General features: G+C 46.2%; 1 protein-coding gene across 1 annotated transcript; it reads right to left on the reverse strand.

Annotated features, from left to right (window-relative positions):
• Positions 1 to 15,374: 15,374 nt before the first annotated feature.
• On the reverse strand, positions 15,375 to 19,454 carry LOC115327780 (juvenile hormone acid O-methyltransferase-like). The gene is made up of 3 exons (XM_040208639.1): positions 18,921 to 19,454; positions 16,313 to 16,472; positions 15,375 to 15,547 (listed from the first exon to the last, which is right to left on the reverse strand). Exons 1-3 carry the CDS (start codon positions 19,452 to 19,454, stop codon positions 15,375 to 15,377), a joined length of 867 nt encoding a protein of 288 aa, XP_040064573.1.
• Between the last annotated feature and the right edge of the window lie 52,635 nt (positions 19,455 to 72,089).

The following is a 72,089-nucleotide window of genomic DNA, read 5'->3' on the forward strand; positions in this document are numbered from 1 at the left end:
CATTTAATTGCATTATAATTAGAACTTGTGCGGCGGCGGCGACGGCGGCGTGGAGAAACACGTTGAAGCGGCGTTCGCACAACGCTCAGCGTGCGACGGCGACGCAGCGCGGCGGCGCGCGGGCCTACCACGTGACCAGCGGCGGCTCACGCGAGCGCCAACTACAAATTCGTATAGCGCCGTAAGTATAGCTCTAAAAAATCTTTTCTTCGTTGTAAAATTGTTTTATGACATCCTTTTCCCATCTAAGCTGTCTAAGAAAAATGTTTTTTTCCTTTGCATGTGTCCTTTAAGCCTCCCTCCCAACAAAATAGGGTCCACCGTGGGGCCATGCCACGATTGTTATCGTCGCATTGCTCGGCCGCGCCATGCCAAGATGGCAGAGCCCTCTTGGGAGGCCGGCTCCCTTTATGAACCGCCATGATGCGAATCCCATCGGTGCCCGGATTTGGGAACCACTTCCAAGAGCCAGCCAGGACACCTGAGTGAGACATGATTTGTTCATTCTCTTTTCGTGTCTTGCCGCACGATAAGCTTCGACAACAGATTTTTTTTGGTGGGGGTGGGGGATAGTCTTGCCCTTCTCCAAATCCCGCGAGTGTGCCTGTCGCCTCTGGTGATGGGCGTCGCTAGCATCAGTCACCCCACTGCCTGAAAGTGGCCGACTCTGCTGCCAGCCCCACCTTGTTAGAGGGCTGTCGCCTCTGTCGGCGTCTTCAGAGCCTTGGTACCACGGAAATCGCGTTACGTTTCCCCCCCCCCCCCCCCCCCCCCCCCCCCCCCCCGTGGGCCTCGCGACGAATGTTGTTAGCAACAAAGAGCTTCTTGCGGATCAGCGGAACAATCTTGGTTTGTAAATGTGCGCGTGTCTTTGACACTGTAGGACTCTCGGGGAGAGTCGGGTGGTGCGTCTGCATTAACATCACCAAGTAGCTGGTAATGCTACCGACGGGCTCCGGGAGCGTAGGCCACGCATCCGCCGGCGTCCAGAAGCAGTTTTCGTACTGCGCGCGCGCGCGCTGTGCACCATTTTATTGTGGTTGGCGCGAGGCTTTTTTCGGAATAGGTTTGTTTTGCTGACACCTTTGAGCTTCTGCCAGTTTCCGAGAGTAATGCCGTTGAGTTATAAGAATAGCACAATGCACTAGAGACGGGGCGGATTTTTGCTACCTCGTTCCGTGCGCTTCGCTAGGGATACGTGCAGCTCGGAGACTCTACGGAGTTTGTTGTTTTCGCAGTCCCTGGCCCGGCTCCTGGTGCAGCCACCGGTGGAAGCGGAGAGTCACCCACTCAGTTCTTAGCGACGTCAGTTTGCGTACTCAGGGTGCCATCTAATTCTTTTAGTGGCACCGGGTGGTCTGCCTTCCAACTAGAGCCTCCCGCCCTGCGGTTGGCCGGTTAGCCAAAGCTTATCTGCCTTTTGTCCTTTCTTCTTGTGACCCTCTGTCCGAAATAAAGAAACAAACAAACAAATGTACGCAGGCGGCCGAGTCCAGATCCAATGACGAACCGGCCAAAACCTGTTCTCCGGGGCCATTGCTTCCCCTCGGAGGCAGTGTGTCGACCGATAAAAGTTAGCTCTCCCTTCAACCTCAACATAGAGCGGGTAGGGATGGGGCAAGAAGATGCCTGCGGGGTGCTGCGTGGGGTCTTCGAAGACGTTCGTGCCCCCCTGTTTTCTGCCATCCCCCAATACGTGCGGCGGCGGGCGACACGCCAAGCGGCTGGGCGGGGCCTACCGGATGTGCGTCTTCACTGAAGCTGCCAAGAGCTTGAGCACCCGATGGCGAGCAGGAGCAGCGGACGGGGGAGGCTGGCTCCCGGTCGAGTCCAAGATGGCCGTTGCCATCCTTCTGTCGTTGGACCTATCCGAGGGGGCCAGCTAAACCAGGCTTCCTGATGTGGGCCAGGTCACGGACGTCGCCTGATGCCGGCTCCGAGGGGCGCCTTCGACTTCGGTGGCCGGCGTTCCCCTCGCCACCGGTCACCTGCACCCATGTTCTGAGTGACCGTGGCGGGCTTTGCATGCGTCACCGCGTACGCATCAATGAAGGTCGGCCCGCAACGAGTCGACAAGGTGCAGCGTGAGCCGAGCAGCACCGCTGATCATCAATGTTCCCAGTGAGTGGTGATCTGTGTTGCGGAAGAACTTCGTGTCGGACTATTTGACCGTCCGACATCGGGGGACTTTCCTCTGCTTCGTTGGGCGGCGTCCGGAGTGCATCGCAAGCCAGCGCGTCGTGAACCCCGGCACGTTGAACAATCACGGCGGTGGTTCGGGTGGCTTCTGATGCCCCTTACTCAAGACACTTCTGATTGTGAGCACGACTGGCACCCGTGCTGTCGGCGTGCAGGTCGGGTATTTCGGGGCTTTTAGACCCTGCGCCTCTTTCCGTGAGAGGCGCGCAAATGTTTTAAGGAGGGGGGGGGGGGGATTGTGAGAGCCACTGGTTTCCCTCCCCCCGAAGGCGTAAGCCGCGAATTCAGATTCAAAAGGCGTTTTTATTGCCACAAATATAGGGTGAGGGTGAGGGGAGTATGCCGAGTGACATCTTCGTCTGGGCATGTGGCGCTAGGAAAGAGTATGAAGGAGAAAAGAATCTACACATATACGTCCAGCTTCGCTTCTAGCACGAAGTTTAGGAGACTAAGCTGGCCGTTTTCTTTGTCTGATGGCTTCTTTGGGTGAACCCAGTCATCCAGGTTCTGGGCATATATGGGTTTGAACTTGGTCCGAATTTGTTGATAGTAGGGGCATTCCCCTAAGAGATGAGTCATGCCTCCTTTTATGTTGTTCGTGCATTTGTTGCACGTGCTGGAGCGTCTTCCTTTGCTCCATGCGGCCATGCGTGCCGGAGAGCGGGTGGCGCCTGCCATGATGCGGGTGAGGAGGACCTTGTCCCTTCTTCCGATCCCTCTCGGTAGAAGGTCGGGCGTTTGGGGCAGGCATTCCCACAATCTTGTCCTGTACCTCTCCTTGATTAGGATCCTCTCCTCGTCAGGATCATACTCTTCGTCATCACATAACGTCTTCCCATTACCGGGTGCGGCGTATCCGTAGTCGTGTGGTTGTGAGGATGTGGGTGCTCCCCCTCGCTCGCGGAAAGAAACGAGCGCCGCGCGAGCGAGTTGATGCACCTTTTCGTTGCCGGGGATCCCTGCATGGCCCGGGATCCAACCTATCTTGATGGTGGTGCCAAGTTAACGTAGTTCGGCTGCCATCTTCTTAATTTCCTTGACCTTCCTGCTTGCGCTGGAGGCTTTCTTACACTCTCGTACCGCCTCCTTAGAGTCTGTGAAGAGCCTGAGCTCCCTCGGGCGTAGGTCTTGCCGTTGATGCGCGAAGAGGTTCAAAGCCAGGAGGATGGCTTCGAGCTCTCCTCCCTTAATAGTGGTTCTTGCGGGTAGTTGGCAGCACTCCGTGACCTCCACAGCGGGGGTGAGAAACGCCGCTGCCCCACCGGGCGTCGGCGTGTCGTCTCTTGCGTGGTCTGTGTATACTGCCAGGATCTCGCTCGGGTCGGTCCAGTGCTCCACCATCTTTCGGTGTGCCTTGGCGATCCGCTCGTTCCTTTTTTCGTCCCCTTTCTTGTCTCTAAGAGGCCTCCTTTCGGTGATGTCTGCCATGTCTTCCCACGGCGGAAGCCATTCTGGCAGGTTTGGTTGGTCTTCTAGGTTGTTGCCTAGCAGCCCAGGATCTGTCTTCCTTGCTTTGTGTGTTGAAGCCTTTCTTCGTGCGCCACGACCCTGGCCTGAACCGTGTCCTGTAAAGTGTTGAGCTGCGCCCATTTCTCTAATTCTATCTTTTTAGTAAAAAAGGGTAGGCCCGTAATCACTCTCATCGCATGCCTATTGAGTGTCTCGAGTCTTTCCCACTAAACTTTGGTTAGATTGTAGTGTCTCGCGCCATAGCAAACCCGCGATGTCACGAGTGCCTTGACCATGTTCTTGGCCACCTCTAGAGTCGCTCCCCCTCTAACGCTGCATAGTCTGCGGATGACTCCCAGCGCTGAGTGGCAATGTCTGCTTGTTTGTTGAAGCCAGATGTCCCCTGTACCAGTCTCCTCGAAGACCAGACCAAGCACTTTGACCTCTCGAGACGGGAGAATCCTGTTCCTAGCCAGCACCAGGGTCATCTTCTCTCCAATCTTTTCTGTCCTCTCCTTAAAAGGGGCTAGGACCACATACTTGGTCTTCTCCGGTGCCGCACTGAGTCCCACCTTCCGCAGGTGATTCTCGATGATGTCCAAGCCTGCTTGTAGCGTTTCTTGTTGTTGGTACAGGTCTCCGGTCTGCGTCCAAATGGTCACGTCATCGGCGTAAACCGTTAGACCCAGTCCTTCGATCTGTTCAAGTTGGTGCGGTAAGGCTGCCATCACTATGTTAAAAAGCATTGGTGAAATCACAGAGCCCTGTGGGACACCAATTCTGTTTGTCCTCCTCCCACCTTGCTCTCGTCCGCAGCGAACCGAGTATGTGCGGCCCTCGAGAAAGCTTCGGATGAAGTTTAGGGGTCTTTCGGAGATTCCCAAGGATTGAGCTTCTCCTATGACTGCGGCATGCGGTACCGAGTCGAAGGCTTTTTTTACGTCAATAGCGACGATCGTTCTAATCATCCTTTTCTTTTCCTTGATAATATCCTTCGAAATGAGCATGAGGCTTTCCTGCGTTCCGAGCCCCGGCCTAAAGCCCGTCTGCGTAGCGTGAAAACCTCCTGTCGTTTCAAGGAACCACTCGATCCGCTTCGGAACCATCCTTTCCATTACCTTGCATGTGCAGGATGTCAAGGATATGGGGCGATAGTTGGTGATGGATCCCTTGTCTTTTCCTGGTTTCGGAATGGGTACCACGCTGGAATGTTTCCATTCCTCCCGCAGCTTTCCTTTCGCCCAGACGTTGTTGATTTCTTTCAGATATTCTTCTTTTGATTGATCTGGCAGATTCCTTAACATGGTCATTGTAACTTTGTCTGGCCCCGGTGCTGTATGGGCCTTTCCGACATGAAGCGCCGCTTCCAGTTCCCCTGGCGTGAACGGGCTGTCCATTCCTGGGTCTGGGGCGAGCATCTCAAACATGTATGGTTTAAACCCATCTGTGGCGTCCGGTGGTGGCTGCGGAAAAAAGAGCTCTCCCGCCATTTCCGCCAGGTCCTTCTCGGGCTTGTCCATCTTTAGTGCTAAGGACTGTGTCACTCTGGTCGTCTTCTTTTTGCCCAGCATCGCTCGCCTCGTCGCCCACAAACGTTCTATTGATGTCTTTTCTAAGAGTGAAGTACAGTGGTCGAGCCACCTCCTCATTCCCAACTTTTCTGCGTACACCTTTGCTTGTACCGTCGCTCGGGTGATGTTCCTTCTATTTTCCGGTGTTCTTGTCCCTTTCCTGTACTTTTGTACGGCCTGCAGTCGTGTTGCCCAGAGCTTTAGGAGGTGCAAGTCTGGGGGGGGGGCGTCCTTGTCCACATTGCTACAGATGGTCGCCGCCTCGATCGCCTTCCTTAGCCGGGTCTCGAAGGGGGCATCCTCCAGGTCAGACTCTTCCAGCTTTTCTCGGTAATTGTCCCAATGTATCGTTCTTGTCTGTCTTTTCTTTTTCTGTTCTTCAGGCTTCCTCTTGACCGAAAATTCGAAAACGATTGGGAGATGGTCGCTTCCCCAGCTGTCTTCGAGGCATTTCCATTTCTGGTGTTGTGGGTATGGGTTGTCCACCCACGTGAGGTCCGGTGTTGTGTCCTTCTGTCCTGTTGTGCCAATTCTCGTCTTCGCTCCTTTCGGGTTGGCCAGGTGTAGCTGATATGTCGTCATCTCCTCAATCAGATCTTCTACTCCACTGCTTTTATTGTGGTACCCCCACATTGGATGATGTAGGTTGAAATCTCCTCCGTACACTTTATGGTTTCTAGGGTACATATCGTGCAGGTGAGCGATCCAACCGTTCTCCAGTTGGCGTTGCTTCTTTGAGGGAAGCGGTATATAGTAGACAGACGCCACCGTTATATACTTCTGTTGCCAGGAAATCTTGATAGCGACAACTTCTTGGTCGTCGGTGCAAAATTGCGTGGTGTCGATTTGGCAGCGTGGCAAGTCTGTGCTCACATAGATCATTGCTCTGCCTGTGGGATACTTCCCAAACCTTTTGTTAGTGATTGATGGGCACGAATACGCCTCGAACCCTGGTAATGCAATCTGTGTCGTGTTAGTTTCCTGCAGAAGTAGGATATCTGGGCGTTCTGATGGTACGTCGAGAAGTCGAGCCCTGAGCTCCGCCGCCCTCTTGCGCAGCCCCTGGCAATTCCACTGCAGAACTCTTAGCATGATTCTGCAGGGAAAAAGGACTTGTGGGTTGTCATGAAGTTCTCCCACTGCATGATCATCTTGTCTAGTTTCGCCCCTATGCGACCACATTTGCACTCGCCGCCGTGTGCCCCGCTGGTCTCGGACGGCTTGGGCGCTTGGCCTTGTGCAACCTTGTCTGCCCAAACCCTTTCGCTAGGCGGTACTGGGACTTTGGTGGCCCGTTCCTCGTCCCGTGGACGCTCCAGGCGAAGTCATCCGGCTTCGAGCGTGGTCGCTCCGTATCGTGTCGAGGAGAGTACGCCACCATGTCGGCCTACCCTCTCGCACTCCTCCGCACGTCTCCCTTTTTCCGTGTACCAGTGAGATCGCGCGGGACAGTTGCGCCTTCCCTTCTCCGAGAGGACGGCAGTCTGGTCGAGCAGTCTTGGATTGAACTCCGGGCGACGGGTCGAATCGCGGTGTGAGCTCGTCCGACTGGCGATGACTCAACGCTACCGTTTCCCCTGGCTCTAACAGTCGGCGTCCCCTTCTCCTAGTGGACGTCCGTCTGTCGAGAGGCCTAGCCCGAACTCCTGCGACGACGGATAGCGGCGTGAGCTCGTCCGACAGGCCTCGACACCGCTCGCAATTACCCCTCTGACTCCCAGGTCGGCGGGCGCTGCGGGTACTCTGTGTCTAGGGGCTAGCTTGACCGCAGTGTCTTGTTGGGGACCCCTGGTTTTCAATAAACGCTGTTGGATAGCGGGATCATTGTTGTTGGCATGGCTTTGAACGAACCCGGCGCGGCGACCGCCCTCGCTGGTAGCCGTCGGCCGGGCGGCGGGACGGGCATCAGATAATCCTCTGAGCACCGGTCCCCGGTCGTAAATGGTCCGTAGGCCTCCCTCCCCACAATAGGGATGAATGTATCTAAAGCTATAGTGTCGCTATCATTCAATTTTCTTTAGCCGGCAGAATGGGGTTTTATGTCGCCGAAGCTTCTTCTTGGCTTTGCAGAGGTAGGAAAGCGGAAGAGAGTCAACCATGCGCTCGCTCGCGCGGAGCGAGCGGATCCCCTTAAATTTTCTTTAAATTAACCGGCTTTAGAGAACTTTGTGGTAAAACTATAAACATGTGACTATTAAATTTTTATTGATCTAGCTTAATGGGTGTGTGTGTGTCACCAATGCTATAGACCCCTGATCACAAAAGCGCCATTAGCTGCAAATAGACCTATTGCAGGTTTACCCAAGTAGCCTAGCGCGCGCCCGATGAATTGTTTGTGCGACATTTAGTTTCCAGGCTGCTCTCCCTTCCGATCGCCTTACCTGGGCGATAACGTCTTCTCAATGCTCCTCTTTTTGCTTTGATTGTCTCTTTTTATCCATTCTGGTGTTTTTGTACTGTTTTTATAATAATAATAATAATAAGCTTTATTTTTCATTTCCCATTACAGGTAATGATGGGGCCGAGAATAAAAGCCGCGATAGACGGCTTGACAAGCTCTCGGCCCCAGTTACATTCAGCAGCAGTCAGAGGGAACAAAATAAAATACAAAGGCATTCAATCAAAGAATAAGCACATTTAACGGATATCAATTACCTAGTTAATCTTTAATGCAGATCAATGTGCAATATCTACGTTTACATAATAAATACAAATACATGGACATGAAGGGAATTATTAACAACTTACCGAGAACATAGAGATACAACATCGAAGATATACAAAACCAAATATCAGTAGACTACATCAAAGGTATACATGACAGAACGTAATTCATTTAAACTCAATTTATCTATATCAATATTGTGTAAAATTAGTGAATTGAGAAGTCTTGGGACTCGGTAGGCTAACATTTCTTTGCCAACATTCAATCGACACGTTGGTATTTGCCAATAATCGGGGTTACGAGTTTGATACGTTAAAACATGTTTTTGTAAATTTGACAATGTTACCAAGGAAGAGGTGTTATGTTGCAATTCGTTTTTAAGGCTTGTGGATAGTCTATAGCTATACATATTTTTGATACTAAGTACATTATAAATTTTGAATAAGTTTTCTGTATGCGACAAATAGGGTGCGTTTGCAATAGTTCTTAGTATTCTTTTTTGAATTAAGTGTACTTTCTCCAAGTTTGTTATTGTAGTTGTGCTCCAGACTAAAGAACAGCAATTCAAATGAGAATAAAATAACGATTTATATAACAAGAGTTTAATCGATGTTGGAAGTATATACCGGTGCCTGCATATCAGCCCTAAAACCTTAGATAGCTTTTTATTTAGATAAGCAATATGATGGTCCCAGGTCATATTATGAGAAAATACTACACCAAGTGTTTTAAAATTCTCTACCAATTCGATGTCTACTGAGTTTAAGATTATCCTACATATTGATGGAATAACTTTATGTTTTGTCCGAAATATAACAGCTTTAGTTTTGCTAGTATTTATTTTTAGAGCGTTCCTGTTGGTCCATAATGATATTTTATCTAATACTAAATTAATTTTTGACACGAGCTCTTCTGCATTATCAGAAGCATAGAGAAGTGTTGTATCGTCTGCATACATTACAATTTTAATAGACTGGTCAATATTTACTATATCATTTACATAGACATTAAAAAGAAATGGACCTAAAATACTTCCCTGTGGTACTCCTGAGGAAATTTGTTTTATATTAGAACAAAAGTTACCGCAACACACATATTGTTTCCGATTTTCGAGATAGGACCGTAGTAGATGCAAGGCTTGCCCCCGAACACCATAAAATTCGAGTTTTTGTAATAACAATTCGTGGTTTAAATAATCGAAAGCTTTAGTAAAATCAATGTAGTGTATCTAAATCAAAGTGTATTTAATTAGTTCTTCGTTTTGTATTTATTTATATGTAACGTTTTGTTCATAACATTTCGTCGCTCTCGACACGGGCATCAACGAATTACACGCTGCTGGTTACGCCGCTGCCCAAGTGAGTACTACTGTTGTCACAACACTCTATCGCGCTGTTATCTCGCCTATTTGACCCACATGCACTCTCTCGAGAGCTGTTTTGAATGTCAGAGCACACGGCATCAGTGTAGGCCTAGCAACGACGTTCCAATTGCAACGTGAAAGCCGACTGCACTCCCTCCACTAAGATGTGAGTGTAGGACTCTCGAGCACCGGTACTTGCTGAAAATGCAAGACGCTGCCTTGTCGTCACGAGTTCTTTGCCCATCGAACGCCGGCGAGGTCGTTCCGGCGCTCGGCGTACCTGACGCAGTGCCTTTCGACAACTTTTTGCGCAGCATAGCAACCTTCCGTCTGCGAGCGCCGGTGGTTCATCGCCGCGGGGGATCACAAACGCGGCGGTTCATGAAATCCTCGCATTCAAGCGATAATGAAGCCCCTGCGCTCGCAGACCGCCAACAGGAGCCAGAAAGGTGGCGATGCGCGGACGGTTGATGACAAAGGCAGCGAAAGGTACGCTGAGCAGAGAAACAGCTTCGCAGGAGTTCGGGGGGCGAAGGTTTCTCAACGACAAAGCAGCGTTCGGCATCATCACCAAGCTAACGATGCTCGAGTCCAACACTTACATTTCAGCAGAGCGAAAGCGGCCAGGCAGATCGCGGCACGGTCGGCTCTCAGTGTCGCAATTGGTACGTCGTTACTCTGTCTACACTGATGACATGTGCACTGCCATTCCAAGCAGCTCTCTCAATACTGCATGCGGGTAAAAAAAAAGGGTTTATGGCGCGATAGAGTGTAGGCATGATTTGCTGTGTAGTCAATCCTGGCTCGCCGCCAACTGGAACTAGGACGTCTTTAACGGCATACTTACACATTTTAGGGACCTTTAAGCACACGATAAACTCGTCACTTAATTGTTGAGTACGTGCCACCATAGAAAGGTCCTAGAACCTGTCTATTGTGTGAATTCATCAAATGAGCAGGTGCTGTCACTTATTTCTTTTCATAAGATATAATTTTTCAGCTACTTCGAGCTCACTGCCCCACCATTTGTGGTCATCGGGGTGCTCAGATTGTATAATGATGACAGCGATATAAACTGAACTAACGTATGTAAAACAATATATATATATAGAGAGAGAGAGAAAGAGAAAGAGAGAGAGAAGGAGATGACTGTTTCGCAGGGCGACAAAAAGTGTATAAGAAAGTAAACGTACTTCGAAGCTTTTAGTGGCATTTTATCACATCTTGGTCCACGTTTTGGCCTGAATCAGACCTTCATCAGGACTGGTTACAAAGCATTCTTCGTCGTCTGGACCCGAGACCCTCCAGTCCGGTCACGTGTCACGTGACGTACATACCTAATTGAAAGCACAATAACAGCTGGACACTTATTTTGGGTCGGAAGTCAGGAGTAAGCGGCTCGCAGCTGAACTCACCACAAGGTCAAAGGGGAGGCTCCCCCTTTGACCACTCTGATGAAAACCGCAAGCGAATCCCCCCCCCCCCCCCCCCCACACACACACCAAAAAGAAAGGCAAAAATAAATAAAAATTGCACGTTACGCAGACAATGGGTCGTACCGCGTAGAGGTCACAGCAGCTGGACGGCCATCGCCTGATGGGCCCTACCAGGTTCCGAATTATTAAAATAAAATAAACCAGTGCGAAACGCCGCGGAAATAAAGCTTAAACCGTGACAGCTGCAAAAGTTCTAAAATTAATTTACCGGTCTACCCGGCCAAGCAGGCACAACGCGGCATTTGCCCTTGAAAAAATCTGCACATAAGAATCTTCAACACGGAAAGACAAGGTGTGATTGTGGTCGTTTAGACCGACATGACTGCTTAAGATCAGTTCATTTTGCGCATGGATGTCATTATGCCAGGTTGTTCATTGGACTCAGCTTTAGTAGTGTTGAACTTGTAAAATAAGTATGACTCCCTCTGTTCGCAATCCCGGTTAGTTTTAAAACTGTATCAGAAGTAACTGCTGGGATAGTTGGTAATGAATTATAGAAGACAAGAGCGCAAAATACACGTGACAAGTAGAACAAGACAGCACAGAACAAAGCGCTAAACCAGGTTTAAAGTTTTAAAACCAGATTGCAGAAATGTCACCTCGAGTTTATTCAATGAGTGTCCGGAAATGCTGATATGTTTTAAAACGGAGACTTTGGGGAGGGAGTTTATATGGGCTCCATGATTATTAATTCTTTTCCGGAAAGGTGTCATCGTCTGGCCCACGTACTGCTTATCACTTTCGCCACGTTTCAATAGGTACACAACGTTACTGGTATCGCAGGTTACCGTAAATTCTGTAGGTAAAGTTGGAATTTGTATTCTCTGCGTTGTCTGTCAGCGTCACGTGCTCACATACTTCGCAGCTTGTCTTACCGCATGGTCGACTCCCAGTGCTCTCAGCGATAGTAGCTTTTGATTTAACTATGGCACCCCTAATATTACACGATCCCCAGTATACCACTCGGAAACGGTTGTTCCCCGAGTGGTCTACCGGTGTTAGGCGTTCACTCTGCTCTAAAATGGGCAAATGGCTTTTTTAAACATGAGTGACGTAAGGGGACCTATTGATGAAGGTGAGCACAAGGTTGGCTTGACGGCCAGATACTGTTTATAAATTAAAAAAAACGCTTCAACTGTTTTTTTTTTTTTTACATGTTAATAAAGTAACTGAAGACTGTAAAATATTTAGTATAAGAGGGTAAATATCAGGCAGGTGATGCTGAAAAAAAATATTAATTTGAGCTAAAGAAAAATAATGAGCATGTTATGAACTCGAGCGTCAGCCGATAAAATAAACGCAGAAAACAATTTTTTTTACCGGTGTGTGGTTTTTGCTTGCGTTATGTTCAAACCCCTAGCTTTTATTCCACCTGACATGAGTTTGACAAAGCTTAGTTTTGTTGAATTATATTTGTACCGTTAATTAGAAAACGAATCTTGATTGTGCCGCAGGACGTTTACAAATTTAGGCTACTACAGATAAATAACAACTAAGCATTAGAATACCAAAAACTATAAGCAATACGTTATGCACCAGAATATTAGGTAAATTGTTCCCAACATACAGTCTATGTAATTATTTTCTAAGTGAATTATCAGGAATGAAACTTGTGTGAAAATGCGTGCGGCCGCCGGCAAGCCGGTCTCACGTGGTCCGCCGACCTGGTGTCGTACATAAACACACCGAGGAAGCGAAATTCCGCTCCCGTTTATTACCCGCCACAAAACACTACACAAATATTACAAATATCACAACAAAACAGACGTAATATGTGTGGCAAGGAAATTTACAAAAAAAGGTCAATGTGCGCTGCGTGCTGGTGCGTGCTAATCATGATGTATAAACAATGAAACTGGTAAGAACACTTGAAGACAAAGTACATGTTGGTGAAAAAAAACGGGCAGGCAACGTCTCATACTCAGTTCGGCTAAGTTTGAAACGCTCTTTGCAAAATTCCTTCTTGTTTCTTCTGCTTTGTGTAAAAGTGTCCTTACCAGTCTCAGGGTTTAAATCGTTACTATTTACAATGTAGGCCTAGACCCGTGTCCGCCCGAGATCCCGTTCCCTCACACAGTTGCCAGTAGGTTGGTGAGCTCAGCAGGAGTGGCCATGGTCAGGGACGGGCTTCCCACACTCGACGTTCCTTTTACATCCAATGGGCGCGGAGAGTTTTCCGAGCCCCACCAGAGTAGGGTACCTTATACACGAACTCAACTCTGTTACGTCAACGCCGCGGCACTTCTGGTCTGGGACGGTGGGCGGAAGCCACCGCGCGAGACATGCATTCCTGTGTTCTTTTGGAAGAAACCAGACAAAAGCCTGCCTTCTTGTCAAAGCACCGCAATGTGGGCTGTACCAAAAGACTTGGAAAAGGTTTGACGATCAGTTTTCATGTGTTTTTTGCCTCCTCCGTTTGTCCGAGAACGTGGATAGTAACCGTGAAAAGGGCAAACCAGACTCTTTCGAACTACGATTGCTTGTGCGGGAAACACTTTGGGCTGAATTTACGGATACTTCTGGTTGTCAGATTTTTTTTTTTTTTGTTCTAAGATGGAGGGAAAATTTCCTTGTTGTCCGGACCACGCGCGGGTTCAGTGAGTCCTCAAGTTCAAACGGCCGCCTGATTGTTCGAACTGTCGTCTGCTCGTTAAAACAAAAGCGACTCGTAGACCGAGTGTTGAACCGGTGATCTCGATAAGAAGTAATTGCATGCCTCAAAAGACTTCTAGGTAGGCTTCGAGTAAACAATAGATATAAGATCATTGGCACCAGCGGCCAGCACCGACTTGTTACGCCTAATTCACTTGGTCTGTTTCCACCTCCAGTTTTCAGTATCGACGTCGATCATCGCCGCTACCGTCTGCCCTTTTACAGCACGAGCGACGTCGCGAACAAAAATGGCGAGAAGAATCGCATCATGGTTTGGGCGTCCATTCTGAGGCGTTCACGCGAAGGAATCGCCGCACGTCAAATTATTTACGCAAAGTTTTGCGGCGCAATGAGCCTTAATAATTTTGCTGAGGCGACTGCAGTAGTAAGAATTTGATATGAGGACGCATAATCGACAATTCCAGCGCGAGAAAGAGCATGGAGACTCACACAGACCCCGACAACGTTACATTACAATGGTTTGTTGACGCGGGACGCGGTGCTTCTTGCCAACACTTCATTGCGCATGCGTTCGAACTGTCATCTGCTCTTTCAAACTTGTCTGTTTTTGTCGTTTGCTCGTTCAAGCGACAGGGGTCCGTGGAGCCAACGTTGACCTGGTAATTGCGATACAATGTAAGTGCAGGCCTTAAAAGACTTTTTAGTTTGAAGGTTGGTTGAGGTCAGTAGGCTCAGTCTAAACAGTAGATACAAAGAGATTTTGATAATTGTTATCAGTGGCCAATACCAACTTGTAATGCCCAATTGTGCGTGCAATCTTCAGCGCCAACGTCGACCATTTCAGTTACGCTGCACAATTTTGCAGCCAGATTGACGTCGTGACTGAAATTAGCGGGTGAAATCTCTTGCTTTAGCGCCCATTCTGCGCCGCGCACGCGGAATGAATCGCCGCCCTTCAGATTAATCACGCCAAGTTTTGCGGTGTAAAGAGCCCCATTAACTTTGATAAGACCGCTCAGTAGTCAGACATTGTTAGGAATCATGTCATATAACAGCTGAGACTGCGGTGGAAGAAATTGGAAACTTCTAGTAGAAGGAACAGACACAGAAAGGGACGTCTCAAACTCTGCTAACTGGTTTATTTCTTGACCACCCTATATATACGCACGAAGCCCTTCCCAACCGAACTCTACGCAAAAATCTCTTTTGCTGAAAACAGTTTCAAATGGAGAGAACATACATGACATACAAAGAGATCAAGCGCACGAACGACAAAAGAGGCCGTTATCTGTAGGACACCTAGGGACATGGCAGTGTCCCGAGGTCACTGCCATGTCCCGGCGATGGCGCAACCAGCGACAAGACACGACCAAATCTCCTGGATAATTCATGGAGGCCAAAGGGGTGGAGCGCTAGGGGAAGGTAACGTGTCATACAGAGGCCTGCCGCAGAGTTCGGCGGCGTAATCAAAGATTGTGGCTATTTTTCCAGTAGAGGGGGACTTTACACCAGAGAGCGCCGAAGCGCCATCTCTTAGACAGGAGGAGAAATGGAGGTTCTGAGCCTACTTAGGTCTGCTTGTCCGCCCCATGAAAGAACGACCATTTAATCGCGTATGGCGTGGGCGGCTAGATAACCACTCTGCGGGCACTAAGCCAGAGAGACGGGTTTGCTGGTGAAATTACGGGACGCCATAGACTTAATTGGATAAGTAAAATTACTGGCTAAGACCTAGTATTAGAGAGCTGACTTCGTTAAAGACGTAGATGACCAAAGGCCCTGAGTTCAAATTGAACCCACATTTTTTTACATTCTACTAAAGTTTTTAATCAGTTGAAACCAGACACTTCGACATCTTTATTTGAACGGTATTTATTTATGTCGAAACACCATGAATCTGAAAGCAGATCTGCAAAAAAAAGTCAAAAACAATTGAAACTTCCGACTATATGCCCCAAACTTTAATTCACCTTGAGCCACCAGGAATGGCGGCATCGGCATTTGATTTATGTCAGCGTTCAGAGTTTAGGTTTAGAGACGCGGACCACATAGGTGCTGACCACCAAGAGAGAAGCGTCGGTGTCTTTCCCCGCCCATAGTCGCTTTGCTTCTTCGGTGGCGTCTTGGAGAAGGAGCAACTCTTCTTCCTTTGTCAGAGACGCCCTTATGGGGTTCGTGGCCAGCAGGTCCTCTGCAGAAAGAGGAGAATTCAAACAGGTAAGAAAAAATGTTGAATAAAGGGTACGATACAGAACTCTCTGAGGGCACCCAAGCCCGGGTCAAGTGAGGCGAAAGCACGCGCTCTCGTTACAGAACTAAAACATCCTGGGTCCATTCTCCGTCCCTGCTCCTTTAATATCTATATGAGAATAGTAATTGTGTGCATGTGCGTGACTAGTAGGTGACACACGATAAATACCTTAGATAAGCTGTTGCACCGCATATTAAGAAGGCTGTCTCTCCTCGGTGAAAAACATCAGCCATTTTAAGACTCTCCCTACTTTTTAAGCGTCCAAATAAAAATGTAAATTTAACAGCTGGTTTTTAAATACTATGTGTGACCTAAATTAAAAAAAAAATACGTGAAAGTTGTTTTGGTTCTTAAGAGTTGACGTTTATTCTCTAACAATCAAACTCCAAGTGTATTTCTGAGCATACTTAAAGTCTAATTTCTAAAGGAAAGTGAAGCTTATATCTAAATGTAAGTTTTGAACCCGCCTAATCGCACACACAGTCGCCGCATATTCACAAATATATAAATCCAAGAATGTGAGTGACGAAAAAAGTAAAAAAGAAATAATTTCAAAGGTGCCAAATATAGAAGCACAAAGGGAGATCCCAGAAGGAAACTGTCAAAAGACATAGGCTGTTCGACCTTCTATGAGTTTAATATTTGTGAATTTAAACGGACTTAACAACAGGATAGCCAAAAACGAGGCATCAAATGATTGTTTACGGATTAAGTGTTCCAGGTCTGCGAGGAGCTCGTATTGGCCACTTGGGACTTCGCACATAGACAAAGTCAAATTGGCGTTTTTTAGAATGCCTGTTATGTAAGTGACGAGGGCCTCTTTCCCAGAAAGGTCCACGGTTGGAGGAGTGCAATTTTCGCAAATCTGGAAAGGAATAAAGAAAAAATAAAAATATAAAATAGTAGGTACTTGCAGCTTCTAGTTTATGTGCAACTCGAATTTGTCATATCTTTTCTTAGGGTACTTTAGCACCACGCACAAAAAAGAAGTAAACATTTGCTTCCAGGAGAGCAGTTAGTTTTTGGTTATTAGCAACGCGATTCTGTTAGCAATCTTACTAATTCTTGGTCAAGCTAACAAAAGGTTTTGTTAACCCACTTTCTTATGTTCACTTAAAATGCAATATAAAAGAACTACACTTATTTCCTTTTCAGTGAAGTTCGTTACGATCAGGTACAGGTATATTTATTGACATTACATACGATTACGCATTATTTGAGGTAGTACTGTCGTTACGTCTGAATTACTTCTTTTAGAGACATTTTCCCTGAGGGACGCTTACTAGTGATCGTTCTTCAACAATTCAAGTATGTTTAAGTTTCAGCTGCAATTCCTATATATACAGCAATAGGGGAAAATATATATATATATATATTTTTTTTTTTCCAAGGTATTGTATATTAAAATGTTATCTTTTTACCCCTTTTTCAGTCTGAATGTATCTACCACCACTGAATATGTGACGCCAGATGACGCAATTTGAATAGTTGAATTTTTTCTCGTAAAGTTTTTTGAAATTGGGAAAAGAATGCCGTAGACGCTAACTCCAGCAGAAGGTAAACTTGGCGTGCCATGCTCTATTTATTTTTAAATTGCCTGCATGGCCTGCAAGTAGTGCATGTGGCGTGATCCCACTAGAAAGCTTAGGTAAACTTTATTTCTGATTTTGGTATCATCCTAATTTGCCATTTTATTAAGAGTTGTTCCCAATTTAGGAATAATTATTAGCATGCTGAAAAAATTAGAATCCGGATAATGAAAAAAAATGATTCAGTTTGTGTAGCAGAAAAACAAAACTGCTTAAGCTTTCATTTATTTAAATTAGTTTAATATGGTTCATTTTGGTATCACCTGCTACAATAAGGAACAGAAGAAAGCAAAAAATTTGTTTCCGTAGTTTTATTTTATTTAGTAAAACTGAAAAATATAACATTCGTTCAAGCAAATTCATATTTCACCTATAGTAATATAAAAATTACGTATTGGACAAATTATGGACAAATAGCTTGCCAGATAACGGGCAAATTACACCCATTAAATTACGTAATTGAATTGCTACTCCAGTATGATCAAATTTTTTTGTCATAAATGGGTAACTCTGCCTTTCAATCTTCTAATCTCGTAATCAATTTGTTACAGCTGAAGTGTTTTGATTACTTCAGTTCGGAGAAACTCGATGAGCGAAGTTCCTGAAACAACTGTACACTTGAGAAAAGCAACACAAAAAGACTTCTGAATAATAATGCATTACATATTGCTATTGTCTTCTTTCCACAATTCATTACCGATTTTTGTATAACTTCGAGTATAATGAAATACACCAACCACATCGTGCCACTTCTGCAATATTTTACCATAACTAAGCAAATAAATAAGTCAGTACGTATCTATAGATGAGGAGAGAACTGAATAACTAAAAAGTCAGTATACAAATAAATAAATCAGTAAGTTAATGCATCACTGTATTAATAAAGAAATAAAAAAAAAAATCTCTCCAAATGTTTAGCGTGAAAATCTTACCCGTTTTTTGCTTGGGATTTTCGTAAAAAAATAGACATCGATGTTTTGATCGAAAAGGTTTTTACCCCTTTGCTTTTAAGTGAATATCCAACACTTAATCCTTCATCTTTCGCTTAAATTGAGCCAATCGCCTCGGTCGCGCTTGCTTATCTCGCTCGACATCGTCGTCAATCTTAGCCGCGTAGGTACTAACAAACATCTCAATCAACTACCGCCTGCATATTGTGTTTTTGAGCTACACTCCTAAATAGACAAATGCGTAAAAAATAAACCAAGAAATGGAGTGCAGTGATCATTTCTGCGAATGTGTCTTTAGGTGCTGCATTTATCAAACTAAAATTTGATGATTGTAAACTAAAAACTAAATAAGCCTAAATTTTTTTTTTTTTGGGGGGGTGGGGGGCACAGGTAAAGAATTGTTAAAACTGCCTGGTACAGCACATGCTAGGATACCGTTTAATCTTTATTTTTTGCTCTGTCCTTCACACTGCCTCCCAAGCAAAAAGAGGGGCCTAAAAAGAGATCGTTGAATAGATACGGGGGTCCACTAAGGCTCAGCGGGAGTCGGCCAGTGAGATTCCAGGAAAGATATACCAACGTTTAGGAAAGAGAAGCTAGATGGGCCCGCTGTACTTTGACCAAGCGCAAAGTGAGGAGTCGATGTTCGTCTCAATTTAATCAGTGGATTCTGACCTTCAAACAAGGAGCATCATAGTGCTACTGCATTTCGAAGTATAGTTTGAACTCAATCACCGTAGGAACACAGCCCTATTCTTTTTTATCAACATTCACCTTTGCGTACTTGCTCCAGCGTGGCATTCCGGCCAACTTCTTACGAAATCTCATCTGCGGGGTGCTGGCGCTAAAAGTGAACAGTGCCTCTCCTCCCGGCTTCATCAGCTTGGTAATGTTCTTGAGCGCCTGCTCCTGGTCCTTCAGCCAGTTGAGGAGGTGGAGCGCGTAGACGCGGTCGAAGAGGCCGTACCGCTCCACGAATTCAGACAGGTCGTCCGACATAATGTCCAGGGTGTCGTAGACGATTTTGGGGTGGGAGAAACGCTCCCTCGCATATTTCAGCATGTCCTCGGATGAGTCGACGGCGACGAGCCTTCGGCACGGTGGACATTGGGGCAGCAGCACGTCGCGCGTGATGTTCCCGGGGCCGCAACCAAGGTCCAGGAACTGCTGGTCCTCTGTCGGGCCGCTCGGGAACGACCCTTGAACGAAGCGCAGCACATCGGCAGAGAGCGAAAACCATTTCGCCGCAGTTACGTTAACGTACAGCTCTGGCGTCAGCGTGTATTCGGTGGGTTCGGTGTTTGCCATCGCGACAGACTCAGGGCAGGAATGACGAGAGATCCTTATTCGGTGCGTTACGGCCAGAGAGCTTGAAATGAACTGAACGCTGGAAGGGATCACGGACTGTAACTCCGCAAAAAGGATGTCGTGCAACGTCAGAACATATGCTTGTCTCCAGGATGCTTGGCATCGGCAGGTGTGCAAGCGGATTTGGGTTACGCGTTCAACATCCTCGGATGATCCATATCCGTTAAAAAGTTACTGGTTGTTTTCGTTCGAAATCAAACACGTGTCGGGGTAGCTATATTGACTGGCTTCATATACATATCTAGAATATTCCCAAGTTTCTCATGAACAAAACCGGTATTAAAAGATATAAACTTTCGTTTATATCCGGTTGAATTATAAGGAAGAGCAAGGAATAATGTGCCAAGTTCTCTCGGTTGATCAGAATAAGGTAAAACAAAAACCCTCAGTATTTCTTGTTAGACTTACATGTTGCGCTTGCTATTATTTGTTTAGTTTTACACCTTTTTTGTGCTTTTTTTTAGTTTTGATACCAGCGATTTAAAAAGGTTAAACATTTGATATTGTGGGCGTTCCGGTGGTTTATTTTGAGCCTTGTACCTTGGGAGTTTTCATAAAGTTTGCTTACTAAACCGCATGTATCTGCAAAATCTTTCAAACGTAAAACTAGGTGTTTGGATGGGGAAAAAATGCTCTCTTCGTGAACAAACTGCCAGGAACAGCGAACGTCATAGATCGCAAGGAATTAATTAAATAAAAGTAATTAACAATATAATATTAACCTTTTTCATTATTAGAAAGAAACATATAGTTCAAATGAGAAACCTTCTAAACGTAATCGAAAAATCCTGAATTCATCAATTATTGATGCCTTGAACCACGTGGGAAGCCAAGGGATGCGCTAAAGTTACTACTTGTGAAGCAGCCCCAAGACAGGCGATGCTAAAAAGCTAATGATAAGGATATAGTCAGGACTTTCACATAAGTTTTGATTGAGTGCAGGATACACAAGGATATATTAGGGTCCGATAATGTATCTAATTTTTTGCTGTTACTATTAGAATTTATACAAGAGTGATTACTTCCTTATTTAATTATATCCAATAAAATTGCATAAATGCAGCTGTTGACGACTGTAACATGCAGCCGGCTACTCCATTATCATCATAAACTCTCCCTAAAATTTACCTTAAAATAATGCGCCTACAAAGGACCTTAAAATCTTTATCACACTTGTGAAGAGAACAGATCTAGTATGTACAAAGCTTTTTGGAAGGAAGTCTCCATCATAACTCACTTGTTGCACAGGAAGATAGGCGCTGTAAAATGTCACTGTCCAGTCATTTGTTTTTTTTAAGAACTCACTTTGGGAATGTTTTTTGTCTAAACAAGGGGATCGTGCTTGCGCCACGCACACCGGTGAATAAAACTCGAGAGCTCCTGACAACGCTAAGGTGTGATGTAAAAAACTGCGCTAAACGAATTTGCAAAGAAAATATTTTTCCCAATAAAATGCCCGCTTCTGGTGTCACAAAATGAGATACCTAAGGTTTTATAACTCCATACAATTTGCGAATTTCGCTTTAAGTATCATTTTACCAAAAGGAAGCCCAACATCACGCTTCGTTTGCGTGAATTGAACATCCTGTGTGGTTATAGTTTAAATTCATTTCTGGTCTAATATTCCTACATATTTCGTGTTTTTGAGTAAACCAAGCTGATCAGAGTGGAACGATGTCATGTTTTACGGTGCATTTATAGCTGTTGGCTCTAAAAATGCCAGAACGTTGTGACTTACCTTGCGCCGTGGACGCTATAAATAGGGTTACGTGTACTGGGTTTGTATCAAGTAGCTACAAAATGAGACCCTTTACTGGCTTAATAAAAATAAAAACAAGAAATCATGAATTGGAATTATTTTTGAATTTTGTGACCTAGATTGACCTCCCAAAAACCGCTTATTTTGCCTACAACGAATTTTCTTTTACCCCCAAATTCGTACAAGGAAGGTTTTCCCTTCTCTGTTGAATATTGTCCCAAGGTTCCACAAGTTTGCTACCAAGGAATCCTCAAGCCACTCCTACAACAGAGAGATGGTCTACCAAAAGTGGTTCGCTGAGGAGGTGAGTAGTTTTTGATCCGCGGATACCCTAATCAAAGAGAGAATACAAATGAGTCAGTTTTCAACCCGGCAGAAAAATGCGTCATTTTGAAAATATGAAGTACTGAGAAATGTAATGGTAAATTAATGTTTTTTAAATTATTTTTTTGTAATTAAGAATAATTGTAATTCTAATGGATAGCTTTTTTTAGTAACGTGTAAAAGGCTTATAATAGTAATTATGGCAAGTGGCCGCACTCCAGTGCTTTGAAAACGCCTTCCAACAGGTCCGCAGGGCATTTTTTGTTCGGATTCTCGCATCCTTCGGAATCAAACTCACATGAACTGTGAAGTAGTTTATTTGATGTCATCCCAAGTAACTTCGAGGCGTTATCATTATTTTTTTCCAATACGGGCCTTTTTCAGTGTTCTTAATATTTCGTGTAAGGCGTCAGTTTTGCAAAGAACAATGTCTTGCTCTTTCTCGTCAATTAGCTGAACGAAATCATCAACACGCCCAGTTCTCTTTAAGTTGTGTGGACCTGCGGTTGTGCAAAAAGGCTCGATGCTTGAGCAATGTTCCCACGCCATGACACGCATCTGGCACTCTCCCCACGTCGTCCTGTGAAGTCATGTGAGGATCATTTAATTCTGCTACCTATGGACGAAAACTCAGTGTAAAAACGGGTTATTAGCGTTGAAAATAATTACTGCCCATTTTAACAATGATTTTTCCTTAAAAAATTTTCTTGGCGACATATGTTGCGAGATATGCTATACACTAGATATTTACTTCCCCATAACGTGAGCAGACTTTTGTTGAATTTACGCTTTGAGTGCGTTAAGAAACAAAAGTTGTAAAAGGCGAAATTTACAGTTAATAACTAAGGATGCGTTTTGTTGGACTTCTGGAAAGCAAATGGCAAAGATGTGCTGTCTGCACAGAGTGTTCATTCTAGACCGATAAAAAAGAAGTAGTAAAATCATTATTCGGCAATGCACTGAAGAAGTGTTCGAGCACGGGGGACAACTGTTGGGCCTTTCGAAGAGAAGTGAACAGGCCTAAAAGAAGACAAATCCTACGGTGGTTCCATACTTTCATGGTTTCTCACACAGTTTGAAAGCTTTAGGTGTAAAATTGAATGTGAGCGTGCTTTATAGGACGAACCTCAGGTTAAGTAAACTCACACCTTTTGCATTTCAGCATGGGAGTCGCTGTGGAAAGAAGCACAGCAATCTTTCGGTGAGTGTGTCACGGAAGTGGTTTATAAAAAATTGGGACTGCGGATTGTGTTATGCGGGGCAGACCGGGCGGTGTATGAATGACCGTCTTACATAACAAAGAAAGAATGTTAGACGCAACTCGCAAAAATCTAAGCTAGCAAAACACATTGGCTCTTGTCAATCGTGTTTCGCTCTTTGGGAAAGAACGTCCATCCTGTGTAATGAGAGAAATTCGTTTAGGTGACTAATTAAGGAAACTTTTTGTATTAGCAACCACGGTATTTGCGTAAGTGAACCGTCTCTGGTTCGAAGTGATAGGATGAAGTTCTTGTTATTGTGATTCAGTGTGGCTCGGTGGGAGGGGGATGGTGTTTAAGCAGTTTGCTTTAAAAGTTCAATTTGAGGCTTACGTTGTGAAAGACTTTCGTGGGTCGCTTGACAGGTGACCTCGGGCCTGTTTTTCCTTTTATTGGGTGCGTCCGTCTCAGCAACAGGTGCATGGGGAATTTCGGACAGGCTTAACCGGTCCGACTGTTGGTCGTGTTAATTCGTGGTTTGTCCATTAATGTTCTTTCCGTTTCTTTCGTCTCAAAGTACATTTATTTTTAATTATAATGCAATTAAATGCAAAGGGGCAAGCGAGCTGGACAATAATGATGGAAATAATCCCTGGAGAAGGGGAACAAGAGGGACAAGGGACAAACATAAATCTCCAAACACAGCTAGGTGACTGGTGAGCGACCGAAAAAATCCGCCTGGTCCGGGTATCGAACCCAGGCCCTCTCCATTACAAGTGGAGCGCTCTACCAACTGAGCTAACCAGGGGTTACACGTCAGTAGAGCAAACGGGTTTTATCAGCTGCCACCAGTCTAACACCAACAAGGGTGAAGCTTGCAATTTAATGTTATAATTATAATGCAATTAAATGCAAAGGGGCAAGCGAGCTGGACAATAATGGTGGAAATAATCCCTGGAGAAGGGGAACAAGAGGGACAAGGGACAAACATAAATCTCCAAACACAGCTAGGTGACTGGTGAGCGACCGAAAAAATCCGCCTGGTCCGGGTATCGGACCAGGCGGATTTGTTTGGAGATTTATGTTTGTCCCTTGTCCCTCTTGTTCCCCTTCTCCAGGGATTATTTCCATCATTATTGTCCAGCTCGCTTGCCCCTTTGCATTTAATTGCATTATAATTATAACATTAAATTGCAAGCTTCACCCTTGTTGGTGTTAGACTGGTGGCAGCTGATAAAACCCGTTTGCTCTACTGACGTGTAACCCCTGGTTAGCTCAGTTGGTAGAGCGCTCCACTTGTAATGGAGAGGTCCTGGGTTCGATACCCGGACCAGGCGGATTTTTTCGGTCGCTCACCAGTCACCTAGCTGTGTTTGGAGATTTATGTTTGTCACTTGTCCCTCTTGTTCCCCTTCTCCAGGGATTATTTCCACCTACATTTATTGGTGCTTCTGATTCACTAAACTCCGCTGCGTTTGAGAGCTTGTGTTGTCTTGTCCATTTTTTATTTCCACTATTCTTGGGGCTTTCAACTATGAAACTTTGCGCCAGGGCTGTCGCCTGTCGACACATCAAAAATAATATATTTTCTTCCCAAAAAACTTTAGAATTTGCATAACAGACTTAGAGAAAAATAATCATAGAATTCTGATTCTTATCAGACATATAATGTTTTTTTTTATTATTAACATTTGTATTTGTTAAGTAAACAATTTGGCGTCTGTAATAAATACCTTGACTATTAAAGAAAACATCAAATGTAGGCATCGGATTTATTTTTGAATTGCGCATTAATGCGATTCTGGCAGCAGCGGCGGCGGGCAAAAGTACACGGATTAATTCTGTTCCTGTATGCCCTTACAGTTATCAACGAGGTGCCCGGTATACCGTCTGCACACAGTCTGCGACGAAGGAACCGCTGCGTCGCTGCCACTCACGGCTGTGATTACTGTGACCCATATCATCGAGTTGAAGCCTGCGGCCCCACCCACGACACCGGAGCCAAGCAACATCTACGCCGAACGATCCCGTCATAAGGGCGCCACGAGCACGGACCGGGCCATTCTGGCAGCAGGGGCGGCGGCCAACAGTACACGGATTAATTCTGTTCCTGTATGCCCTTACAGGTTGGTTGTCGTTGCTTACTTTGCTTACGACATTATTTTGCTCTGTCGCTGCTGCTCCCTGTGGTGTCGTGCCGGTTTTTAGGCAATTGTCACTTTTTTTAAAATGGCTGAGCTGATATGTTTTAAATGTCAAGAAGAGATCTCCGATGAGCAATCGATTTCATGTAATGATTGCGGATATTCGTATCACCCCGGAAGTTGTTCGGGAATCTCTGAAGCGACACTGAGAACAAAAGGCGAGTCATATCGCAAAGCTTGGAAGTGCCCCACCTGCCGAGCTTCGAAACTGAAAGGCGGTGCGTCCAATAAGCAAACACCCGATGACGCCATATGGACAATGTTGGCGTCCATGAACTCAAAACTAGATAACCTACTAGATCTGAAGGAAACAGTTGGAAACATTGAAGCTTCGGTCAACATGATGTCGGCACAATACGATGAGATTCTGAAAACCGTCACGGAACATAAGAAAGAAATTAAAATTCTCAAATCTAGAGTTGAAGAAATCGAGAAGCGAGACGAAACGAGGGAACTCAGCCAGTTAAAGTTGGAGCTCCATGACCTTGAATAAAGAAGTCGGAAGCTTAATTTGGAATTCCACGGTATTCCAAAAACTAAAGACGAAGATCTAATGAGCAAAGTGAATGAGGTCGCGCCAGCGCTAGAAATACCCGAGCTGGCTGGAACCGACATCACAGCAATCCATCGACTGCCGTCAAAGCCCGACAAGATTCCAGGTATTATTGTCAGGTTTGCCTCTCAGACAACAAGGGACGCGTGGTTGGACCGTAAAAAAAGGCTAAGAGCAAGTGGAAAGAAAGTGTACATCAACGAGAACCTGACAAAACAAAATCGAGAACTGCTTGTCAAGGCTAAGGACTGGGCAAAAGGAAAAGGTTTCTTGTATGTGTGGCACAAAAATGGTAAAATCTTTGTTAGGCGCAGAGATGGTGACAATGCCTTTGTGGTCAGGAGTGATGAAGATTTGCAAAACATTCCGTCGTAGTTGCATATTTGATGATGCTTAGATTATTTTTTCACAAATAAACTCAAAATGGCTTTTTCAATGACAGAGAGTACTTCTTTTCAGCCACTACTTCCTGTTGAAGTAACGGCTCTCCTCGAGAAAAAATATAGTTCACATTTAAAGTGTTTTCATTTAAACGCGCAGTCCGCAGTTAACAAAAAAACAGACCTTGAATTGCTTTTTGATCAGTTCGGTGTTCTTTTTGATATCGTAATGCTTACCGAGACCTGGTATAAAAATGACTCGGATATTTTTAGTTTACCATCCCATGATACGCATGTTTTAAATCGTACTCTAAAGCGAGGCGGAGGATTGGCCATCTTGATTAGAAAGGGTATTGAATGTGAACTACTAAGTGATTATTCTCTTATCACAAAAGATGTGGAAGCATTGTGCTTACGTAATAATCAAAATATTTTCGCGGTTTTTTATCGCCCACCGGACGGTAGCATGTCATCTTTTTTTGCATTTCTTGAGTCTTTTTTAATGTTCACAAATGAAAGTCAATATAACGTCATTTGTGGGGGTGATTTTAATATTGATATGTCTTCTGACAGTGTTTCTAAAAGGGAAATGGAGAACGTACTTAGCATGTATGGATGTGTCAACACGATAGTCGATCCTACAAGAGTTACCTTACAGTCTAAAACCATTTTAGATTTGTTTATAACCAATTTTCATACAGATCGACTGAACAGTGGAGTTATAAGTTGTGACTTGAGTGACCATCTTCCCATTTTCTTGTGTGTTGAGCTTAATATATCTCGAAAGCTAACGAAATGCGAACCTGCGATTTTCCAAAGTATTGATAAAAATAGCCTCGATGCTTTCAGACGAGACATCGCAGCTGTAGATTGGAATACGGTGCTTACGCAAGAAACGGTTGATTATGCCTATAACTTATTTTTAGAACAATTTCTAAAGCTGTATAAACTTCATTTTCCATATAAATCCGTAAAAATATCAAAAAAGATTTGTAAACCGTGGGTAACGCCCACTTTGATAAAAAAAATTCGTAAGAAAGATATACTATACAAACGGTTCGTTAAGACACGCAACCCAGATGCTCTTAAGGAATTTAAATCTTATCGAAACGGCTTAACTAAGGAGCTAAGGAATGCCAAAAAATGTTATTATTCTTCCCTTTTCTCGTCGGCAAATGGTCGCACTGACGTAATATGGAAGCATCTTGGTTCGATGGTTAAGGGGTTTCCTGTACCAAACTTTATTGAAACATTGCAGTACAAAGGTGTAAGTTTAACTGGCCAGGATTTGGCAGATGTGTTTAATGAATATTTTGTAAATATATCTAGTATTGCCGACACTAATGACTCGTGTAAATATATTTCTCAAAGAAACTGTAGATCTATATTTTTAGAGCCAATTGCTAGTTCAGAAATAACTAATGTGATTATGCACTTAAAAAATAGCGGTAGCTGCGACGCTGATGGAATGCAAATTCGCTCAATTAAGTATGTTGCCGACCTAATTGCTCCCGTGTTAACTTACATTTTTAATCTTTCTCTGGAGTCTTATGTGTTTCCCAGAAGAATGCAAGTAGCGAAGGTGTCTGTACTGCATAAAAAAGGTGATAAAAATGACTTAGGCAACTATAGACCTATTTCTATATTGCCCGTATTTTCGAAGGTTTTGGAAAAGTTACTCTATAACCGTTTAGTAGATTTCTCGAATAAATGTGACCTCATAACTTCCTCGCAATTTGGTTTCAGAAAAAACTGTTCAACAGAGACAGCTTTACTTAATCAAAAAGAATTTATTTTAGAAAATTTTGAAAGTAAAAAATTAGTTTTAGGAGTGTTCCTAGATTTCACAAAAGCCTTTGACTGTCTTAGTCACGAAGTATTATTCAAAAAGCTTGAAATTTATGGCATTCGTGGACATGCACTACAGCTTTTAAAATCGTACTTGCGACATCGTCAGCAATATGTTAAAATAAACGGTCATTCTTCCACTGTAAGATCTATTACGTCAGGCGTTCCACAAGGAAGCATATTGGGACCATTTCTTTTTAATTTATACATTAATGATATAATCAACGTAAATACTAAGGCGAAATTTCTAATTTATGCTGATGATACAACCATTTTTTTTTCTGGCGAAACCTGTGACGAATTAATTGATATGGCGAACTTTACTCTATTAAATATAAAAGGCTGGGGGGATAGCAACTCACTGAAAATTAATATTAATAGGACTAAAGCCGTCATATTTCGACCAAAAAATAAGTCTCTGGTTATATCGAAGGTTCTCCGCTTTGACTCGTCTCCCATCGAAATCGTTAGTTGTTTCAAAACACTCGGAGTGTTTTTTAGTGAGACAATGAGCTGGGATAATCATATAAACTATATTGTTCCAAAGCTTGCTCGGGTAGTTGGAATCGTAAATCGCTACCGATCTGTTTTACCAACGAACGTTAAATTGTTGCTCTATAAATCACTATTTTATTCCCATTTAACGTATTGTCTTCTAGTTTGGGGCACATCCACAATGACTAATATAGAAAAACTGTTTTTGCTCCAGAAAAAAAATATTGAGAGGAATATGCAATGTGCCATATGACTTTCATTCTGCCGATTTATTTAAGACTTGTAAAATAATTAACATTTTTAAATTATATCAGTACAGACTCGCTACAAGTTTTAAAAGTGAAAAGAAAAGGGGATTGTGTTTTCTGGAAAGACTTGCGTCGTTAAGGGAAACTTGCCCACATTATTCCACCCGCAACGCAGAGAAATGGAGGATGGTCACGCAACGAACAAATTATGGCTATCAAATGTTAAATTTCACACTTCCACATTTACTAAATAGTTTTAGCATTGATGATATTGACTTTGATAGTTTAACCTTCCAAGACCTGCGCTTATATTTTTGTACGTGATCATTCTTTGTTTTTTGTACTTGGGTGAACCTTGGTTTGTAGAAATGTCAACCGGATATGTGCAACGGTTTCACTATATACTTTGCCTTTTTTGTATTTTTTTTTCCGCCTGCTTGCTGCTGACGAATGTAAGGGGCCCGAGGACCAGTCAAGCTGCCTACTGCAGCTTTTTTCCTTTGGGCCCCCCATCATTTGATGGAAATAAAGTTATTATTATTATTAAAAAGAAGCCGGCGAATATTTTGAAAAGAGTACAAGAAATATTTATTAGAGGGTAAAAAAAAATTACGACGAGCTACAAACACACTGCATTTTCAAATCTACTGCACTATAGACGAAACCATAGAGGGCGGATACATGAAGCGTTTTTTTCACTTCCTGTCGGTGAACAGCGTCCGACTCTTTTCCCGTATGTTTGCATGAAGACGCTTAGTTACTGAAGTCGTTTTCGCGGCTGCTGAAAGGCACAATCACAGGGAGGGACTCCAGCGACGGCCGAGCTCAATACGTGTAAGCGGGGACGTGGGTTGACAGCATAAACCTGCTTACTTAAGCTTCTTTTTCATCTGTGGAGCCCGGCCGCCATCTACAGGGATTATTTTGGCCCCCGACGGGTCGACTTCTCTATCGCCGGCTCGTTTTAAATCCTGAAAAAGCCCGATATGGATTACAGTGGGGTACCAGTCAACGCTCCTTTGTTGTCTCGACTACTCTAGCCTGCGTAATTGATCGCGACGCGAAAGAACTCGATATTAGAGAAAAGGATAAGGCGCTAGTACATCAGCATGTCGGCCGGCGAAACTTCAAGCCAGAAGTATACCACTTGGAACCGCCCTATGTGACACCTGATTTATACCTAAAACTGCATCTAGCCCAGGTAGCATGCAAGAACAACGCCTATCTTGGCACACGCTTGGCAGTCCTAGGCAACCTAACTTGGACCTTACAGGGTCATTCCATGTCGAACGTCTCAGGCGTTGCGCTCGACCACCATCGGTTTCTAAAAAAACAAAAAAATTCATGGACTTTTGGAGCATTGTCCGTAGCCGTGCGCTAAATTATTTTTGCAAAAAAAAATTTAATGGCGTGAGCGCGGTTTTAAATTTTAAAAATAGCGTGAAAGTAGGTATCACTCTATAATTTATGAAAAATATTTTTTATGAAACACCTAACAATAGCTTTTTCTCAAATCTGCACGGCTTTCGACCTGCAATGTGGTTGGAATTGTGCAGTCTTGTTTAATTCAAAGATTGTTTTAAAAAAACATATTTTTTAAAATTTTTAATATTTTTGTTTTGATAATCAAACATATCTAATTGCTCCTGAGACTTAATATAACTTTTTACCGGCTGCCTCTGCAGGTATATAATCTATAAAAAGATGTTTAAACCGCTCAATTAAATATCTCGCAGTACAAAAAATGCTGAATTTGACAAAAAGTGTGTTTTGACGTATAAACAGCCGTTTATTTCACCTTGAGGTTGCCCAAGTTAAAATACAAAATATGATGGGTTTGGAAGAACAATCGATCGTTTTTTGATTCTGAAAGTTTAATAAAAGTTATTTTCGTTTAAAGAGAGAAAACAATTTTTGAAGTTTAACTCTCGCACCACAACCCGGCGTCGCTTCTTAGCGCCTCTTCGCCGCACAGCACGTCACCTGCGACGATAGCTGACACGATTAGGTCCAAAGAAAAAACAGAATTTGCTCCCGCTTCCCCTTGTCCGTCTTTTAAGCTGCAAGGGAAGAAACGGCGGGCATAATGTCGAAAATCGGAGGTGCCGCCAGTGCGTAACCATAGCAGGCAAGTTGTGCCCTTAGTATCCGAGGGCGGCTCCTCATACTACGAAACACGATGCCTAATCGACGGGCGGCATCAGCTGACGTGGACTTCACCTAAAAGGGAAACGTGACAATATCGCCGCGAAATGTAGGCGTGGTCACGCATACTGTGGTTAAAAGCGGAACTATTCAGCGACGCAAGAATTAGCCGTTTCAAAGCCGATTTAAACGCGCGTGAGCCTCCAACGGCGCGCACTCGTTAACACCACATCGCCTCGTCGTTTGAGATTGCCCGTTCACTGGGCTTTTGTGTTGCTGTTTTAAATAGTGTCCTGACGTTGACAATAGAGAGTGTAATAAGGTGGAGAACTGGGCCAGTTGGTTGACGTTATACATGATGGGGAAAACAGCTCAGAAAACACGGACTACGAAGAGCATGGTCCTGTCGTGTTTGTTCCTCTTCGTAGTCCGTGTTTTCTGAGCTTTTTTGCCCATCATGTACAATAGAGAGTGATTGCGATATGTACGTAAGAAACAGCAAGCTTACTAATGGATGCTCTGACCCGGCTGCGCTAAGCATCTGCTGATATCAAGACAGCGGAAGACCACAGGAGGACACCGCCACGCAAAACAGTCGAAATAGGAAAATCCATAAGGCAACAAGAGCGGAAAAAAGCTTCTTCCAACCAAGATGTACCCGAAAACTCGAAGTCCTGTTGTCTACCTGTGTGCGCAAACCGTGACAGCGTCGCACGCCCTGCCAGGCTCGACGGTGGCGTGCTGTGCAGAGAAAAGTCGCAAGGAACGACGCCAGGTTGCGACGCGAGAAATCAACTTCAAAATATTTTTTTTCTTCTTTAGAAGAAAATTATTTTATTTAAACTTTCAAGAACAGATGACACTAAACTCCCCTGTAAAAGTCACCTCGTTTCGTAATTCTCTTTGGGCCACCTCGAGGCAGAATTGACGGCTCTTTAAAATGGCGAAACTCAATTTTGCACAGATTTAGTTGTTTTTCTGCATAATATTTAGTTGTACGTCCTGAAACGTTTTTGTGCAGTATACCTAGAGGGCTGTCAATACAAATTTTTACAGTCACCTGCAGCAACGGAAGAGTTTGTGACAAAACTATCAAAAATACTAAAATATTTACATATTCCTTATCTTTTAAATTGCTTCAAGCCAATATTCATGATGCTTATTACATAGCAATCCAAGTACCATGTGGTTTTTAGATTGATTGATTGATTGGGGTTTTATGGCGCAAGGGCTACTAAGGCCAAAATGCGCCAAGGGTGGAACTATTGTATAAGCAAAGGTTTGGAAGAAGAAAGAGCTATAGTAGCTGATGATGTAATAAAACTATGTATATGAGATTGTATAAGTGTGTACAGGATGAAGGCAAGTTCGGATTACTAATTAAAATCATAGTCGGTGTATAAGTCCGATGTCCTTAAGAAAATTAAACACACAAGCATGCGGAATCAGCGGCTGTTCGCCAAGTAAAATAACTAAGTGCAGTGGAGAATTTTCTCGATATATTTGCGAAAACTTTTTGAAACGATCTTGGTCATACTTCGGGCACTCAAGTAGGATGTGTGATATTGATAGAGGAATGTTGCAACGTTCACACTCTGGAGCATCCTCTCCACGCAAGAGATGCCCATGGATGAGATGCGTATGACCAATTCGTAGGCGGCACAATACCACCTCACAAAAAGCGTTCCCGATGCCGGGCGCCCTCCAACTCACTTATCAAAGGTTTTACAACACGCAGTTTATTATGCGTTTTATTATTCCATTCGCGTTGCCACTTAGCTCGAATGCAACACTTCAAAGGGATGTGGTAGTCTTTGTATAGTATTTTTTGCAGGTCTCTATTTGTCTCTCATTTGCAGAATTTGCAGCACTATCGGCCTTTTCATTACCTGGGATACCGACGTGGCTTGGGACCCAGCAGAAAATTATCTCAATCTGCTTGTACGAGGCAGCGATAACTTTATTTTGTAATTCTAGAACAAGTGGATGTCTAATGCACTTCAGTGATGTAAGTGCTCTTAATGAGCCTTTTTTTTTTCGTTGCATAATCAACAGCTAACAGCAGGCCATAGAGCTCAGCTGTCAATATGGTGGCTGCATTTTGGATTCTCATGATCTGTTTCACAGATGGTTCTATCATAGCACAGCCAACCACAGAGTTTGTTTCAGTCCCATCTCTATACAGAGCTACATACTGTTCATATTAATTTTGTAGCTGAAAGAATTCCTGCCGCATGACTTCATTTGGTGTATCTTTTTTGAAATGTTTAGTCAGTGTAAGATCACAATTAATGGTATGGTAATCCCACGCGGCTATGGTGGTTAAGCATTGAACTACTGGAGGCCTGGGATCAAGCCTGGAGCGAACAACCGCCCGGTGTATGCGTAACATAGTCTATCGGAGTCCCTTGATACATGTAATAGAACCTTAAGTATATTCAGCGATTTGAGACATTTAAGTTTTAAGTTCATAATATGTGAAACAAAAGTCAATTTCGAATCAAATACGAGTCTCAGAAACTTATGTTCACTTTTTGTCGCTATTGGTATTCCATACATTTGTAAACAAGGCTCTTGCAGAACTCCACGCCGGCGAGAAAAACATACACAGGCAGCTTTTCTGGCGAAAATTTAAAACCGTTTGTGTCAGCCCATTTTTGTAACTTGTTAATTGCCAGTTGGACCCGACGTTCACATATTGAAGGGTTACAGGACGAGACAGAAACTTGAATATCGTCCACATATGTAGAATATTGCACAAAAGGAGGTATAGCACGGGCAATAGAATTCATCTTTACAATGAAAATGGTTACGCTAAGGACACCTCCCTGGGGAACTCCAATTTCTTGAAAAAAACTCATTGGAAAGGGTTGTTCCCAATCATACATAAAAAGTGCTACATTCCAAGTAACTTTGAATAGCACCTAGCATTCTACCTCGGACACCAAGACTAAACAAATCCTGCAAAATTCCAAAACGCCAGGCCGTATCATATGCCTTCTCTAAATCAAAAAAGACAGAAACACAATGTTTCTTATTTACAAATGCTTCCCGCACAGTGGTCTCAAATCGAACCAGGTGGTCCAGGGTGGATCGAAACGAACGGAAGCCGCACTGATATTTGTCTAGAAGGTTGCTTTTTTCTAGGTAATACATAAGTCTTTTGTTTATCATTCTCTCCAGTGTTTTTGAGAGACAACTCGTTCGTGCTATCGGTCTGTAACTGGAAGCACATGAAGCATCCTTGCCTGGCTTAAGCAAAGGAATGACAGTGGCAACCTTCCAAGACGACGGGAAATGACCCTCCGACCAAACACGGTTGAATAAGTACCAAATGAGACCAAGCGTTGAGGGATGTAGGTGGCATAGCATAGTGTAGTGAATACCATCAGGGCCAGGGGCAGTCTGCTTGGGACTATGCAGTACTGCCTCAAGTTCATGTAGTGTAAATGGTACATTATAAGGTTCTTGATTGCCTCCTGAGGTATTTATGGATATTTTCTCAGCATGGAGTTTGTGCCGAATGAAAGCTGGCGTATAATGATCAGAGCTTGAGACAGACTCTAAATGCTCTCCTAGTAGATTAGCTTGCTCCTCAATAATTTCGGGGCAGATCCCATGTCTAGTCAAAAGAGGGATAGAATATGCACGGTAGCAGCCATTGATCTTATGCACTCGGTACCATACCTCTTTGCACGAAACACTGCTGTTTATGGAAGACGTGTATCCCTTGAAGCTATCTCGCTTAGACTTCTTGCGAATCGACCGAGCGCGAGATTTTATTATCCTAAAGGTGATGAGATTGGTTTGTGTAGGGTATCGGCTGAAAATTCCCCAAGCTTTGTTCTATTTCTTTTTTGCCATGCGGCAGTCGTTATTCCACCAAGGTTTTGGTCTTTTGGGAAGATGTGTTGATGTCATGGATATGGCCATGATTAATGCTTCTAAAATATGCTTGGTGGTATGCTCAGTTATGCGATCAATGGAGAGCTCATGGAGAGATGTACACGCTAAAAGGGATGCTTGTTTAAAAACTGCCCAGTTTGCTTTGTCAAACTTCCAACGAGGAGTTCGCATTGGAAGTGTAACCGGTCGCCTAATGCAATTTAAAATTATGGGAAAATGGTCACTTCCAAATGGGTTAGGATTGACCACCCATGAGAAGAGAGGGAACAATGTTGGGTCACAAAGCGACAGGTCAATGGAGGTGAATGAGCGGGTTGGAGCACTAAAATATGTAGCCTGCGAGTTGTTGAGCAAGCATAATCCCGTAGAAGAAATAAATCGTTCAAACATTGATCCTCGTGTATCACATCTTCAACTACCGCATATAGGGTTATGAGCATTAAAATCTCCAAGGATTAAAACTGGTCGTCGGAGTTGGTCATACAGACATTGAAGTTCGTCCCGAGTTAGAGGATGATTTGGAGGTATGTAAATGGAGCAAACTGTCATCAAGCGGTCAGACAAAACGCGAACTGCCACAGCCTCCAATGTGGTATCAAGTGGTACCTCAATACATGGAGTAGATCGCTGAACTATTATTGCTACCCCACCTGAGGTGTGGGAAGAATGGAGATGGTCTTTTCGAAAAACATGGAAGTGCCTTAAAAATCCAGAATGGTTGTGATTCAAATGGGTTTCTTGAAGGCAAAAGATTAATGGGTGATGATGGTCTAACAAATAGCACACATCATCATAGTTATGTAGCAACCCTAGACAGTTTCATTGGAGGAGGACTTCTTCCATCATATGTAAGGTGGTATTTTTCAGAAACTGCCTAGCTAAACTTTGTAGTCGATTTTAATTCGAGGTGCATTTTTCTTTTTGGACGTATCTTCCGGCCTACCTGTAGTATCACAGGTGGCCGAGGGTAAGATCTCTGAACTAGACTGGGGCCCGCTCTCGTCCATCGGTTCATCTGGAGCCGCTGCTGGAAGACCCTTACGGTTCACCAGCCCAGGCGGCTGGCCAGGTATACGGGAGCCACCAGTGGCACGAGAGAGACCACGGCCTTTAGGTGGCTGGGCTGCAGGGGGTGCACAAGGCACAGTCCCCTGTGGTTGGGTTTTAGTGGATCCCGACGGACCGGCATCCACCTTTCGGTCCGAGGGCGGGGCTGTTAGCACCGCTCCTGCTGAGGTTGAGGGGGACAAAAAAGGGTCACACAAACCGTCCAAGGACGTCTGTGTTCCCGTTGTAGCTGTTAGCCGTGCAGGTCCCCGGCGCACGGCATCAGCATAGGGGCCCAGAGACTGAAACGAGTAGCGTTTCTTGGCCTCTGGGTAGCTGTCGTTTTCTTTTGTTTTGATGGTCAATCTCTCTTTCTCCTGCTCCCACAGAGGGCATGCACGTGAGTATGCTGGATGGGGTCCTTTACAGTTTGCACAACACAGTGAGCTCTCGCACACATCAGCTACATGATCCGTGCTCCCACATGTTGCGCATGTGCACTCTAAGAAAAAGTGAGCACCCCCCCCTCGTCATCGTGCGTTTTGACGGCTGTAACTACCCCACAGGCTTACTTAACTACCCACTGGGCTCGAGCCATTGAGAGTTAGCACCCTGTTGGCAGGTGACAAGCATGGGGTAGCCACCTTTTATAAACTCTTAAATTGAACATTCAAGTGCATGCAGTCGTTCGATAGTAAAAGTCACTTCAAAAATCTCAAAAAGTACTTGAAACTTGTTTTCTTTGTGCGTTGGTTATCATTTATTCAAAGTTTGAACCGGTCGAAACAAGCGTTTGGCTCAGTTCGCCTAAACTGGCAGAAAACAAACAAGTACAGGCAACCTTGTTAGGCACCTGCTAAAACCCGAGGCAGATAAAAAGCATCGCGGTTGTCCTTTTTGGTTCCGTCGCGGGTTTTACCATGTACAGCAGTAAACAGCTGGCAGCTGGCGTCGTGCTCGAGAAATTTAACCTAGTGCCACTAAATAAGCTACGCTTCTGAACGTCACTTGGCCATATTGTGTCTTAAAATCATGGTTGCCAGTTATCTGAAGCTTTATCTGAAATCACAGGAAGCGCTTTTCCGCCCTCCGCAAATGTTCAAACAGTTCGCGGCAGAGCAAAGCAATGTTACATAACCTTTCTAACACCCAACCGAACGCCGAGGAAGTCGCACTTTTGAATCATGACGATCGGCAGTTGCGTCTGCTCTGCATACGAGCCGAAATGGCGGCGCCCACAACAATGTCGGGGAACGGAATGCCGATACTCAAAGCGTAGCTCATTTAGTGGCTCTAATTTAACCAAATTTCTAGAAAAGCACAGGAAGCTACGCACAGGCGGGAGTTGACTTGAATGTTCGCCGGACGAGATATTCTTGTTGTCTTTTATTGTGCGGTTCAGTAAAGAGCGTGCTCTCAATAAAGGTGTGATCGGTCAGTTCTGCGTACAGACCAGTTGCAACTGGCCTCCTCGGTTCCGCCGAACTTGCGCGCCTGTCGTACCCAATTTTTTGCTTTCAAGTGCAGTGAAGTATGAAGCATTGAACACCACGACTGAGGCCGGACAGGACGAACGTACACAGATATCTGTGATCATGTCCGTGTATTTCACTATTTCTCTGTCTCGAGGTACATGATTCGCCTTCTCTGGTTCATTTGGCACATTTCATCGAGCATACTCGATAAAAAAATGCTTCAAACAAGGCCGGTTCAGACACTAGCGTTTGACAGCGTTGCGTCGAGAACCGAAAGCCACTCACCGGCACGTCTGTGCTTCGTATCAAGCGTGGAATCCAATTCAAGGAATCATCTTGGCACGCGATATAAGCTGCAGGGATGTCCTGATTTCTTGCTGCCTTAACGCAGTCAGACGCACGCAGTCAAACACTACTGTCTCAACCAGGATTTAGATAATTTAGCATACGTATTTCGCGTTCGTTGCAGGTGAAGGCACGGGCCCGAAAGCAGCAATTCTGCATTGTCTTCTTGGCGCGAGCGCGAGCGCATAGAACGGATATTTAGCGAAAAGAAGAAAACTGAAATAACGCTTCGGGGAGGACCGGCGGACGGGCTTCGCTAAAATCACCTGCGCGTGCTCAGTGTACTCAACGTGTGCTCAACCGCCGCTAAAGTCAGTATGGATATGTAAAAAGAGAAAAGAAAATGCATCAGTGTGTTCAGAAAGTTGTGATTGCAGAAATTGGTTTCGATAATTAATACAATTAATTAAACAGGCTTCTGTATACTTGAAGTATAGGCAAGCGAGAAAACGAAACTGTTCAAAATGTGACGTGTAGCAACTATTCAAATTTATTTATAACCTTCAGTTCACTTTTGCAATGGCCCTACATTAGAGATACGAGCGCTTTCCTAAGGGCAGTAGAGGAAAAGAATATATAGGCTAAATCTTGCACAGTCTTTTCGTATTTATGCAAAACCTGACAGTGGTCACCATCCTAATCGGCCACATAAAATACAGCAGTATATAAGCTGGTGGTGTCGACTAGACGTATGTATAGGAATGTAGAGTGTCAATATGTGATGTTGTATCTTGTGCTGTTTCTGAATGTGAATGCATTGATGTATAAAATGCTGTGATGTCTGTATATCGCGTATGAGTAAAGTGGCGTGGGGTATGTACTATCGTGGACACTGTTAGCTATAACACGGCAGCGGCGGCCGTCCCGTACCCCCAGCGCCGAAACTCCGCGCATGCGCCGTGCGGTGGACTCGCTCTTCCCGTTTGCGAGCAGACCCTCGCTTTGTCTTCTGCTAGGCGCAGAGCAGGCGATGCTACAGTGGTGCTCGTCTGGTACCCTCGCCATAGCGAACTGGTCTCAGACTCATTTTCAACCGGCAATTTTTATTGGGCAGATTGCAGAATCATTAGGGCATTACCCATGTTTAAGTGTTTTTTTTTTTTTTTTTGCTTTTTCAGAAACAGGCGTGCGCAATGCATTTTTACAGCGCAGCAGGTCTGGTACAGAAATAGACTGTTATACAGCATTTCACCTTCAAAGAGGGGTGCAACGATTTTATGATTAAAAGAATTTTCATCTCGTCATTTTTACGTTATTTATCGTGTCCCGGAGGATAGAGAAAACATCTCCTTCATTAAAAATGTCGCGATTCCGCTGCATAATCCCAAAGCAAAGCCGAGCTTTTCCCCCCAACTGCGGCCGCAAGCGGCAGCCGAAGGAACTACGGCTAGAAGATTACGTGACCTCGCTCGGCTCTAAGCTGCAGCATAACGCCCGCTAATGTCAGCAGAGAGAGGGAGAGGAAGCGTCCTCCGAGATAGCACACGGTAGGCACCATGACAGAAGAGCACACGACAAAACAGCACGCGACAAAACAGCACGGTCAAAACAGCACGCGTCAAAACAGCACAGCGACAAAACAGCACAGCGACAAAACAGCACGCGTCAAAATAGCACACGACGAAACAGCACAGCGTCAAAACGGCAGAGCGACACCAGAGCACGTGCCAAAACAGCACGGCGTCAAAACAGCACAGCGTCAAAACAGCAGAGCGACAAACCAGCACAGCGTCAAAACAGGACATTGACAATATGACAAACAGCACAGACGTCTGCAGTCTTCCCTCGGTTTCCAGCATCCAGATGCATACCGACCCATCGAGGCACTCAAAACCGAGCAGAGCCTCAGCCAGCAAAATCTGGTAGACAGCCAAAGGGGATACAGGCCGTCGGGCTCAAAGCCCTATGCAAATATCTCGCAAAAGCTACGAAATACCTTATCCCAGTATGACGCTCAGCCCCACATTGATACCCTTTTTGGGTGCCGCTTTTCGTACACTATGTAAACAGAATGTTAAAGGAGAAAGCGAGTCAAATAAAATCTATTCTTTAGGACATCATTTTTACTCTTGTCTCTGTCTCCAAGTTTGTTTTTCCTACTATCGTGGACGTTAATCGGTAGCCAGAAGACTTTTAGCAGTATAAATATGCTGCTAAAGTAACCTCTGGGAATTTACGTGCCAAACCAAAGAAGGACATATCGCGCACTTTAGCGAAGGACTGATGGTGAATCAAGTGAGGACCTTTGGAATTCTCCTGATATTCTGCGGAAATACCTAAACGCTCGATTACACGGCGCATTATTTGCAAGACCTTCATGTCAGCGTCCTAACTACAAAAAGGATAACAGCGTGCGATTAATCTCTGACTTTAAGGAGCTGTCAGAAATATGGCTTCATTCACTTTGCAGACTCCGCTATCGTCCATGAGGTTCACAGTTCATTGCGGCTGTAAAACTAAGCGGTTGCCAAATAAGACACTCATCCCTACTACATCTGAATTAAGATACGAAACTTGATTGAAACTCATCCTTGCTGACATGTTTGGTTAGCGAAGCTGGTGAACACAATGGCAATTGGTGTTATGACTACATTTGACATATTACCCTTTTTTTTTACTATCAACGACACGGAAAAATCCTACAAATGTACCAGCAACAGCTTCACTGTAAAAGGAGGTTCGAACACTTCCACTTAATTGTTTAAAGTTTTCCGCTTGTCACCTATACGGGAATGCTTTACGATAAACGCCGATCCGTGGCTCCTGTTGTGCTAAAAAATTTGGTTCACTACCAACTTCCCTGCCTCCCAAACTGGGTCCGACAGATCCAGTGGAGGGGTCGCGAAGCGATTGCTGCCCGCAGTATTTTTTTATGAACTTCAGTTGAGCTAGTTTCAGCATACATTTTATTATGTTGACTGACAATACTAATCATCATTGAATCATTAAAACTGCCTCTTGTAGACTTGTGAAAAACGTGGGGTTTCTCCGGGTTGCGGAGTTCGGTAAGCACTGAAATAGGCAATAAATTCCTTTATAGCCTAGCGATATTAAATGAAGGGGTCAAGGAGGTTCGAAATTATTCGCGCAGAGAGAGGTCAAAAGCGCGCTCGAACTTGCTATACACGTGCCGTTTTGTCGCTGTGTTGTTTTGACACCGTGCTGTTTTGGCACGTGCTCTTCTGTCGCTGTGCCGTTTTGACGCTGTGCTCTTTTGTCGCGTGCTATTTTGACGCGTGCTGTTTTGTCGCCCTGCTGTTTTGACGCTGTGCTGTTTTGACGTGTGCTGTTTTGACCGTGCTGTTTTGTCGCGTGCTGTTTTGTCGTGTGCTGTTCTGTCGCGTTCCCCACACGGCAATCTACACGGCACTCCGAATGTCGTCCCTAGGAGGGGGACCAGGTGTGACCTTGAAGACTGGGAGTGAGTTGAGGGGTGCCCGAAATGCCAATGTTTATCTCTTTTTTTTTACGCAACAACTAGGACATGCAGGCCAAACCGGTTTTCTGTTCTTTACTTCAGAAGTGTCAGAGGGCAAGTTCCACAAATTTTTGACCGAAGTCCGGAAATCGTTGCACCCCCCCCCCCCCTTCAAGTCCGACCGCTGCGTATAGTACTAAACGACAGAGCCAATCAATTAGCGGCGAAAGTGCGACGTCACGGAGTGCATCACCGGGGGACCCAATAAGATACAAAAGGTGCTTTCGTCGCTGCTTGGTTGGTGATATCGTTTCGTAGCGTCCGCTGCGCTTAGACCTGAGTGAAACGGAGTATAACTCAACTTTGTCCTATAAAAAAAATTATCCATGATGTTACATTTAGTGGCGATGATTATACTTAGCCAGCGGAGTCAGGGAATCGACCGTGGGCACCTCTTACGCGGTGGTTCGCTGAACCGTGTTCAGCAAAAATTGGCGAGCGCTCTGGCGTCGTCTGCTCTGTGCCTAGCAGACGACAAAGCGAGGTTGTGCTCGCAGGCGGGAAGAGCGAGTCCGCCACACGGCGCATGCGCCGAGTTTCGGACGGCGCCTGCTATGGGGCGCTGGGGGTACGGGAAGGCCGCCGCTGCCGTGTTATAGCTAACAGTGTCCACGACAGTACATACGGCATTGTCTGGCGAGGTGCAGCAAGAATTGCTGGTTTCTTTTTTCTTTAGTTTGAGCGCTATCCGTTAGGTGGCGCGTGTCGCTGCCCAATTCAAGGAGTCGCGCGTTTATGTGTCTACCTATTTAAGTGAAAAACATGGAGGCGTTCTATGGCTCCACGTAGCAGCCACAAAGGGTTCGGTCTGGTTCCTTTCTCGGCCTCTCGTCCAAATGGGATCAGTCCCATAGCCAGTTGAATGGGTGTTCCGTGCGGTGAATAGCGCCAAGTGCGTGCACAGACGCGGTGAGGATTACCAGGGACTTGAAAGTGGATAACGAATGCTGACAGGTGAGCAGGAGCGTTGAACGACCGGAACCGACGCCGCTTAAATTGGGGATGCTTCGCCTCGCCGCTGTCAACCGAAAACACCGGATCACTTGCGGCAAGCACAGCAAACAGATGCTCTGTTCAACAAAGACATCATTCCATTTGTCGCTATTTTGTTTCCTTCTTTGAATGTTTTCTGGCCGCGAAGTAAACGCAGCCGGCCTCGCGAAAGCAATCGCGGACAAACCCCCTCGAATGCGCGCCGCGCCCCCCCCCCCCCCCCCCCCCCCCCCCCTCACATCGTCGCCCCTACTCGTATTAGGTGCGGTGCCGGTGCTTCGAGGCGCGTTTCGGAGTGCTTTGTGCGCACGGAAGGCAGCGAACGGGCGTACGCACTTGAGAATCGTATTTTAGCAAAAAGCAGTCCAGCTCGCTAGGCCTTACTCGTATTGCTCCACTCTCGCTTGCCAGCCGCCATGTTGCTTTTGGGGGTGCTCACTGTGATTACGTGCTGATTGCGTGCCGTGTGACTGCCCATGGGGTTGTTAGTATAACGAAGGGGGTTAGCGATATCTGCGACGGCTTCTGACTACCCCAATTGTAGTACCCTGCGACAACCCTTTTGTTGAGAGTGTGTCTCTTCCACGGCAGCTGCGCGAGCCGTGCCCAAACCGCTGGCACCTAAAGCACCTTTGGGGGTTTGGGATATACGGCCGGACGCGACAGTTTATGTAGCCAGCCTTTACAGAAGCAGGGAGGCAGTGACGCTCAAAGGTGACTCTGAGATGTTTTGCGGGAGTTTCCGATCCATCTTTCCGGAACATGATCCTCTTTACGGCAACTACTCCAGAAGAGCGGAGGCCTTCAAGGATCTCTTCTTCGCTGCTGTGCAGGAGGTCGTCCTCAGAAATGGCCCCACGAATGGTATTTAGGGTGCGGTGAGGAGACGCTGTGGCTTTTACATTTCCGATGGTGTTCAAGGTGAGCAAAGCAATGCTCAGTTTCTTCGAGTTTACTTCCACAAGCAGGTCTCCGGAATACAGTTTTTTCGCATTATACTCGTCTCCAAGGCACGAGTCAAGGACCTTTGCAACAGCAAAAGGCGAGAGCTTGGACATTGGACGCTGATCATTTTCTGAATGAAGTACAAAGAACTTCGTAAACATGTCTGATTTAGACTCTTTAGCTATGACAAGAGGTTCGGGGCGCAGGCGTTTGCCTAGTCGCCACGAACCGGGTTTTGGTTTAGGAAGGGCAGGCATAAAAAAGGCAAAAATCTTCGGCACCTGTGGCGCACCACCCACCACGGAGTCCAACAAGGGGACAGGCAACACCTCATAACAGTACGGGCTTGTCTGAGAATGCTGCCCTGCCAGTGCTACCAACACGCTATAACCAAGTGTGGTTTAGACGAGGGTATCTATTGCCACCCATGGTTAGCCCTTGCCGCCAAAGAAGGGAGAAAAAGAAGCAAGAGAAATGAGAAAGAAATGAAGGAAACAGGACATGTAAAAGTGAAAGATCGGAGGGGATAGTAGCAGAAAAGACGACTAGACTGAATCATCCTGGCCGGGCCTTACCAGGATTCCCGTCTACGAGAAGCAGGGGCCGAAGTGGTGTATTGACTCACCCGGTTGGCCCCGAAGGGTCCAAACCTACCCCGGGCTCGGCTCAACCACCAGGATGCCCTTTTCCTTGGACACGGGAAAGCCACGCACAGCCAGACGTGGGCGGGCGAACCCGCATGGCTCGGGGTCCGTGGTGACGCCACTCACCAAACACCTGCTTTCACAGGTGCTCCCTGCGGGGGTGGTTTTTAGCCAAAAAAGTACTCCCCCTTTCCATAAATACATCTTACTTCTCATGGGGAAGTAGATATATTTATGGAGAAGTCCACGTCGCCCGACGCATTGAGAAGTCTACGTTAGCTGATGTCACCTGCGATTAGGCATCGCGTTTCGGAGTGTGAGGAGCCGCCCTTGGATAAAAAAGGGCACAACGGGCCTGCTATGGCTACGCCTGGCGGCACCTCCGATTATCAATACGATGCCCGCCGTTTCTTCCCTTGCAGCTGAAAGGACTGACAAGGGGAAGCGGCAGTAAACTCCGTTCTTTCTTTTGACCTAATCGTGTCAGCTACCGTCGCCGGTGGCGTGCTGTGCGGCGAAGAGGCGTTAAAAAGCGACGCCGGGTTGTGGTGCAAGAGTTCAACTTCAAAAATTATTTTCTAGCTTTAAACAAAAATTACTTATATTAAACTTTCTGAATCAAACGCTTGCACCTTTGCATTTAATTGCATTATAATAATGACAATCGATTGTTCTTCTAAATTCACCATGTTTTGCATTTTTACTTGGACCACCTCAGGGTGAAATAAACGGCTGTTTATGGGTCAAAACGCATTTTTTGGCAATTTCGGATTTTATACCTGCAGGGCAGCCGGTAAAAAGTTCCATTAAGTGTTGGAGCAATTAGATATTTTTTTATTAAAATACCAGAAATGTTAAATTTGTTTTAAAAATTTGTGTTCTAAAAAAATATTTAAGTTAAACAAAATTGCACAAGCCCAACCACATTACAAGTCGAAAGCCGTGCAGATCAAAAAGATAAATATTGTTGGTTGTTTCATAAAAAAATGATTTTTCATAAACTATGGAGTGATACCTAGTTTTACCCTATTTTTTAAAAATTGAAACCGTGATCAATTCATAAAAAAAAAATTTTTCATCAAAAAATATTTTAGGGCATGGCTGCGAACATTGCGACAAAAGGCCATGAATATTTTTTTTTTAGAAACCGAAGGTGGTCGAGCGCAACGTCTGGGACGCTTGACATTAAAGGACCTATAGATATTTTCTCTATAAAGCGAGTTAGGGCTACAGTACTTTTAGCAGGCGTTTTTTGTTTTTTTTTGCTTTTATTTGACTCGCCACGTAACCGCCAAAGTGTCAAACTTGAACGGAACAATCTGCAGTAAAGCGTAAACTTGGCACTTGTTCGGTGCACTCGGGCGGAGATATTCGGACTCTGGCTAAAGAAAGTCAAATTTGGCTTTACTTTGGGCCTTTGTGCTTTCAAGGTCATAAATTTCCAGGCAACGACCAAATATTGGCTAAAAGAGCTGTGCTAACTGTCCTCACAAAAAATATACGAACACAATAAAACCACTCGTTTTTAAGAAAAAAAAACGATATGTTACATTTGTGCTTTTAGTCTTTTCTCTTGGTTTCAAAATTCTTTCTCGCAACGATAACATTAACGGACAATAACGTTATAGCTATTGTTGTGTACGTACATCAGCAGGGGGCAGCTTTTTATGTACAGATATTTGAATTACTGAGTTGAAATATTTTTAGTATTTTGTATTTTATAGCACCTTATATATTACAAAACATGTTTATCGAAAGCATTTAAATTCGAAAATTTGTTATTTCGAAAATAGATGAAAATAAATATAATTTAAAATACAATTGCCCAGCCAAAGCAAATAAGACGTCTGTCGTTTGGCAGCCATTGGCCTGTCTGCCATTGAGATTTGGCAGCACTCGCTTTTTTTTCCTGTGAACAAGAAATTGGCAAGTGAAACGCGATGTTCCTTAAATATATCCTGTTTTCAACGGACATCAGCAAAAAACGACACACTGGTGACGTGGTCATTAAAATCAAAACTGTTAGGAGATCTGACAGCATAGTGCGGAAGCGTTGATATCTCTGTACGTGCTCCGTGTTGTTGTGCACTAATACTAGCTAATCCACTCGGCAACAGATTCCACATTGACGACGTGGTTGGTGCCTAGGGCGCGAATCTACACGTTGTTGTGACTCGGGGCTTGTCCATGTAGTCAATCTCCGCTGGAGCCATGCGTCGCCCAGGACATCGGGCAGAGTTGGTAGCGAGCCAGGGTGTCTCTTCTCAAACTGTTTATTTACATTCTATGTACAGTCTGCCGTACGGCATGAGAACAACGTGAGAACACACCGAGAGCGCGTAACACCGCTCTTTTTATAAGGTCCCCCTTCCCTAGGTCAATAGGCCAGGACGCCGCTCCCCAACTGGTCAGGCCCCGCCCACTTGCACGCACAAGCGCACAGCGTAGTAGCGGCCGGACATCACATCCCGGCGCTGAGTCACTCCCGCCCTCGAATGCCGCGCCGAGGAGGCGACAACAAAGGGTCCATCTCCGCCTGGGAGACGACGCTGGCCGAGGTGGTGCCGATCTCTCCATTAGGCGGCTTTGTGGCACGAAAAGGGTTGGGCCGGAACAACCGCAAGTGGCGTCCGAAGATGACCCGTGCTGAACACTCCCTCACGGAGGTCCCGCAGCTGGCGCACCGTCATCCGGAATCTTCGCACAATAATCCCCGGTTCCTGCGTCGGGTGACCCTGTTTCGGGCCAGTGTAATCCCCGCCAGAAGTAAGGGTCCGGCTCAGCTTCGCGCCTAGGTGTGGCGGCATCAACACGGTGGTCCTCCGTCGAGAGCCATCCCTTTGTCGCCGCTCGCTTCGTTTCCGGGCTCAATCTCAACTGACCGGAACCATATGGCGACGATTCTAAAGGGGGTTCCCCAGTGCCGGGTGGTTTAGATCGAGAGGGTCTGGTCCGGGGGCCATTCATAACAACGTACGATCACGCAAAGCATACAAAAAAAAGTTTGAGCATGACCCTTGGGAACCGCTTCACTCTCCCCCCATTGGAAACGCCAACCCTGACCCCTTCACTTTTCTTTTCTGGGTCTCTATTTTGTTTCCTCTGGATGCGTTCGTTACCGGCTAAATTTTAGCGTTTGCCGATGGGGAACGGGTGCCGCGTTTCCCCACAGTCAGGCTAGCGCGTTCCCTAAGAATTAACCAATGGTTCTTCCTTTAAGTTTTTCCGGCTTTAGGTGTTCTCGTTTGCGCGCCTTGCACGCTTGGCAGCGACATCTGGTGCCTGACGCTGCCTTCGCTGATTTCGGCAGCCCGCCTCCTTCGTTCGCAATCCGCCTTATTTTGCCGCCTACTTGGACCAGTGCTGATACTTGGTTCCCACTCCGTGTCGTAGCACAGACGGAATTGAATTGAATTTGGAGTACTCTGGCGCGCCATTGTGCGCTAAACACAAGGTGAGTACATATTACAAGACTAAAGGTGTAATGACGTTCAGCGACGTAATAGGTCTTGTCTTTTCTATCCTTCGAAATTTAGTTTCAAAACTGCCATCGTGCACCTTTAAGAACATAATCGAAGAGTTATGGTTTTTGAACCTGCAATTATATCGATGATGAGAAGCACGTTCCAATCTAATGGCTAGTGCCCCCTCCTTTGAAGATAACGTAAAGGGAGCCACCGTTTTTCAGCGGAATGCGAGGGGATTACGTTCACATCTTTCTGACTTCAGACAGTTTATTTATAAATATAGGTTTCCGATTCTTGCGATTAGTGAGTCCCGTGTTGCGCCAGATTTTCGACTTTCTGGATATGAGATATTTCAATCAAGTCGAGATTCCGGAATCAGCCGAGTTTTTCTTGCTATTCGAAAAGACCTAACATATGTAGCAAATACCATCCAATCACATGCAAATAACGAGTATGTCAGCGTAACTGTAAGCATGGGAAAGCTTACATTCACTGTTATTGCTGCATATATTGCCCCATCATGTTACTTCGATTTTGACAGACTGAATTCAATACTTAGACAATGTTCACCCCCATTTTTAGTTACGGCCGGGTGACTTTAATGCCCATAATTCAGCCTGGGGTAGCGCAAGAACAGCACGCCGTGGAAGAGAACTTCTAGATTTAATGGGTGATCTCGACCTTTATGTACTAAATGATGGAAAGCCGACATTTATCCGCGGCATCCGATGCAGCAGCTGTTTAGATGTCTCGTTTATGTCACCTGAATTAATATCCCAATCGCCTTGGTTTACAGACATTGAGACCCATGGTAGCGACCATACACCTACTTATATAAGAATACCAGGTTTAAAACCCAAAGTCAACCGAGACTTAATTTGGTACACTGACTGGACATGCTTTAAAGATAACTTAGAATTGAAGCTGCAGGCTGCTTCAAACGCATATAATGAGTTCATTTTATCCATTCAGCAGTCGGCAACAGAGTCGAAAAAATCTGTTCATCTTCCTTCCTCGCGCACAGTAGTAGATGCGGAGTATGAGCGTCTCCGTGCGATCCGGCGGCGTGCAGAACGACGCGCAAGGCGCACTCAGCTAGGTGAGGATGTCCGTATAGATAGGCGAACACAAAAACATATCCGTCGTCACTTGGACAAGCTGTCTCGCAAGAAGTGGAAAGGCTTGTGCGCTTCATTTGATCCTCGTTCTCCTCTTACACGGATATGGCATATCGCACGGGGCTTGCGCTTTCGACCTCAACAACGAACACCATTCAATGCACTCTCAATCTTCTTGAAAAGGTCGCTACTTGAAATTGCAGAAGACTATTGTGCTTCAATAGTAGACATGCCAGCTACGAACAGTGTTAGTAAAGTAACAGCAAACCCTGTAAATTCAACTTCTCCATATTCCTGTGAGATGGATAAAATTTTTACTCCCCAAGAACTCGATCAAGTTCTGACGTGCCTTAAACACTCTTCATCACCTGGGCCAGATAAAATCACTAATGGCATGCTTGCCCACCTCAGGCACGAGGCACGCCAGCATCTTCTAGAAATATTCAATGATTCTTGGATCACAGGCACCGTGCCACAGGAATGGAAAACGGCATGTGTTGTGCCCATACTCAAAATTGGCAAATCTCCCTTGGAAATTAAGTCCTATAGACCTATTGCACTGACAAGCTGCATAGGAAAATGCATAGAACGCATAATCTTAGCACGGTTAGAATGGTTTCTAGAATCAAGTTTAATATACCCAGATACAATGACCGGCTTTAGACAGGGCCGAAGAAACTACGTGGCAAACTGACCACAGCCGTTTTTCTTGATGTAAGGGGAGCCTTCGATAACGTGAGTCATTCAGCAGTTTTGCAAGGTCTTCGATCAATTGGCGTAAAAGGTCGCTATAACTGGATTGCTAATTACCTACATAACAGAACGATTTTCATGCACACGAACGAAGGAGATACAAGCCAATATTTTATAAAGAAGGGAGTACCGCAAGGTGGGGTCTTGAGTCCCGTTTTATTTAACATTTCCCTCATTGGTATTACTGAGGTTGTATCAAAATCTATCCCCATTACTTTATATGCCGATGATATATGCCTATGGACAGCCGTAATTTCCCTTATGTTTATACAGACTCGTCTGCTTTGTGCGCTCACAAGCGTGTCTGAGTTTCTAACAAAGCGTGGGCTTGAGTTGTCACCTGAAAAATCTGCCGCTCTTGCCTTTACGCGGATCAAGACAGACCGATACCCGTTAAAAATTAACGTTACTGCAATTCCATATTTATCCTCTCACAAATTTCTTGGGATTTTTATCGATCGTGGCCTGAGTTGGAACGCCCAGTTGGCTCATCTTCACGTCAAATTGTCATCATTTGTTAACCTTGGACGGTTTATAAGTGGCACGACCTGGGGAGCTACAACAAGTGCACTTCTCTGCCTCTATAGCAGCTTGTTTGTTGGCATTCTTCGTTACTGCCTTCCTGTACTGCATGGCCTGAGTCCGACTAACATGAGAAAGCTCCAGTCATTTCAAGCACAGGCACTTAGAGTATGTCTTGCCGTTCCAAAATGCACATCCACCACAGATACAATAGCAGAATTCCACAGTCTTTCTATAATATCTCTTCGCACACAGGAGACCCTCCGGAATCATATACGACATCTGGCACGGCATAAGACTCACCATCTAGCGAACATCTCCGAAAGATGCTTCTACAGCCGTATTGCCTAAGTGATCCTTGATCACAAGCACGTTCTCCCCACATCTTTTCAATGTCATAAGTTACTCGACATTCCCCCATGGACACTACCTCAAATCAAAATCTACAGTACTATTCCGGGAATTGAGAAGAAATCTGTGCTCCCCGCTGTCGTCCTGAGGCAACTGTCCTTATCATACATACATTATGAGCACCGTTCTACGTGTCACATATACACAGACGCGTCCACAACATTTAACCAGTCCTCCATTGGTATTGTAATCCCCGCATTTTCGCTTAAAATTGGTTATAAACTTTCTCATAGGATGCCCTCGACAGCTACTGAGCTAGTAGCTATTCGCGAGGCGTTAAGATACATTCAGGCAATTCCCCCTCGTTCCAGGACAATAGTAACTGACTCTAGATCATCCCTTCAATCACTCCAGTTCCAACGCCTGAAGAGCCCAAACAGGCAACCCTACTGAAAAAAAACCATTTGACGCCTATATGAAAATAAACGGGTCCATACCGGTAACAGTTTAACCAAACCGGTCACCAGTTTGTCAAAGGGGTCACCCGTATGGCTCAAAGGGGTCTCCCGTATGAGCCATAACGGTTACCTATTTGGACAAACAGGTCACTCCTTTGTCAAAAGGGTCGCTCGTCTGGGCAAATGGGCGACTCGTTTGGGCAAAGTTGTCGCACGTTTGCTCAAACTTGTGAGCATGTTGCAAACTGTACCGGTTTAATCAAACGGCTCTCCGGAGCCCGTTTAATACTGAACGTACAGATCGGCGGCGTGGGCACGCCTAGCGTTTCATCCGTGGCAGCCAATGTTTCCGGAAGGCTGGGAGCGCCGGTACATCGATTTCAGATCGTCCGCGTAATGCAAGTAATTTTATTTATATTTTAAGTGCGCTGATGTGCGCTTATGCCGCAACTAAAACTAACACCTTTTTTTTTTGTTGTTGTTTTACGTAAACGCGCGACGTTGGTGAGCCGATATTTTTGACAGAACTTTAAAACTTTGTCCATCTTTGTTGCCTCAATTTACTTATTCAGCTCGAATCTCTCTCGCAGAAGACGCGACCGCGTGAAAGAATGTACGTCTAGACTCCGTTTCACTTTAATTCAAGACGCAACGAAGGCAGCACGCGTACACGCGGCTGCAAGAACATCGAGCATTGCGAGAGCACGCCCGCCGTTGCAGCAGTCAAACTAAGAGCTCGCGCTGAGTACTCTCTTCGCTCGGGCGCAAGCCGAGCTTCTGGACGCCTCGCGGCCATTTCCAAGGTTCGAGCGTGCTAAAATGCGCGCGCGCGTGTTTTTTTTTTTTTTTTTCGAGGTTACAAAAACACATTTTACTGGAATGCCTGGGGAGAGGGGCCGTCCCTGTGGTTCTCGCCAACACCTCCTAGAAGACAAGGCCGTAGCGCTCTCCTCGTGACGTCGCAAAGGAAGGCCATCGGGGGCGCGCGTCGAAGCGAATGCAACGCGCGTAGATCGACCGTCGTAACGCGTTTTTAGTCACATACGCGTGTCATATTAGCTAAAATGAAAGCTGCACATAGCAACAGGTCTAGAAAACATTTTATTATACGAGCAAAATATTACACCGTTAAATAATCGGTACGAAATGGCACGAGGTATGCGTACAAAACGTCTATAGAAAAATGCTATTGTTTTAAGTCGAAAACATTGAGTCATGCAATTATTGTTGTAGGAATGCATATTTTATACAGAAATACTTCGACAAAATGGCGAGACACGCAGTGATTTGGAAACAGCAAAACAGAACAGTTAAAAATCAGGTAGACGTGGTCAACGCGGACAAGGCAAGACAAGTGTTTCTCACGATCATGTAAGCGACGTTAGTGCGTGCAGTCACTGAATTCTTGCATCATACCCCGGCCACATGGCAAAATTAATGCAATTTCGATCGAATGACATTGTGGGGTCGACAAATCCGCTTGCGGCGCTCGTATAACCACTCAAGACCGCGAGCTGGTTAAATCCTATATCACTGAATGAAAATATATTAACTTTTCCGTGTGGCAGGGGTACTAAACTTACTACTTAGTCTACTAATTTACCTCTGCCTATGGGCTCGAGCTGTCTTAGAACAAAACATAACTTATTTTGTATATAATAATACTATTACCTTAATACAGTTAAGATTCTAGTCTAAACGCGGAAAAGGCAATAAAATAACTTTAGTATAAATAAACACAGAACCACGAACAACCCACTTTCAATAATCACACAAACTTGTTTTTCACCTTCCAGTGAAAACAAGATTAGCGCGCATATTTACAAATGTCAACGAAACTGCACGCGAATCATGACGAAGAACAAAATTGCAATCTATCATGCGATTAAAAAAAAACAAAAAACGATTGCAGCATCTTACTTGCGTCCTACATGACCAAGAAAGCCCGTAAATAAGTTGTTTCTCACCTGTCGATCGTATCCATACGTCCCACAATATCCGTGACGTACACATTTGAACACGAACTCCAAGAAGCCTCTCTCTGTCGAGAGAGGTCTATCGATTAATCGACCAGTCTTCGTTGGCTCGTTGTTACACATGTCACTCAAACCGAAGCAGGACTTGTTTCACGAATCCACGTAAATGCCGTAGTATCAAGCGAACACAAAAAAAACTACCCGAGAGTACGGTGATGACAGAAATACGACGGGAAACAAGTCTCAAAAGTACCACACACGAGAGCAGCGGCGACGAAAGGCTTGACGTTGTTGACCCATCTCTTGCTCGTGTGCACTCCCTGCGACGATGACTGGATTTCTTTTCGGTTTCCTTCCCTTCTGAGATGTCTCAGCGTTCCTTTTCAGACAGTCAGCAGCTCACACACAACGTAAATTTACCAGAATCGGAGCCATGTGGCATCGGCAGCATCGCAGCCGGTCCTTTCGAAAAGTGTGGGGTGCTGCGGAACTGCAGGTAGTCCCGCGGTTACGGGGATACTCATAAATATAAATTTGGTACTCTCAACCTTGGTAACGTGTTGTATACTACGTTTATATTATATATATAATAAATTGTACAAGACTGCGCCTTTAAAACGTATATTAATGCCGGATAAACGCGCATGAACACCACCACGCCGTGGTACATTTTTTTCACGTCGATAGCGTATTCTCACGTAGTTGCGCCATGGACTTCCTTCCTCCGCTATTGTGACGTAACCTCTCATAGCGCTCTGGCCTTCTTCTCTAGGAGGTGTTGTTCTCGCCCCCTCCCTCCTCTCTTGTCACCCGTCACGTGACCCGCTGCCGCGCGCGAGCTACACGCTGATAAGCATCGAGATCCGGAAGGGTGCGCTTAGCAGGAGCAGCCGCTTTTTTCTTTGTCTGCTTGTTGTCAGTTCCAGCTCGAACTTCGCGCGTCCCTGCGGCCTTATTAGGATGTCTCTCGACAACGTATTGGATGTGCACCAAAGCTATCAGTGTTCGAAAAGTCCTACGTCTATATCGGCAACAAGCGAGCAAAAAAGCCAGGAATTCTCGCGGTTTAGTTGGGTTCGGCAACTGACAGCTTGTGCGCCACATCGTGTTGAAACTTCCAAGAAGCCCTTCCCTCTCATTTGTGTTTGTGTGGTTGTCCTGCTTTGACCGTGTCGACAAATATCACGGATTACACCTTTCAAGTCCGTTATTTTTATGGTAAGTGCACTGCAACCTACTTCTTGGCAACGATTGACCGTTCTTCTACTCGTACTCTTCCAGATTATCTATATAATTATGCAGCCACTATTCTCGCGGCAGCCGGGCGAATAATTTTCCGAAAGTCTACCTTCATAGTCTAGAATTACCTCGGTTCTTGTTTGCTTTGCTATCTTCTCAGTTGTATAAAAACAGAGTGCCTCTCACGTTTCACAGATCGCTTGCACGTTTGTACTTGTCTACAGAAGACGTAATAAACTTTGAGGAGAATTGAAAACAATCTTTAGTGTCTGTTTTCCTGTCCATTTGCAAGCACGTTTTCCTGTCCATTTGCAAGCACCTACGTGAGCACATTTGTTCTACGTGTTTCCTTCATGTTATAAATAGGTTTATGAGTTTCGGAACGTCTTAAATAAGTTTAAGATAACCAACTTACCAGACGGTCCCCGTTTAGGGCTAGCGCGTAATTTCCCGATTTGAATGGCACGTTCAAACGTGTGGTCACGTGCAAGGTCGAACGGGCACCTGTATCGCACGGGCACCCGTTTCAAACGGGCACCTGTATCAAATGGGTACCGTTTCGAGCGGGTACCGTTTCAAACGGCTACCCGTATCCCATAATCACGTTTGATCCAAACGGGTCGACAAGTTTGCACCCGTTACATTTACCAGTTTGCCGCCCGTTTGAATTTCAAATGTTTTTTTTTTCAGTAGGGAACTACTATTGGACATCCTCGAATTGCACTGGGACGCAATACGCAACGGTCATTCAGTATGCCTCCAGTGGGTACCAAGTCATTGCGGCGTCCCAGGAAATGAATCAGCCGACGCTGTAGCAGCAGATGCCCGTAACTTTGTCAATGAAATACAAGCCCCATATACAAGATCAGATATAAAAGCAACAGTGAACATACTGGGGAAGAGCATAAACAAACGTCTGTGGGACGACGCCACCGATCAAGGGACACGGCTACGCACTATCGACCCGCACCTAATGTTTCACGTACCTCGAGGTCTCACTTGACGGCGTCAAGCTGTGCTACATCGAATACGCCTAAACATTGCATATACAAATAAGTACTTGTTTATCATAGGAAGACTTAATTCTCCAGACTGCGCGACCTGCAAAACTCCGGAAGAGTTGATACACATTATGCTGGATTGTCCCGACTATGAAACTGAACGCACACAACTAAGAACATATATTAAGTTATCCCCTCAAGAAAACCTCACCCTCGACAAGATACTGGGACCACGGAGAAACGAAGCCGCCGCCACACTTGCGACAAAGTCCCTTTTGCGATTCCTGACGACGACTGGCCTCATTAAGAAACTTTAATGTAAAATAAGTTTATGCTGCTTTTTCTTTTTGCTTTTTTTGTGTGTGTGCTTTTAACTTTCTTCACATCTTTTTACCTCTCTTCCCCACCCTTCCCAGAGTAGCCAGTCAGGAGATACCTCCCGGCTAATTTCTCTGGTTTCCTTTTACCCCATCAATAAAAAAAGTGAAAGCCGTTTACAACTTCCTGTAACGCCGAATTGGAGCGCAGCTCTTGAGGAGGAGGAGTGGAGGGTATATTCCTCCTCCTCCCTCGTGATCATGCCTGCTAATCCTCCTCCCCTCCTGCTCCCCCTCACTCTCCTTTACCCCTCCCCCCGAGGTCACGTGACCCCCCGGACCATACTAGATAATGAGGGGAGGAGGAGGAGGGCAGAGGTCGGGGGGGTCACGTGACCTCGAGGGGACGGGATCACATGACCTTGGGCGGGCCGTCACGTGACTTGGGCGGGGGGAGGAGAGTCACCCCCCGGGGTCACGTGACCTTAGCGGGGGAGGAGGGGGGAGGAGGAGGAGCGGAGGGGGAGGGGCGACGCCAACGCCGACGCCGCACAGGCAGGAAACAAGTCATGTGACCCCCTCCCCCCGAGGTCACGTGACCCGCCCGGACCATACTACACAATGAGGGGGGGAGGAGGAGAAGGAGGGGGAGGAGGAGGAGACGAGGAAGATGAGAGGAAGGGGCGCGGTCACGCCGACGGCGACGCCGACGCCGCTCAGGCTGGAAACGGGCCCCTAAGAGCTGCGCTCTAAAAAAAATATTCTACTGACATGAATGAAAACGGCACCATCAGCACTACCTATGACCAAAATCAGTATCATCAGCACCACCCCAGATTCGCCCCAATCAACATCATTCACCACGTGGAGATGCGTTAATTTTTGGTTAGAGTTTTTATTTTATTAATTGTTATTTCTAATCAGGTGAATGCCCATCGAAAGGTTTACGTTAAAAATTATATATTTGTCATGGACGTATTTAGTTCTACCCACAATTGAAGTGCGTTCACCCAAGTATTTGTCTCTCTTCCTCTCTCTGGGCATCCAAGCGATTTCCGTTGAAACAGACATTCGTATCATCTGCATATCAAGTTTGACGGCCTTATTTTTATTGTGTTTTCTAAGAACTTCTTTAGTTTTTAGTTTTTCTTCTAGTATAATTGTTTTAAATTACATTCACGCCGTATCTTGTCCACTTCAGCCTCCAACAGTTCGTTTTTTTTTTGCGTATGGTAATATAAAGAACCACCGCCTAGCGAGATTACAAATTTCCTACTTAGGTTTGTTACAGAGTAAGTAGTAAGCATGTCGACATGTGAATAGTATGTGAATAGACTTCATCGGATAGCTGAAGGCTGATTTGATGCGTATCGCTGGTCTACTGATGTGGTTCACGCAATGTATTGTTTAATCGTGCAACACAAAACAGATGAAACAAGAAAATGCAATCCTTTTAGAGCGCAGCTCTTAGGCGCCCGTTCCCGGCTTAAGCGGCGTCGCCGTCGCCTTCAGCGTAACCGCGCGGTGAATTATGGGTAAATTTCCCCGCTAAATCTAGCGGAAAAATTTCCCCGCTAAATCTAGCGGAAAAATTTCCCCGCTAGATCTAGCGGAAAAATTTCCCCGCTAGATCTAGCGGAAAACATTTCCCCGCTAAATCTAGCAGAAAAAATTCCCCGCTAAATCTAGCGGAAATATTCCTCTGCGGGGTCACGTGACCCCCCGAGGTCACGTGACCCCGTGAACACGTGACACCCCCAACGTCACGTGACCCCCACGTGACCTTGGGGAGGGGGTCATGTGACCCCACCAAGGTCACGTGACCTGAGGTCACGTGTCCACCCCCCCGAGAACATGTGAACCTCAGTACCCTTCCCTACTCCTCCTCAAGAGTTGCGCCCTAATTTGGCGTTACAGGGCTTCCATTTTAGAGCGCAGCTCTTAGGCGCCCGTTTCCGGCTTGAGCGCCGTCGCCGTCGGCGTAACCAAGGTCACCCCAAGGTCAAGTGGCCCCCCAAGGTCACCCCAAGGTCACGTAACCACCAAGGTCAGCCCAAGGTCACGTGACCCCTCTCAAGGTCACCTCAAGGTCAAGTGAGCCCCAAGGTGACCCCAAACGTGACTCCCCAAGGTCGCCCCAAGGTCACGTCACCCCCAGGTCGCGTAACCCCTTTCAAGGTCACCCCAAGGACACGTGACCCCCAGGTCATGCGACCCCCAAGGTCACGTGACCACTCGAGGTCACGCGACCCCTTAAGGTGACCTCCAAGGTCACGTCACCTCCCGAGGTCACGTGGCCCCCTCCTAGAGGTCACGTGACCCCTCTTACCCCTGAACTCACATGACACCCCCCGAGGTCACGTGACACCCTCTTCCCGAGGTCAGGTGATCCCTCGGAGCATAATAAAGAATGAGGGGTGGAGGAGGAGGGGTCTACCCTCCCCTCGGTACAGTTCCCCCCTCCTCCTCAAGAGCTGCGCTCTAATTCGGCATTAGTGGGAGTTGTAAACGGCTTTCACTTTTTAGAGCACAGCTCTTAGGGGCCCGTTCCCGGCTTGAACGGCGTCGGCGTCGGCGTCGCCGTCGGCGTAACCGCAACCCTCGTAACCCTCGTGAGGGTTACGAGGGTTACGAGGGTTAATCTCATGAGGGTTACCCTCACGAGGGCCACGAGGGTTACTTACCCTCGTAACCCTCACGAGGGTTACGAGGGTTAGTTACCCTCAAAAGGGTTACCTTCACGAGGGTTACCCTCACAAGGGTTACTAACCCTCGTAACCCTCGTGAGGGTTACGAGGGTTAGTTACCCTCAAAAGGGTTACCTTCACGAGGGTTACCCTCACGAGGGTTACTTACCCTCGTAACCCTCACGAGGGTTACGAGGGTTAGTTACCCTCAAAAGGGTTACCTTCACGAGGGTTACGCTCACAAGCGTCACGAGGGTTATGAGAGTTACCCTCACGAGGGTCACGAGAGTTACCCTCACGAGGGTCACGAGAGTTGCCCTCACGAGGGTTACTAGGGTTACCCTCACGAGGGTCACGATGGTTACCCAGGTCACGTGACCCCCCGTTGACGTCATAGCCACTGATGACGTCATCAGTGACGTCACTGATGACGTCACCGGCATCCGCATCGTCATCGTCGTCATCACTGACGACGTCATCAGTGACGTCACTGATGACGTCACCGGCATCCGCATCGTCATCATCATCATCACTGATGCCGTCATCAGTGACGTCACTGATGACGTCATCGGCATCGTCACGTGGCCCCAGGTCACGTGACCCCCCCGACGTCACGTGACGCCCCAAGGTCACGTGACTCACACAAGGTCACGTGACTCCCACAAGGTCACGTGACGCCCCGCCCCCCGAGGTCACTTGACCCACCCCCCAGTACCCTTCCCTCCTCCTCCTAAAGAGCTGCGCTCTAATTCGGCGTTACAGGGAGTTGTAAACGGCTTTCTTTTTTAAACATGCAAATGAAAAATTCTATTTTGTTGATGTCGGGGGGTCACGACTGCACCTTGGGGGGAAGGACTGCAGTAGAATTTTTCATTTGTATGTTTAAAAAAATGAAAGCCGTTTACAACTCCCTATAACGCCGAATTAGAGCGCAGCTCTTGAGGTGGAGGAGGGAAGAGTACTGAGGTTCAAGTGTTCTCGGGGGGGGGGGGGTCACGTGACCTGGTGGTCACGTGACGATGACGATGCAGATACCGATGACGTCATTAGTGATGTCACTGATGACGTCATCAGTGATGATGACAATGACGATGCGGATGTCGGTGATGTCATCAGTTATGTCACTGATGACGTCATCAGTGATGATGACGATGACGATGCGGATGCCGGTGACGTCATTAGTGCCGTCACTGATGACGTTATCTGTGATGATGACGATGACGAAGCGGATGTCGTTCACGCCGCTCAAGCCGGAAACGGGCGCCTTAAGCGTGTTTCACATGCAGCGATTTTGGCCCTAAAGCGGCGCGATTTCTGCCGTCGCGGCGCTCGTGCCACTGAATTGCTGGTGCTGGCGAGAGCGCTGGGACGGCAGAAATCGCGCCGCTCTAGGGCCAAAACCGCTGCATGTGAACTAGGCTTACGAGCTGAGCTCTAAAAACAGTCCGCTATGTCGAATGCACTAAAATATTCCAGGGACCATGGATAAATTTCGTAACTCAGCTAACCATATAACCAGCCTTATTAATATTGGCGATTTCAGTAACGTGTCGACGTATCGACGATACAGTGTAGAGTATCCGCATCCGAAAGTCAATCTTGGTTCTGTATCATGGATCGGCATCGAAAATACAATTCTTGACGGTTTTGGGTATCGTTTTAGAAGATACTGGGGAGTTTTAGGGAACCGTTCTTGCACATCCGACACTGTACGACGGGCCCTCCGTTACGAAGTGCGCATGCGCTAGCGCAGATGACTCCCACATGCGCAGTTCGTACCGGAGGGCCCATCGTACCGTATCGGATGTGCAAAAACCGTTCCCTAAAACTTCGCCGCTCTCTTGAAGTATCATGCTCAGTTCTGGTTCCATTAAAGTTTTGACTTCTTTCCGCATGCCTGAAATTGGAAAAAAATAGCCGACGCCACCCGAAGGAGGAAACAAAAGGAGCAATCTTTATTAGGCATGCTGTGTCATTATTTTACATAATAGAACTAGCTTAACATTAACGACCGGCCTGTCTGCTTTTATAGTGTGTAAATAATAAAATCCTTTTATGAACTGAGGAAGTGGCAGCGACTTTTACCTTTGAAGCCCTATAATGCATAAAATTCATTACAGGAAACTGGTGAGTGAATTGGTGCGTCACGTGACTCATATTCTCCCGCTAAATTTAGCGGCAAAACTGGATTGGTGTCCGAGTCACACAAGACGAGAATTTTCCAGCTAAATGTAGCGTGTAAGTGAATTGGTGTAAAGGTCACGTGACGTCCATCTTCCGCTAAATTTTGCGAGAAAACTGAATTATCGTTTGGCCGCAAGACAAATGTTTCCGCTAAATTTAGCGGGGGAGCTGAATTGGTGTAGAGGTCACGTGACATCGATTTTTCCGCTAAATTCAGCTGAGAAACGGAATTCGCGTATAGGTCTCGTGATATGAATTTCCCCGTTGAATTTAGCAGGAAATGCAAGGGCGGAACGATAACATTCTGGGAGGGGCGGGGAAGGGGGGAGGAACGTAAGAAAGCATTTCATTCTTCGAAATAAACATTTGTATACCCTATTTGTTTGCCAAAATTGGAAATTTTGTAAAGGAGTCTAATAACACCGTCCATAAGTCGAACTGTGTCAAATTCTACTAAAAGTTCGAAGCTTCGCCGAACCAGGCGAACCTCAAAGTTCGACGAAAAGTTCGGGATATCCCTAGTTATAAGCGGCTGCAGCGCATTGTGTCGTATGACTCAAACGCAAATGTGCGAACCAGGCTTCATGTTGGCTCTTAACGATCAAAACCAAAAACAAACAAAACATGTTCGCGTATCGAACGAGGGAAACAAATCTTCACGTGCCGCAATTTCAACGAACGGAAGAACCACACAACGCTTATTAAATAGAAAAAGGCAGTTTTACCATCGAGCGCTGATCTAAATAAATCGGCTGTAGTACGCACTCGCGCTTCACAGGTCGCGCTCCGTAATCAAGACTAATGTCCTCGACTGGGTGCCGCCATATATGTGGTCTATTCCCAACTCCCAAAGAAGACAACGCCCTCCTCCCCCCTCCATCCCAAGTGGAACGCCCTGATTCACCTGTTAACAAGAGGAGATTTTAAAAACATAATTTCCTTGTCAGTTAAGGTAACAGATGGATGGCTAATACATAAAGACAGCTCAATCTCTCTCTATTATCTACGATGGATTGTCACCTACTTATGCACTGTTTACACTGCTCGTGTATGTCAACGTTAATAAAAACGTGAATAATTAGCAGATACTATGAAAAACATACAAGGGGATTATTTTGGGCCTTTATTATTCGTAGTATGGGCGACCAATGTGTCCGCACATCCGTCTTTTACCTGAGCTGCCAAGGAAATTGTGTTTACACTCTTATGCACATGGGTGAATTAAGACATTTTCACTTGGACCTGTTCGAACTTTTGCTAAAGCTCCTTCCGCATTGATTATTTTTTTATTCTCCAATATATTTGAGTTAGGAGTGTACACTCGTATGCAGTGTATATGTATCCCTCTCCTTTATTCCTGGTGTTTTGTGTGCTATTTTTCTAGATGTTCAATCAGAAGGAACTCACCACCATAGAGAGGCTGTTGCTAATTCCATAGTGTCTTTAAAAGAATCTACCTGTCATCTTTCCCTCACACTCCAGTTTCTGAAGGTCACATTCTCCGAACACAGCCTTTCTGATTTCTCTGATCCTCGATCTTTCTTATGGTGAATTCCGCTCGCAGATCTTGAGCGCTCCAAAAGCGCTCCATTTGGAGCGCGCATATTCCGCTCGCAGATCTGGCTCAAGTTGGTCATCTTCCGCTCGTAGATCTCTGGCAGCGCCCGCTCCACGGAGCGCCCCAAACTCCGCCGAACTTGCTCGGCGGGGTTTCACAGATCTCTCCGGAAGTTGACAGAGCGGCCTACGTGATTTCCGTCTAAATCGGCGGTGCGCATGCGCGGCGAGGTTGGAGAGATCGGCGGGCCGCTCGGGTCGTGGAGTTGGATCTGTTCGGGTGCGTCGGTTGTTTACTCTGGGTCGTGACGGCTCCAACGCTTCTACTTCGCGTAGATCAGGGATAAAAATCCGGGGATGTGGAGCGTGGCAAATTGTAAGCGCTGACTCTGTGATCGCGAGAGGAAGAACGAGAAAAGGAACGTCAGAAAAGCCGGAGGCAGGCGCAAGGTTAGGCCTATTCATTCTACAGCCAGTGATTGTTTACCTTTTGCACTGCATTCCGTCGGCGTTTTCCCGTGAAATAAAGCAAGAAGTGGTTAGGCAACGACCGCGCAAGTAATGGTTTGTTACCTCTGTGTTTATTAAAGTCGTACTACAAATCTGAACTCCACCGCTGGCAATCGCTGTCCGTGCCCCGCCGCTTCGAGGCGGCCGAAAGGTATGTGACGGTGCCGAACGCAGACGTCTTCGTTATTTGTGACATGAGCGCCGTGGTACGTATAATTTCGCCCGGTCTGTGTCGCGTGTTACTTCTGCAGCTAAGCAGTGACAGTCGTCACTGGTCGTCGTAAAGATTAGCCGGCTGAGGCGTTGGTGGGACTGGTCAAGTTCGACCAGCGGCCATTTTGTACGGCGGAGGGAGAAGGGATGGGAAGGGGTGTGGGGGAGGTCGCTCCAAAAATGCAAGTTTATCTTCCCCTCGTCGATTCGGAGCGGGTCCCACGGAGCGGAATTTCGCCTCCCTCGCGGATTTTGGAAAGCGCTCCAGATCTACGAGTGGAATTCACCATTGGTTTTTTTTGTGTTCAATAGATCGAGTTGCGAGTGTGCACCAGTCTGCGTCCTACGTGTTCCTGTAGTTGTCTTTTTGTGCACTTTTTTCAAGTTGGTTCATGATATTTTTTATCGTATATTCTAATCTGTGTTTTAATCTTTATACTTACTGCAGCCTTCGCGAAGTGGAAGTTGGCATTCAATTTCGCCATCCTGATGTGAGTGTCTTGAGACGACACAGGATGACAGCGTCCTCTACTGAAGTCCAGCCTTCATGGAAGACTGCCAAGGCTGTTCATGGTAAGGTGCTTCATATATTGAGTAATATAATGGCAAGTTATTGCTGCTAGGATTTTTTTTAACACAGACTATGTTTATGGACTCGCCTTTGGCAATTCCGATGCCACTCGCGTGGAATGAAATCCTGTAGGGGAATTGTGCATTCCATTCGTAAGAAGAATGCTGGGTTTACAACCGAAGTTTGTCTCTGCTTGCTGCCAGTATTGCTGTGTGTTGTATTTGTATTTTGTATTTGTTTATTTAGTGTTCCCAATAATGGCTGAAGCCTTCCCATTGGTGCGCTTGTTAGTGGCAACAAACAAACATGAATGAACAGCAAGAGTGGTGAACAGCGCTACTCTCGCCGTTCGCCACCGCGCCCATTGGTTTTCGGAGAAGTTTGCATGATTGGTCTCTATGGTATTTGGTCATATATCGCACATGAACACAACCAGGGCACTGTACCTACGATTCAACACTCGAAAGATTTGCGTGAATACACCCTGTAGCTGGTCGCACTTTAGAGTCATTTTAATGGTGCAAAATGAATAATGACACTGGCATATTTGTCGTGCCAAACCCTGTCAAACCTGTTCCGAGCTCTAATCTCCACAAGATCACAGTACCATCGTTTCTGTTGTAGTGGCACGGCAGACTCTATACTTGTTTCGCTTCAATCTTTGTAAGGGGGATGCTGTAATCCAATTCTTCCCATCTTTGGTGTACTGGATAGCACCATATTTGCAGAGATAGTCTTCGGAATTTGTAGTTTCATCGAAATACGTTTCAGCTTATAAGTTATTTGTTATTTGGCTTGTAAATTTACAAGCTTATCTAGATTGAAGGCAGCAAATATCTTGCCAGCCTTCATGGTACGTGTCCGAAGTATATTGCATTAACATAATTGACCCAATTTTTTTATTTTTATTTGTCAGTGCCTCTAGCGAATTGTGCATCCTAGGATTGTTTTTGTTTGTTTGTTTGTTTCACATAATCTACAGCACTTTTTTCCGCCTTTATATTCAGTGCGGCCCTCGCCGAACAGAAGCTAGCATCGACTAGGCCGATTCGTTCCTGCATCACCAGCCGAGCCGAGGTTCAGGTCCATGGCAGTGTGCAAAGGTTGTTGATGGCAAGCTGCATTATATATACAGCTGTGTAATAGCAGCTTGTCCTGGGTGGCAATTTGAAATGCGTTTTAATGTTTTACAAAGTGAAATTTGCATGGGCACACTTGCAATGTGGAACCTTACCAAGCCTGTTCTGATCTTTCATCCTCTTGAGATTTCAGCACAGCCGTTTCTGCTGCACGCACATTGCCTACCTTGGCCAAGTACAGACTTGATCCATATGAAGGTAAGCAGGTGATTATCGACTGGTCAGTGCTGTCTGTGGTGACGTTCTCTCCTTATCACCACGCTTGGCAGGGACGTAGCCAGGATGTTGTTTCGGGGGGGGGGGGGGGTGCCGCCCATGACAGAATGCTGTAAGAGGGGGAGGGGGGGAGAGGGGGGTCCCAGCAAAATGGAAGATTTCGGGGGGGGGGGGGGGCCGGGCCCTATGGGCCCCCCCCCCCACCTGGCTACGTGCCAGATGCTTGGTTCGCAAGGCATTTGAAAAGGTGAGCAAGTAAGCTGCTGCATGATGCTCCCAGTACTGAGCAGTCGACGATCGCTTGTTTACACTGATAAAAATCACGACTGTACTTCAAGCTCGGCAAGTGCAACACTTATCCGGGCCCGTTTGCTCGAAGCACTAACCGCAACTAAAGTTAGCCGCAGCAGCTAGGAGAGGGATTTTGAGATCACGTGACTGGCTCGGTAGGGATGCGGGGAAACATGGCGGTGCCCCAGTGAGTGAGCGCCGCTCGCTTTGGAACTAATATGTCGTTCTGGTTGCAATATCGGGCGCGTTAGTCAGCAACGAATGGTGCAGGAGGCTTTCGCTTTGCCTTACCTCACTTAAACCGGAAAGCATGGGCAATGACATCGCCGCATTTTTCAGATAGTCTCTCGATTCTGGGCATTCCTAAGCCTAAATGAACGCGATAATTGCCGGCATAGCAACGTCTTTGGAAAGCGGATTGTTGATAGCGCACAAAAGCAGACGGCGTCCCAACCTTTTTTCTAAATTATCCAAGCACCGAGGTGCATGCTACGACTGTAGTTGCACGTGTCGCACGTGCTGGCGTCCGCAGTAGTAACCGTTCTCAAGCAAAAAGTATAAAACAAATTTTGCCTTGCACGCGCGTTCGTTAAGTCTTATTATGATTTTTTACTTCATATCTTTTATAAGAGGAAAGCCAGCGCGCGTGAACCGTTATATTGGTTGGTTGATTTGGTGTTTAAGGCGCAAAAGCTACTAGGGCCATAGAGCGCCAAAGACGAAACTATTGCTGGAAAAGGTTTAGAGAGAAAAAAGAGGCTTTAGTAGCCAGTGATTAGATAAAAGATGGTAATGGAGTACCAAAAGGTAAAAGGGTGATGGGTATGATCTGTAGGTTAAGAAAGCTACAATCGGTGTAGAAGGCCGATACTATCTAAAAATTTGAAAACATTATTATGTGTCACAAGAGAATCATCACTTAAGAGCAGAGCTGGGTGTAGTGGGACTTGTTCTTGATAGAGTTGCGAAAAATACAAAAGCCGTTCTTCATGATAAGGAGGACATTCAACTAGAATATGAAGAATGATTAAGGCATTGTCACACTGCTCACAAGTGGGGGCATCTTCCCCCCGAAGGAGGTAGCCATGAGTCAGATGAGTGTGACCAATCCTGAGCCGGCAAAGGACAACCTCAAAAAAGCGTTCCTGGTGGCGTGCACTCTGCCATTCGCTCAAAAGAGGTTTGATCATGTGCAACTTGTTGCCGATTTCTTGGTCCCATTCAGCCTGCCATTTGCATTTAACGTGACGCCTGAGAAGGCCTTTGTAGTCTGCATTAGGAATGCTGTGGAGGTCAACGGTTCGCTTTAAACAAGTAGTTGCTGCGCGATCTGCTGCCTCATTGCCCGGAATGCCCACGTGGCTGGGAATCGAGCAAAATACAATTTCGTATCCCTGTCTTGAGGCAGCAACAACCTTATTTCGCAGTTCAAGGAGCAGGAAGTGCTTGAGGGGTGTTAGTGAAGACAGTGCATGCAATGCACTGAGGTGTATCGATCGGATCGGTGTATACGATGGAGCGAGAGAGCTTTTTATCAAGTATGAAGCCTATGGTAAGAAGCAGACCATACTGCTCTGCTGTGAAATTAGAAGCAGAGGAGTTCATTCGCCTAACAAGATGAACTGTTGGGCCAATCATGAAACACCCAGCAGCAGATTCCGTCTTTGTACCATCTGTGTAGAAGCTTACATATTCGGAATACCGACTTTGCAGTGCTATGAATTCCTGAATAAACACACCATTAGGAGTATCAGCTGTCTTGTATCGCGTGAGTGAAAGGTCACACTTAATGACAGGGTGCTCCCAAGGGGCTCCCGCAACAGTAGACTGCACTACCGGGGGCCTCCAATCGAGTCCCATGTTCTCACTGGCACTTTTTAATCTCAAAGGGGAGGGAGGCACAATTGTAACTTTGTTTTGAAACACCCTTTCAGAGCGCATGTCTTCCACAGCCATTCGCGCAGGGTGATCAGTGATGGACCTGACTCCCAGGGAATACACAAAGCCCAGTGAAAATCTTCTCTTCTCAAGAGACAGCTCGTTGGCCTCTGCATACAGACTTGGCACAGGAGACGTGCGAGAGGCACCCGTCGCCAATCGCAACCCAAGATGATGAATGGGGTCGAGCATTTTTAGAATGGAAAGCCTAGCGGAACCGTGAACTATACTGCCACAGTCCAGTCGTGATCGCACTATCGAGCGATATATCTTCAAAATGCGCGTCCGGTCAGAGCCCCAGGATCGGTGGGACAGGACTTTAAGAATATTAAGTGATTTGTGAGCTTTTAATCTTAGATTCTTAATATGGGCACCAAAGGTTAGTTTGCTGTGAAATGTAAGACGCAGAAACTTGTGCTCAGGCTCCACAGAAACTGTGGAATTGTTTAGTGGAAGAACAGGTTCTGGAAGTAGTCCGCGTTTCTGAGAAAAGCACACACAAACTGTTTTATCTGAGAAAAACGTAAACCCATTTTGATTGGCCCAGGTTGATAGCTTATTGAGAGTTAGCTGAATTCGTCGCTCACACAGTCACAGATTGCAAGACGACACAGAGATCGGAAGGTCGTCCAAATAGAGAGAATATTGCACCGATGGGGGGATAGCCAATGCAAGGGAGTTCATTTTGACAATAAACAAAAGTGACACTAAGAACGCCTCCCTGAGGAACGCCATTTTCCTGGACAAACACTTTAGATAAAGCTGTTCCTATCTGAACACGCAAGGTGCGCCTGCTGAGGTAGCTCTCAATGGTACGAAGCATTCGACCACGGATACCCATATCATACAGGTCCCTCAGTGTACCAAAACGTCACGCTGTATCGTAGGCTTTTTCGAGGTAAAAAAATGCAGATAGGCAATGTTGTCTATGAACGAAGGCCTCACGCATGACTGTCTCCAGCCGTACTAAATGGTCAAGAGTGGACCGAGACGAACGATATCCGCATTGGTTTACATCTAGATGTCTATTTAATTCAAGGAAATACATCAATCATCTATTAATTATTCGTTCAAGAGTCTTTCCAAAGCAGCTACTCAAAGCGATAGCCCTATAACTAGCCGGACACGATGGATCCTTACCGGGCTTGAGTATGGGTATGATTGTTGCCATTCTCCAGTCCAATGGAAAGTAGCCCTCAAACCAAATACGATTAAAAAGGTATAAAACAATATCAAGTGTTGAAGGATGGAGATGTTGAAGCATATAATAATGAATACCATCTGGACCAGCAGCCGATGACTTAGAGTTTTGGAGCACTATGTTCAGTTCGTGTAAAGTAAAAGGGGCATTATAAGCTTCGTGTTCACCACCGGATGTTTTCAGCACCATACTTTCAGCTTTCCTTTTATGTTGCAGAAAAGCAGGCTAGAAATGCTGCGAGCTTTAAATGAATTCAAAATGCTCGCCAAGGATGTTGCCCTGTTCTTCAAGATTGCTTGGGCATTTTCCATTTCTGGAAAGAAGTGGAATAGTGAAAGCATCATATGAGCCATTTACTTTAAGAATCCTGTCCCATACTTCCTTGGAAGAAGTAGTACTATTGATAGAGGACGCATATTTTTGCCAGCTCTCGCGTTTCGCTTTGCGACGAATGTACCTAGCACGAGCTTTCATTTTTCGGAAAGATATCAGGTCATCCCGAGCTGGATAACGTCTTAGAACACTCCAAGCTTTGTTTTGCTGTTTGCGACTCTCTTTACAGTCTTCATTCCACCGTGGCTTCAGTCGTCTAGGGAGCTGTCCAGATGACCGAGGGATTGAGAGTGACGCTGCAGTGAGAATATGGGATGTTAAAAGATGGCTGAGCTCATCAATCGAAAGCTGATCGAGGCGAGAACAGGCCAGGAGTGACGACTGCTTAAAAAGGCTCCAGTCCGCTTTTTCAAACTTCCAGCGTGGATGGCCCGAAGGTGAAGACTGCAGAGTGTCCTTACATTTTAGAATAATGGGGAAGTGGTCACTTCCATGGGGATTCTGATCAACAGTCCATGAAAAATCGGGTAGCAGATTTGCACTGCCAGTAGAAAGATCGATGCATGTAGATGACAAGGATGAAGGACTAAAATATGTAGAATGGCCAGTATTAAAAATGCATAATGACTGTGAAAATAATATGGATTCGATTATCTTTCCACGTGTTTCTGTATGATCACTTCCCCAGAGGGTACTATGTGCGTTAAAATCACCGAGTAAGAGAAAGGGCTCTGGAACCTGGCTTAAAAGAGAGTCGAGATCTTGTCACTTCAGAGAAAAACAAGGTGGAAAATACACTGAACAGACAGTTATGGCTTTATGCAACAAGAGACGAACAGCGATAGCTTCGAGTGGTGTTGGAAGCGGAACTTCTGAACATGGAATATGTTTTGGAAGCACCACTGCAACGCCGCCACAAGAAATGGACGTGCTAGGGCTGTCTTTACGAAACACACTGTAGCGTCTCAGAAAGTTAGTGAGAGATGTATTCAAGTGTGTTTCCTGCAAGCATGCCTTATACTCTTCTAAAAGGAACTCAACATCTGCAAGGTTAGTGAATAAGCCACGGCAGTTCCACTGTAGAATTACATAGCCCATTTTAAAGGATAAAAGATTTCATAAATGAATTAAAGCAATTCTACATGTGGTACACACTAAGGAGGAACCACCGGCTTTTATCCTTTTTGTTTCGATTTAGCAGTTTGCCATTCCATGTCCTCCTGATCCGAGGAAGGAGCTGAAGAGTCGGCAATATCAACAGCTCGCACTGCATCCTGAACCTTGGACGCAGGTTTGCCAATTCCGGCGTGGTCGGAGACCTGGACCACGAGTTTCCGGCCACGGCCAGACCCCGCCGAAGAAGTCTTCGACGTACCAGGCCGAGACCCTCCTACATTCACGCTTTCAACGTCTTTTGACATTGATGGAGCAGCAGGTGTGCCCTGTTGCTCTGTAACAAGGCGAGCCACCTCCGAGGGATTGGAACGACGGCCTCGCTCTCCATCTTGAGAAGAGCCACTGGCACGAGGCTGCCGGTCAGCCGGAGGTCGTGCCTCAATCGACTGGGGAGTCTGTGTGCTCCCAGCGTTACCTGGGGCACCCTGCTTCCCCGCAGGTTGTTTCGGGGCCTGAGAGGGGCCTGCCAAGTCCCCAAGAGAGAACTGAGTGGCCCTGGACTCCGTACGTGGTGCAGGGCCCCTGCGCACCGCGTCGGAGTAGGTACCTTTGGAAATGAAGGAAAACCTTTGTTTTGCTTCAGGGTACGATAAGTTCTCTTTGGCTCGTAAGGTAAGGATCTCCTTTTCTTGTCACCACAGCGGGCAGGACCGAGAGTAAGCAGGGTGAGGACCCTTACAGTTCGCGCAGGCAACTGAATCTTCACAGATGTCGGCCACATGGTCGTGGCTCCCACACTTTGCACACGTCTCCCTCCCCCGACCGCTGCGCGACCCGTGACCAAAACGCTGGCAACGGAAGCATCGCTGTGGGTTCGGGACGTACGGTCTGACACAACAATTCAAGTAGCCAGCTTTGACGAGTGCAGGAAGAGTGTGACGTTCAAACGTCAGGATAAGGTGTTTAGTTCTCACCTCTGCACCGTCTCGCCTCGTCATAATGCGTTTGACCGCCGCTACTCTAGATGCCGGCAGGCCTTCCAAGATCTCATCTTCACTACTGGAAAGAAGATCATCTTCTGAAACCACCCCTCTAATGGTGTTGAGCGTTCTATGTGTGCTCACTGTTACCTGTAGGTCACCTAGGGATGTCAATTTTAGAAGCATAATGCTCTGGGACTTTTTGGCAACTTCTACAAAAAAGTGAAAGCCGCTTACAACTCCCTGTAACGCCGAATTAGAGCGCAGCTCTTGAGGAGGAGGAGGGAAGGGCGCTGGGGGGGGGTTAAACTAACCAGGAGGGGTCACGTGACCTTGGGGGTCACGTGACCTTGGGTCACGTGACCCCCAATGCCGATGATGTCATTACTGACGTCACTGATGACGTCATCAGTGACGATGACGATGCGGGTACCGATGACGTTATTAGTGACGTCACTGATGACTTCACCAGTGATGATGACGATGACGATGCGAATGTCGGTGACATCATCAGTGACCTCGCTGATGACGTCATCAGTGATGATGACGATGACGATGCGGATGTCGGTAACGTCATCAGTGATGATGACGATGACGATGCGGATGCCGGTGACGTCATCAGTGATGATGACGATGACGATGCGGATGCCGGTGACGTCATCAGTGATGATGACGATGACGATGCCGGTGACGACATCAGTGATGTCACTGATGACGTCATCAGTGATGATGACGATGCGGATGTCGGTAACGTCATCAGTGATGATGACGATGACGATGCGGATGCCGGTGACGTCATCAGTGATGATGACGATGACGATGTGGATGCCGGTGACGTCATCAGTGATGATGACGATGACGATGTGGATGTCGGTGACGTCATCAGTGATGATGACGTCATTAGTGGTGATGACGATGACGATGTGGATGCCGGTGACGTCATCAGTGACGATGACGTCATCGGGGGGTCACGCGACATCGGTGGGGGTCACGTGACCTCGAAGAGGGGGTCACGTGACCTCAGGGGAGTCACGTGATTTCGGGGGATCACGTGACCTCGGGGGGGTCACGTGCCCCCCACGAGGTCACGTGACCCCGGTGGGGGGCTCGCGCGGTGCATTATGGGACATTTCCCATGATGCACCGGGGTCACGTGACCTCGGGGGGGTCCCGTGCCCCCCACGAGGTCACGTGACCCCGGTGGGGGGCTCGCGCGGTGCATTATGGGACATTTCCCATGATGCACCGCGCGATTACGCCGACGGCGACGCCAACGGCGACGGCGACGCCGACGGCGACGCCGACGCCGCTCAAGCCGGAAACGGGCCCCTAAGAGCTGCGCTCTAAAAGATCACCGGAATGCAGTTTCTTTGCCTTGTGATCAGCACCAATCTGACTGTCGAGAACCTTCGCTACAAGAAACGGTGACATCTTAGAGAGAGGTTAGTCAGGGACCTCGGAGTGGATCACCATGAATCTTGAAAAAGTTTCATCTTCTTTATCTTTTACTATGACTATTCGTTCGGGACGATGCCTCTTAGCGGCACGTCCAGAACTGGGGGTTTTGGTTTGGGGGGTTGCCATAAAAGGCGAAGTATGTTCAGGAACCTGTGGTGTACCGCCCAACACGAAGCCCAACATGGGAATAGATAACGCACCATAACAGAAAGGGCTTTGCTGGAGACGTTGTGCTATTAGCACTGCCCAGGAACTATAACCAAGTATGGTTCTGTACAAGGGGCCTGTCGCCACCCAAGGTTAGCCCTTGCCGCCAAAGAAGTTGAGGAAGGAAAGAAGAGAAATCAGAAGAGTGAAAAGAAAGAGAGGACAAGTGTGAAAGAAGGGAGGGGATAGTAGAAGATGTGGCGACTAGACTGAATCATCCTGGCCGGGCCTTACCAGGACTCCCGTCTATGAGAAGTGGGGGCCGAAGTGGTATATTGCCTCGTCCCGGGGGCCCCGAAGGGTCCAAACCTACCCCGGGCTCGGCTCAACCATCAGGATGCCCTTCTCCCCGGACACGGGACAGCCACGCACAGCCAGACGTGGGCGGGCGAACCCGTATGGCTCGGGGTCTGTGGAGACGCCACTCTCCAAACACCTGCTTTCACGGGTGCCCTCTGCGGGGAACCGTTATAATGCGGCGACGCAACCATGCTATGTATGGTACACGAACCGTGTTTTTTCTCTGAACATCGCTTTTGAATCGGCAATAACTGCGCAGTATTAGGCATTTTTGGCCGATTTGAAAACGATATTGCAAGAAAGCCAGTACCATTTTGACACGGCCGATGTCCACAAAATATATATTATATTGCGGCGACGCAACCATGCTATGTATGGTACACGAACCATGTTTTTTCTCTGAATATCTTTTTTGAATCGGCAATAACTGCGCAGTATTAGGCATTTTAGGCCGATTCAAAATTGATAGTGAAAGAAGGCCGGT

This window comes from Ixodes scapularis, unplaced genomic scaffold, assembly GCF_016920785.2.
Source record: "Ixodes scapularis isolate PalLabHiFi unplaced genomic scaffold, ASM1692078v2 PGA_scaffold1__304_contigs__length_218370807, whole genome shotgun sequence".
Taxonomy (NCBI): domain Eukaryota; kingdom Metazoa; phylum Arthropoda; class Arachnida; order Ixodida; family Ixodidae; genus Ixodes; species Ixodes scapularis.

What these genes read in the sequence shown, in the direction of transcription:
- LOC115327780 (XM_040208639.1), bottom strand. Translation starts at nt 19,454, where the DNA reads ATGGCAAACACCGAACCCACCGAATACACGCTGACGCCAGAGCTGTAC. An exon ending in GCTGGAGCAAGTACGCAAAG is followed by an intron (nt 16,473 to 18,920) that starts GTGAATGTTGAT and finishes ATTCCTTTCCAG; the next exon opens with ATTTGCGAAAATTGCACTCC. An exon ending in AGACCTGGAACACTTAATCC is followed by an intron (nt 15,548 to 16,312) that starts GTAAACAATCAT and finishes CTCTTTCTGCAG; the next exon opens with AGGACCTGCTGGCCACGAAC.